Here is a 60948-nt window from a genome sequence, read left to right as displayed (position 1 = left end):
GACTAGCCCGATGGCGCAGAATGTAGTGTCCCCGAGGATTGTGGGTTCGATTTCCGTCTTGATCCTGAGTGTGATATCAAATTTATATTAGTCAAATGATAACATATATAACACAAGAATTAAGTTGCTTATCATAGTTACAGACGACGGTATGTATATTTTATATATAAAATTCTCGTGTCACAATGTTAGTTGCCATACCCCTCCGAAACGGCTGGACCGATTCTTATGAAATTTTGTGTGCATATCGGGTAGGTCTGAGAATCGGCCAATATCTTTTGCATACCCCTGAGTTATAAGGGGGGGGGATTAAGGGGGTTAATAGCATATATGGCAAAACAATGTTTGCGGGGGTCTGCTAGTATAAATATAAAGATATTTATATTTATTTGATGAAAGGGCTAAATATAAATATCGACGGTTAATTGGAATATATTTTAGTTTGCTGGTGCGTCAATAGTCGATTTTATTTGTACCCGTTGTAAATATTTGTTAATCGAGTGTCTGTCGTTGTCAGGATGTTTGAGTTGTGTCCGAACCTTTGACGAAGAATATTAATGTAGGCTGTTAAATGTAGTGCGTTTATTTATTTTCTAGCCCAGTTTGAAATATTGAAGTTAAATTGAAACGAATTTTATATATGCGGTATTCTTTTATGTAAATAAAAATAAATATAAATATAATGTAATAAATACGTTTTGAGAGCACAAAGGTATTAGAGCTCTTTCGCGAAATCATTCCGTTACTATTTGAGTCGTGGTATCATTTTCATTTCATCGTTAATTTGAATCGTGGTATCATTTTCGTAGCCTATGTAACTTCTGTACAATGTAGCTTTTCGATGTAACTCTATTCGAGCTGAAGGTATAACTTAATATATTTTTCTCTTTAGTATAGGTACCTATAGATTGCAAATAAAACTAAAAATTAGCTCCTAAATTTAACGTTTTGTTACTAGGTAAAGTCAAAATAATGTTTATATAAGCACATAATAAATATTCTATTTAAATTTCCATTTCCAATTATAATAATACTAAATATCTACACAATACACACACGGTCGTCTGTTCCTAAAGTAAGCAACCCAATACTTGTGTTATAGGTAACAGCCGACTGGTATATAGCTACATTTTTTTTTCGATAAACATACTTATAAATAATACATATATAAATAAATATTTATATTACACCCAGACTCGGGGTGGGAATCGAACCCACAACCCTCGGAGCAGAAAGCAGGGTCACTACACTCTGCGCCAACGAGCTACTCAGATTGCGTGTAATACTGAGTCTTTAACATATTTACAGATCTTTTCAATCGGTTTATACTTTCTCAAAGTCCATTATGAGTTCACTGTCTCATAGGAAGTTGTAATCAAATGTATAAATTTAAATAATCTATAAAACGTGTTTTAAAACAGTTAATTACCACTTTTTAACTTTAATGTAAGCGATGCATTTATTGCTTCTTCTGATGTAATCGTTTATTATTATTCGGTAATAAAACTTAGCGCTACTGTCATTAAAAGTTGATAGAATTAATTTTATTTGTTTAATTCATATTCACAAGGCTGGCGTCCAGCGCTTCGCTTTTACTTTAAATTAGTTTTCAAATTTAGTTTTTAGTTGGGTCTGCGAAACATAAGGCCATTTAATTATTAATGGATCTTCTGTTAGTCGAAAAGAAAATGTCATTGGTCGTAAGAATGTCAATAAATTGTTTTTTTTTTGTTTGTTTTTGTAAGTCTTAAGGTAGATAAGGCTGAATGACTTTAAGTCTATTTTTTGCGCAACATATTATTTTAAGTTGTGTAATAAACTATTTTTGGTGTGTGGTTACGGCATTAAAGAATAGAGCCGCCGCCTCTCTTCCCGTGGGTGTCGTAAGAGGCGATTAAGGGATAACACAGTTCCACTACCACCTTGGAACTTAAAAAGCCGACCATTGGCGGGATAGCTATCCAACTGCTGGTTTTTGAAATACACAGGCCGAAGACGGGCAGCAGCGTCTTCAGTGCGTCAAAGCCAGCCCTGCGGTCACCAACCCGCCTGCCCAGCGTGGTGACTATGGGCAAAACACATGATTTCACGCCATTTTTGGCTCGAACTTGTGGAGGCCTATGTCCAGTAGTGGACTGCGAAAGGCTGATGTGATGATGATGTGATGAATAAACTTTTAAAATAAATAAATAAATAAAACAAATAAATCTGTTAGTATGATGAACCGTGGAACTAAGAAACGCTTGTTTAGGATTTCACTCGTAATGTTATTCTGGTTGATCACACATACATACACTTGGTAACCGTAACATCAAAAGCAGCAGAAACTGAAGTAGATAACAACAAGAAAATATCAAAGTATTTTTTATATCTTCATTAGACCGGACCGAAGAAGCAAACAAACAAAATTGGTGAACTTCTGAAATTCTTCAGTAACCTCATTATGGCAATTAAAACAACAAAATTGCTGAACATAATGGAAAATTACTTAGGTACATATATTTAATTTGGCATATAATAATAATAATAATAAAAAATACAGGTGAAAGTTATGTTCTAATTCACCTACTACGATTTGTTTGTTCAAGTGGGATACCTCGACTAAGTGATACGATGAGTCACTATTTTTCCAAACGCAATTAAACTAAAGTAGTGACATTGCTAAACTCACATAATAATACATCTCTGTGACATTTATGAGGTAATGTTGTTACCTAAAGAATTTTGTGTACAAAATGAAAAATAATAAAAAATCGATTTCAATTTACACCAACAACTAATACAACGAGATATCAAAAAAATACAGTCGAATTGTGAACCTCTCACTTTTTTAAGTCTGTTAAAAAGCGGCCCCCAAATAGTATTATATTTTAAGTGAGTAGTGATGCGTTGTAGATTGAAAGGAAAGTGACCCTAATGTTATGGAGGCGGACATTCATACGCTGATAGTGTCTTGTTATGGTGAAATGTATGCGTTGATTGAGATAAGCAATCTGTGTAGAATTTAAACTAATTTAATGGATACGCTGGACTGATGAAAGAGAATTTGGAAATTTAAATTAATTTAAAATATAGTGGTTTGAAAGAAAGCATAGAGTGATTTTCAAGATTTTTATTTTCTCTTTTATAAGGTTTGCTGTAAAAAGTGAAATATTTTGATTATTAAGTTACAGATGATGTTATATGCTATGCGGATGATGCTGATGTCTGTCTGTATGAAAAAATTAAAGAACTCGAAGAGAACATTGAACAGAGAACACAATAAGAAACTTAAAAGAGTCATACAAAAATAGAGTACAGTACAAGAATTCCACGGAATATGTCAATGGGAACACTTCTCTCGACCAGTGTATTCTCCATAGTAATTCAATAGGTTCCTATGGGAAAAGCGTGCTATTACCATTTAAACGATTGCCTTAGAACAATATTCTGCCTTGCCTCAGACAACACGTGAGAATGTTAAACCTTGTTGTTATCTTAGACATCTGAAAACATTTGTCTTGTATATGTGTGGTAGGCAAATTACCCACCAATCGCTAGAAAAATATTACTCGTGAAGCCCACGCGAATTAAAACGTGGGAGTCATCGAGTATTGATATGGTTGTATAATTTATTATGAAAAAAATATGGGTGAAGAAAACAAATTTATATTGCTTTGAGTTATCACCTTAATATATGATAACACATGCAAAGAAAAAAAGATCAAATGGTTCTTTAAAGTTAATGTAAGTATGTATTTGCATTGTACACATTAAAATATAACGGTTCTCCGTTCGCGTTTGATCACTATTTCACCTGATGTTAAGTGAGAATGTGGTCTAGGATGGAGCTCGCTTACCTAGTAGAGAGTTCAATTCTTTAGCTGTACGGATCAGCGAATCGCTTAGTGCGTATAGTGGGTATGTCAACCATGTAAGATCGGCATAGCGCAGTGCGTCTGGTTGTTCGAAGGTGGAAGGGGCAGGGAGGAATCCATATAAACTTCGACTAAAGACCAGCCATTAGCTTAATTCGTATTTACGTAAAAAATCTACCACTTAGTCATCAATATTTAAGCGATTAAGATGACTCGAAGTCGATAATTGGACAGGATCCAATCATGGCTAATTATGAGAATACAAAACGAATACGCAGTACGATTTCATTTAAAACATTGTTATATTAGTATGCTTTTTCTATATTTTTGTAAAAGGCATTGTAATCTGAAATGCAAACCATTCTTAAACATTATTTAAATAACAACGTATTCGTCTAGTTCTAAGGATGCCCTTCTATGTCCTCTTAGGGATATTAAGTTTGTTGCTTTCCTAAGGTACCCCAGTGGTACAAAGGGCCCTCGTGAGACGTCTCCATCCACTCCTGTCCTGTGCCTCTCGCTCCACGTCCCTCCAACTAAGCCCGGCCGCTCGCAGCTCGGCGTCGATAGTCCGCTGCCACGTGTGCGCCGGCCGGCCCCGCCTCCTACTCCCGCGCGGCCTCCACGTGAACGCGACCCTGGCGGCGCTATCCTCTGGTCTTCGGAGGGTGTGTCCTATCCACTTCCACTTCCGCTGAGCAATTTCTTGCTTAATCGGGATTTGGTGGCATCGATTCCAGAGATCCTCGTTGCTGATAGTGTTCGGCCAGAATATGCGCAGGATGAAGTTTAATAGTTGTATAATTTCTTAAGATTGAATACACGCACTCATAAACACATACAAACACACAAACACAGGCTCACACACACACACATACACACACATTCACAAATAAGATACACTACGTATGCGCGCACGCACGCACACATACAAACATAATTGCCAATATGAATATATATGACTAGCGACCCGCTCCGACTTCGCGCGGGTGCAATCCTGATACTAAATATACTACAGAATTTCTTTATTTATAGTGTGCAGCTAGCTTATAGCATGGTAATTAACATAATAACAATAAAATTCAAATATGCATCGTTAGATTACACGTTGTTACAGAATGCATTGAACAAATAAAGGTTCACTGCTCGTCCCCGGTCACCACAGCATAATAATATGTAGCCTATATGTTGACCCGACTTCTTAATAATATTCATGCCAAATTTGAAGTAAATCCATGCAGTACTTTTTGAGTTTATCCTGGACATACATACAGACAAACAGACAAACAGACAAAAATTCTAAAAACTATATTTTTGGTTTCGGTATCGATTGTAGATCACACCCCAAGTCTTCTTTTAAAAAAATATTCAATATACAGTTTTGAATTTCCTACCATTTTATTATATGTTTAGATGATAATTGTATATCCATAAATCCACTTGTGATGTGCAAAAGCAGACCTTTCATAAGAATTAATATCCATTAATCCTTTTTTCTAACTTACTAGGCTTTGTTACCTATAGCGAGGATCAATTAATTTCTTTGTGTATAAAATACTACACTTAAGTAAGCAATGATATTCAAAAAAAAAAATCTTAATTACTTCGAAAAGTTTTATTATAAAACTAGCTCTGCCCGCGACTTCGTCCGCGTGTAATTTAATAAAAAAGTTATTGATCGATTCGCAAAGTTATGAAATAAATAAAATTCTAAAATAAAAGTAGCCTAAATGACTCTTTATTACATCAGCTATCTACCAGAGAAAGTCCCCTCAAATCGACACAGCTGTTTCAGAGATTAGTCGGAACAAACAGACAGACAGACAGACAAAAATTGTAAAAAATGTTATTTTGATATATGTAATGTGTAATACATCCATATGCATTTAGTACAAAGCGGTTAATTTATTATTACAAACAGACACTCCAATTTTATTTATTTGTATAGATTTTAATAATAAAACGTTTGGATACACCTTGCTCCTTGAGGTATTTGGTTTATTTTACAATAGCCCGCCCCGGCTTCGCACGGGTATTTAAATACAATTTTAAAATATTTTTTTTTGCCTAATTAAAAACAAAATTGGATGAGGATTGCGGAAGACCGGGATGTCTGGCGCGAACTTGGGGAGGCCTATGTCCAGCAGTGGACTGCGATAGGCTGAGGTGATGATGATGATGAAAAACAAAATAATATAGCCTATGTCACCCGCGGATAGAGTAGCTTCCCAACAGTGAAAGAATTTTTCAAATCGGTGCAGTGGTTTCGGAGCCTATTCAATGCAAACAAACAAACAATCAGATCTTTCCTCTTTATAATATTAGTATGGAATATATTTTAAAGAATCCTGATTCACAACCGGTCGCAGTTTGAATTACTTTTCAGAGTTAATATTTGCATTTGTACAATTATTTGTCGTTAGATCTAAACGTTAGTTCTTATCATCCCATCGCCCATCGGAGATCTCTCGCTATGATAAACATCTGATTATGGTCGTTACTGTATCTTATGGCTTCCGAGATTAAATGACGGTCTCTGTGGTTTCTAGCTCGTTCGACGCCGTGTTGGCGCAACGGTTACAGCCATGGATTGTATCTATTGCGCTAGCGATTGCGGGTTCGATCCCCGCACATGACAAACCATATATTGGCCATACAGGTGTTTGCCGTGGTCTGGGTGTTTGTGCAGTCCTTGTGGGTCTCCCAACCGTGCCTCGGAGAGCACGTTAAGCCGTCAGTCCTGGTTGTTATCATGTACACCTGATAGCAATCGTTAGTCATAAGGGGGATTATATCCGCCAACCCGCACCGAGCAGCGTGGTGGATTAAGCTCTGATCCTTCTCCTACATAGGGAAAGAGGTCTATGCCCAGTAGTGGGATATTATAGGCTTAAGCGAAGCGTCGTGGTTTTTAAACTTAGTTTTTAGACCTTCACTTATATTAGTATTAAGTAACAATATTAAGTTGAATCAGAAATTAAAACGAAAAAGCTTGGTTGATAAATATATCGTGAGATCTAGATGAAATTTTGTTTTAAAACTTTAAAGAATTTAAAATAGTCAGTAACGGGAGAATTATAAAAAAATATCCTTTTTTAATTAAGGGTTTTCTATCCGTCTGGGTTATCAAACCAATCCTATCTTAAGTTATCTTATGTAACAAATTACCGTACATATTAAATTGCAGGTCGTAAAATTAAAGGTATTGAAAATTAAATTAAAAAATGTTTAAAAGCAAGTTTTCTTAGTTCATATAATTCGACAAATAATTAAAAATAAAAGACAGTAAAAACTTAAAATTCTTGAGAGTTTGAAATGTTAATGATGCACCTTAAATTAAAAAGTGTAAAAAATTTACGGCGACATTAACTCGTTGTAAAAAAACGGAAGTAACATAAAGTCGAATTTACTTTTCTTACTTCAAAAGAAAAAAAAAAACAACGTCGTTAGTAGAAAACGTTTATGAATGTAAACGTGTTTATATACTAACTAGCTTTACACCGCGGTTTCACACGCGATAATTTGAGGAAAAAAGCCTATCTCGGTATCCTTTCTCGGCAGATGGTATTATCACATATTTTTCTTTTACTTGACCATTATTTTGCTACGATGCTATTTTAAAACTACGATATCCTATAATATTATGTCATATATTTGTATTTATGTGTGTACGTATGTATGTGTGTATGTATGTATGTATGTAAATAGTGTGTGTGTATATGTATATGTATGATATCTACATGTATCTATGTAAGTGTATGTATTTATACCTGTAAGTATGTAATATATTACAGTTCTTTAGCTATTACGTTATTATTTCTTACACTGTGTTCCCCGCTATATGACACTCTCTCTCATGACCATTGGTTGACTGGAAGAGATCTCTTCTAGAGATAAGTCCACCTTTGCCATCAACTGTATGTATGATTTTTCTGTACATTATTTTTAGTGCAATAAAGTATATAATAAAAATATCTCCTAAGATATTAATTGAAATCGAATGATGTTAGTGGCAATTTTGTTATAAATTAAATACGTGTGACGAAAAACGTATTTATTTGATTAAGGATTAATATTATGATTATAAAACACCTTTGCAAATAATGCATTATTTTAGAACAAATTTGGTTTGGATAAAAAAAGTTATAGTGAGCCAACTTTGAAAGATAGACATATGCTGTCGCGACCTTTTTTTTAGAACTTTTAAAGGGAAACAATTATGTCATACATGATTTTTGCGAAACTTTAACTATAATATAGGAAAAAACCCTGATTTTGAAACATTCTTTATTGGTGTTCAGCTCCTATTGGTCTTAGCGTGACGATATACATATATGGCCTATAGGATTCCTCAATAAATGGGCTATCTAACACGTAAATATTTTTTCAAATCAGAGCAGTAGTTCCTGAGATTAGCTCGTTCAAGCCAACAAACAAACTCTTCAGCTTTATATTAGTATAAATTCACTTATATAATTATATTCTTAATAACTTTCGGAATATTAGAATAAATTATACTAGTCCGTTGGCGCAAATTGTATTGCTTCTGTCTTCTGCTCCGGTGTTTGTGGGTTCGGTTCCAACCTCAAGCCTAAGTATAACATATATTTATTTATGTACATTATATGACACAGGTACTAAGTTGCCTAACTTAGGAAAAGACGACCGTTTGTATGTGTCAATTATATTTGTTTTGGCAGGAATTGATCCCACAACTCTTGAGTAGAATGCAGGTTCACTGTCAAATACGCCAACGGGCTCGTTAAGCATAAACTTTAGTAGGTATTATTAATATTAGTATTCTTATATTAAAGCAGTATTATTTAGCTGTGGTCTTCTGTAAGGTCGACGTACTTTCCCAGTCGGGTTGTTCCATATTTGAGCAGGCAATTTCCTACTGTGCCCTACCCCAGTAGTATATGTTTTTCTTTTATTTGTAGCTCACATCTTCGATAACCTTCGACTCTTGCCTTATCGAAAAATATGGAAGATTACCGTTTCATTAACAATTTCCCAAAGGTGTAACTCGTAACGAAAATAGTTCGTGCCTATAATTGCTACGCAATGGATAATATATGACAAAGTGGCGTGAAACCTTACCAGCAAGTTGCAGATTCAAATTTGGTATTGCTGAGTTCATCAAAATCAACTTAAAAAATCTTCATATTTTGAAGAAGTTCTATGGCATTATCCGTCAACTCATAATAGATTGGAAGGTGGATTAGAATCTAGTTCTTTTCTTTCATAAACGAAAAGGTTTTTATTTATAAATGTGATATTAACAGGCTGTTATAGAACAAGCTAAAATATTCAATTTAGACTTTTAAAGTCAACTAAAATGACAAAGAATGCTTGGTGCGTCTCTCTGTATCACACAGAAAACGTTCAAGATTATTACATTGACTCAGTATGAAACACATTTTCTACGCTCGTATTTTCTGAATTTCATCAGTCTCGGTTATGAAAATAAAACCTAAACTAACCGCGTTGAAGTAATATCCGGCTTTTATAAATGTAACGACAGTCTAAGGTTTATTGTTGAAATTATTAAGTTTTATATTTCAGTTTAACTTTTTACTATGGTAAGATTTGTATTGTTATGGTAATATATGCGATTTTGATTGAATGTGATGATTTTATTTATTTACTTGTCATATTCCTGTATTACCAATACCTGTGGCTGTTTTAAATTTCATTCTCATTTCAAAATAACCATATAGACTTAGTATATAAAAGTATCCAGTTTACATCGACTTTTTAAATACAAAATTCAGAAAATATGGAATTTAGAACACACAATATTTCAAATAATAAAAAGAGCCATTCACAAATTAACAACTAACATAATTATTATAATAATATTAAATTATTATAGTTTTTATTAATATAGATTATGTAATTTGACTATGTATTGTCAATTTCAGTAATAATTTTGTTTTGTGTTGTTAAATGGAATTGAATGTGATGTCAATTTTTCTATTTTTATCTGCATAGGTATGACATGTGTTTAATACGACAACGACACTAACGCATTAGGATAATATCCTGTAATGTTAGATGTAAGATGATGGAATAAATAAATTATTTCAACTGAACCGTATATCAATTGACAATGTTCTAAATTGCACATCGAGAAATAAGATTATAGTTAGTTATTCAATATTCCGAGTATATGAAATAACCTAATCATATTCCGCGCATAAATCACTTACAATCAGAATTCTGTTCGAATCAAGAAAAAGAGGGTATTGGAAGCGCAAACATCGTTTGTTTATCGACTGTTCAAGTATTCCGACGGATTGCGAATCACGATCGAATCACTGATTTTTCTAAAAAATTAAAAAGTTTCCATTGTTAGCCTTGTTTGGTTTTGATCGTTATTGTTCTGATTTTAAATAGATGGAAATGATTCATGAATGAATGAAATGGTGGAAGGATTGATGAAAAAGAAATGTTATTATAAAATTATTTCTAAATTAACTGAATAGTTCGAGTTTTTTAACATAACTTAGATTTTTTAATATAAGTCTTCGATTGTTCGGTTCTAGTTATGAAATAATAAAGCGATGGAACAACTTCTTACTAACATACATAAATAATTGACTTTGGTTCTTTTTGACCGACTTCAAAAAAGGAGGAAGTTACTCAATTCGACCGTATATATATATATTTTTTTATGTATGTTCAGGGATAACTCCGTCGTTTATGAACCGATTCAGATAATTCTTTTTTTGTTAGCTAGGAGATATCCCTAGTTTGGTACCATGATAAGGAAACCAGGATCTGATAATGGAAACTCTCAAAAATCCGCATACATTTTTACTGTGTGTACCGATTTTGATAATTTTTAATTTAATCGAAAGCCGATGTTTATCATGTGACCACATTTAAATTTCATCGAGATCTGATTACAACTTTGGAGTAATCTTTGATAATGTGTATTTACTGACTATTTTTTCGTCTACCTACGTTGTATTACTTGTCGATATAATTGAAGTCGGTTTTTCTTCGTTTGCCTGCAAACACATTATTAAAAATAAAATCAGTTCATGTAAAATAATCGACTAGCAGTTGAGGCAGTTAGGGGTGATAATTTTAGACTTTCGGTATCAGGGTCTCATCGTTCTTACCTGAAGATGTGTGAAATTTTCAGACTGATATATTAAAAGTGTGTTTATATGCTATATATTTATGTATTATATATTTATATACATAAATATATCCGCCGGCTGTTATCTAAAACACAAGAAACACCGTGTTTATGTTAAAAAATGTTTCAACAGCAGTCGTTATAATTAGCAATTATTATTTATTTCCATAGAGCAATTAATTTACGTTTAACACGTATGATTTTGTGTACATAAAATATTTTATTTTATATCTGAATATTCAATTAATAACATCATTTTCATATCAGCAAACAGCTCATTTCTTCTCGTAATACCGACGCTGATATCATTATAATTTATGGCGTAATTTGATGTTAAAATCCGTAACACATCATTGAGCTTAATTAAACCAGTAATAATGAACCTCGAATAAGCTATTCGTACTTCATTATAGAATGTTGACACGATTTTTATCATATTTAATTATAGATACTAATATCACTAGTAATTAATTGCTATTAAAGTGTAATAAAATTTGTCAAATTATTGTAATAATTACCATGTTGTAACAACTGTATTATACTATCATTTGTAAAATTATTGTAATGACATTTTCATATCGTCTTCAACATTCATATATTAGCTGTAAATAAAACTAGGTTTAGTTGATAGAACAGAATAATTGTACGAACTAAATTACTTAGAGAAGTGGTCAATTTACATAGAAAATCATATTTTCTTCACTATTGAAGAAAAACCTCCTGAGGATGTGTACAACGAGAGTCTAAGACTTATGCGAATGTTTGCCGACCCGCAGAGGAACAGTGTGCCAATTAAACTTCCATTCGTTACAGTACAGCACAATTTCATACTTACTCTGGAGGCTTCTAATTAGGATTAAATCTTTATTGTTTGTGTCATTGAGAGATGTTTAGGCACTTGTATTTTATAGTAGGTATTAGAAAAACTGAAAAGAAAAGTAGTTGCTACTCATTAATTTTTCTATGAATTTATTAATTTTCTTTTTTGGTATATGCATTTAAGAGTTTTCATTTCCTAAAAGTGATTACAAAAAAATTATACTGTTCACACAAAACTCATCGAATGTTATGCAAATAAATTAAACATAAATACAAACTAATCAGAAATATAGATAAAGAAGGGTATGGAGTTGGTAAATCAATCTGTTTTGCTATAAGTGAAATGTTCGGAATATCTCAGAGGTTCATATACACGCCTGCATATTCCGCTGTAGCAACTATGTGCATCTTAGTGAATTTATCAAAACAAATTGTGCAAGACGATAAGCTTAATACGGTTGTGCTATGTATTACATTTACAATTCAATAACGTAATTTAATGCATAATATATTTATTTTGTCACTTGTAAATAACTGTCAAAACAAAATTACTAAATTTATATTTTCACTCGTACGTCTTGTTACAAATTAAAAAAGAACGAGTCATTTATGATTTATTGTATGCTTTATTATTGTGAAATAAGGTATGCATAAAGAAAAACGCAAACATGTACAAAATTCTAAAAGAGCGATCTCTTCCAGACAAGCTCAAAGATGAAAAGGACATGGCAAAAAATAAGATAGTATGGAAGTTTACATACATAAAAATACACATATTCATACATATATATTATACACACATATATTATACACACATACATATTCATATACACTTATACTTATAAAACACATTCATATCATAACAGCAGCCTTACGCAGTCCACTATTGGACATAGGCCTCCACAAGTTTACGCCAAAAATGGCGTGAACTTATGTGTTTTGCCCATAGTCACCACGCTGGGCAGGTGGGTTGGTGACTGAGAGTTTCTTTAAGCAATTTTTAAAAGTGTTAACTGATTGTGCATATGCCCTATATTTACGGGTAAATTAATTTTTAACACAAACTAAATTGATGACTATGTATTTAGAATCTGTGCAAATCACATTAGCCATCTTTTCAATAGATTGCACGGCTTTTGTTTACATTAAAAATTGTTTTTATACTATTGGCTCACATTATAAATTGGAAATAAATATCATCTTCTAATACATAAAATTCTCGTGCCACGGTGTTTTTTGCAAAACTCTTCCGAAATGGCTGGACCGATTTTTATGAAAGTTTGTGGGCATATCGGGTAGGACTCAGAATCGGCAAATATCTATTTTTAATACCCCTAAGTTACAAGGGGAGGGGAGATTAAGAGGGTTAATAAAATATATGTCAAAACAACATTTGTTGGGTCAGCTAGTTTGATTAATAAAAATTCACGCTCTCCTCATAATAGTATATGCCATCAATTCTTGTTAATGACTTTTTTACCGAGTCCCTCATTATAATGAAGGGTAATTAACTCAAACTACCAGTTTCCGGTAGGTTGACAAAAGAATACAAAATCTTTTTATAAAATAAGCTATTAACAAAAACACCTAAAATTGTTTGTTAGCTAAACCCTAAATTTCAAGTACGAAATGACTGTTTTATTTTACAGTATTCTTTTCCATTTATTTGTCATATTTCATACAAAATTAATAGAGTATTTAAAAATATGCATATATGTATATGTATTAGTATAAATATCCTATGTTTTATTATTTTCCTATGTTTATTTTTTCTATGTTTCTTCATCAATTATTTTTGTACACTCGTGCTGCTGTTTGATTGTATGGACTTTGTCTGAAATAAAATTATTATTATTATTATATTAAACAGATAGACTTAATAAAAGTGTAAGTAATTATTAATAAAATTTTATTTCATTGCACTACATAAAGACGTAAAAATATAAAAAACTTATTCTATATTATTGTTAATAATCAAACTCTGCATATATAATAATTGATATACTAAAAAATAATAGTTAATATCTAAAGAAAATATAAAATCTACAACTAAATATTGTTTAAAATATGTAACTATAATACTGTTATTGCATTAGTCTACATCTTACAAATACAAATGAGTTGTCAACTACGTCATAATAGTTACAACTTTAATAAAAAACTGCAAAACATTTAAAAAACTTAGCTAATAATTTCTTTAATTTTTAAATTCGAATGAGAAATTGACGCTTCCGGCTTCCTGTTAAAAGATCGGTTTCACGATATTTTTTTTAAATTAAACGACAAACTTATCGTATCGGTAAACTTTTACGATTTTATTCGCAAGTAGCCTTTTATCACGACATTATTGTATTAATTTAAAAGTTGACCGAGCTAGTAACAAGAGGCCATTAGGCAAAACTTGAGTTAATGCTAGTGTTTTAACATCTCGATAGATCAGGGAGGCTCTTCTCTTTGCAATAGGCGTAAGAGGCAGGCCAGGCCTTAAATCCAACTCTGTCGTAGATGCGCTTAGCACAGCGTACGTCATCAGCGAGGTCTTCGTTCAGGAGGTCTGAAAAATGTATAAAAATAACTATTAGAGATAAACCATTGCATATATTTTTGTCAGTCTTTTGATTTCATTAACAAATTAATATAGACCTAATAACTCGTAATAAAATTTATGTTGACGAAAACAGTTTTTTTATTACATGAAAGAATTTAAGTATTCAATCGTTACCAAAGTGTTAGTTACATAAAGTCTCTATTATTTAATAATAATTTATATTAATATTTTTTTTAAAATATATTGTACAGTACAGTGCTTAAAAATCGCGTTGAAAGATTATACCAACTAAAAGACATTTTGAAGCTAAAAGTTAACGGCGAAATCTTCAATTAGCGCGTAGCAGTGTAAAATATAATTAGTTGAGAGTATTAATTAGACTAGCGCACCTTCGCACTTCATACTGCAGTGACCTCCTTTCCTGCCTTTCTTACACCACTCCTTGTTGTTGATCTGTTCAAATAAGAGAAGATTTTAAGCATAACATTTTTGACGTTTTTTTGTAATAACACATTTATTGTGATGTTAACTTAATGGACACTTACAAATAAAGTAAAGTTAGGAGTTCGGTTGTGTTCCAGCGATATAACACGGGAAACACAAATTAACTAGCTAGGTTTTATATTGACTATGATGGGTGGAGAATTTTGAAATAGTACGAACGTTCGAGAACTATCCATCTCTTGTTCGGTCGCGCTCATTGCGACTGTGTCTAAAAAATTTTTTATACCACTAGAGTAGCTAACAAGTGTACGGTACTTCTGATGGTACGTGGGTATAGACGTCAGCAACATCAGAAGCATTGCAAGTACGTTGCCGACCTTAACTGCGACCTCTGCAGGTGCTTTAAATAACTTATACATCACAGAGACACAAGATTAATTGAAAGTATTATTATTTGATTATGAACTTCCGTAAGGTTATGGTACTTCTGCCGCCTTGTTGTTCCAAATTCTGAGCTAGATATTTCTTATTGTGACGTACCTCAAATGATTAGATTTGTACTCTTATATAATTTTTGAACACTACGGTCTTGTGTTTGTTTTGCTTTATGTAGTTTGAATGTTGTTAAGTCAATAAATCTGCTTGATAAATATTTTAACTACATCTTTCATAGTATTCGTAAATAAACATTAATAAAACATTTATAAATCGCTTTTACACAGACAAGTAAAGACACTTGATAATCACTTTATTGCCCCTTCACATTCTCATAAGTAATCAAATGACCGTTATATTTGCTTATGTGAGTTTTACTGAATTCCATCATTTAATAGTATTGAATATTTCATATTACATTAAAATAATAGCTAAAGATATATAAATATTATTCAGTGCGGGGTTACATAAATGATAAAGATGGGTGGATTTAGTGACGCTGAATTTCGTGCAAGATATCAATATATTTTTTAAATACAGTTTTTTCTTTAAAGAGTTACTGTGGAATTTCTTGCCGATTCTTGCAGGATCTACATCACGACTCGATGGTAGCTTAATTTTTAACTATAGTTAAAATTTAAAATTTTAAAATTTTAAAATAACGGTTCGAAGGTGCTTTTAGTCTATATGAATAATGTAATTTTTGTTTTTTTTTTTTTTTTATAATTGTCTTAGGAACAGATCACCGTGTATGTTAAGTATATATGCTTTTATTTTAATGCGAAACGTAGATGTGATTGATAAGTGGTTATAAAATAATATTTTTCCTTTTGATAATGCCTATTTGCTGAAGTGTGTTTAATACTCTGGATCTGACAGGTTATTACTTTTTACATGGAATGATTTCCTTCTAAATTCAGGGAATATCTTTAATAGAGCAGTATGGCATACATAGGATATCAGAACAGTTTAGCTAAAAATAATTTGATATTTGCGGTAACATTTATTTTTTTCTTTAATGCTAGCAATTTTGTATAATTATATTTATATGCGATTTCGGTGCGACAAAGCCGCCTACCCAGCGTGTTGACTATGGGTAAAACACACGAGTTCACGCCATTTTTGGCGTGAAATTGTGGAGGCCTATGTCCAGCAGTGGACTGTGATACGCTGAAATGATGATGATGATGATGATGATGATATATATATATATATATATATATACATTTCGTGTCACGATGTATGTTCCAGATAAACTTCGAAACTACGGAACCAATTTTCATCAAATTTCGTAAGCATCTGTAATTTGGTCCAGCTTGGGAGATAGGGCTTAGATTAGAGTTTTTACCTCAATTGGACCCGTTAGGTTTCGTTGCTATCGTAATTTAAGCTATCAAAGTTAGTAGCTGTTTCCCGGGCAGGACAACGTCTGCCGGGTTCGCTAGTTCATAACATATAATTCATCATTACAGCCTAAACTGTCCCACTGCTGGACATAGGCCTCCACAAGATCACGCCAAAAATAAGAAAATTTTGTTCCTTTCCTTGCTTGTTATTGTTGTAATATGTACTGGCTATCAAGCCTAATGTGTTCTGTATTCTTTTTATATTTTGAATTATGTTTTGTTATTATATGTCACTTCATTAAAATTATTGAGAAGTCAAACAATAGTTTTATTCTAAAATATTAAGATATTTACTACAGTTATTCGTGTACATCTAAACAAATAAATAAAATTGGAATGTGTGTTTGAAATATTAAAATAACTGTTTTTTACAAAATAACATTTTTTTTACAATTTTTGTCAGTCTGTCTGTTTGTTTAACCTCATCTCTGAAACGGCTAGACCGATTTTGACAGAACGTTCACTATTTTAGATTTTTTTATTTTATTTTATAACTCAGGTTACTGAACAAAAACTTTTTTTAAATCAAATTCGACGTGGACGAAGTTGCGGGCACAGCTAGTGATATTATAAAAGTAACTACAACTCAAAGAAAACAATAGCATAAAATCAATGAGATATTTTAAAAGATTATAAAAGTAACAAATTGTTATTTGTTGACATAATTGTTGACACAACCCATTATGTTCGAGAAGAAATGTTATAAATCTTGACAATAGATTATTAGAAAAAGTTGACAAATTGTTGGATCATTATTCACTAGTGTCGTACTGATACGAAGAAATATTATAACAGATAGAATAATATAATAGAATAGAAAAAAAGATAGAGATTACAATAATAATAATAATAAAAAACTATTGACTTTTATTTTTACTATCGTATTATTTTAAATCTGAAATATTCTTGAAGGTAGAGGACTTTTTAAATAAACTGTCAAGTAAGAGCCTTAAATAAAAAAGGGAAGACAGTAAAAAACCGGCATTACGAAAACGACAGACCAGACTTAAGTCGCTGTAGAGATAAAGATTTTTCACAGTGCTCGTTTCTTATGTCGTCTATCCTTTCTATTACATCTTTATTACATTAATTATTGTCAGATCCTGTTTAACTTATTCGAATTGCGTTATTAACGTATGGAAGATTATACTATATGTATGTACACTATATGTGTATTAAATATAAACAATTTATTACGCGATTAAATAAGCTTTAAATACCCCTTAAGATTAAATATAGTAATTTCGTTTAGCTACCAAATTTAATAACGGAGCTCAAATAATTTTGATATAGTATTTTTGAGATTAGAACACACGTTATAACAACGTAATAATTGTTATTAAAACACGTACGCACGGAATAATATTCGTAATATCGAGGAAATTAATTCTCGGCGAAAACCTGATCTGTAAATTAAAAAATCAATTATAGTCGATGATTTAGTCTTATCATTGAACATTTCTTTTCATCTAAACACTCTGATTTAGCTTTCAACGTTACTTAAAAAAATAAACCTACATTTTTTTCTTTATTAAATAGCTTTGTCGTTACGGCGACAATTGAACAACATGATAATATCTTAAGACAGTATAGATAAAACTTCACCAATCAATTTATAGAATTTCATTGCCGAAATAGATTCTGGTGTGGCCTGTTCTCCAACAATAGTTTTTTAGTAAAACATATATTACATTATACGAGAAAAATCACAGAAAATAATACGCAATTTGGTATTTGTTCACAATAGTTCTGTTCCACATTTCCAATGCGGTCTGTTATTACCGAGAAACAAATGAACAACGAATTCTCTTCTAAGATATGAAATAAATTGTATTGTTATAAAATCCAGAAGCGGACTCGACTTGCTGCGATCAAGTGACGTTTATTCGAAGCAAGAACCTTGTTCCCGTCCTCGCATTGTAACTGTCTGTTTCTTACTATCGGAACTGTCATTTCAGAAGATGATTGTGATTGAATTTGAGAAAAACATTTGACGGCTATTCGATTTTGCTGAATCGTACGTCTGTTACAAATACTAAGCGATAGATACGCGATAATCATTTACTACTGAATTTTTGCTTTTTTATTGTTATTTATATTTTATAAATACATTATTGTATCCAATGTAAACATTTCTTTAATTTGACTTGACATCCAATTTCATACATATTTATTTTATTTATACAACGTCATGTAGGCTCGAGAGGAAATAGACACATTATACTTAATTGTATTTTATGCCATACTAGATATGAATGTCATTGACGACTTTTACTTATTTTACATTTCACGTAAAAACTGTTTGTTGCTCATTAAATCTCGCGACCACGATATTAATCGTTTTACCGCAGAAGCTTGCATTATTTCATGTTTGTGACAATGTGGGAGGAAAGAGGTGTAAGTGAAAATTTTGTTACGTAAAAATAATAATAAAAATATTTTATTTGTTATTATTATTTTTACGTATTATTGTGTTTAGCAACAGCAGTAAGCACAACACTACTTGGGGTTGTAGTATAATTCATTTAAAGTTATAATGTTTTTCTTTTTTATGTAGATATAGTGAGCTCTTAGAGCATTTAATTGAATATTTTGATAAAACTTAACTTTAACGTGACTTTATACAATAACGGTTAAATTAATTCTATTTCACAAATATTTTTTTATTAAAAACTAAAACTATTAACTACATAAGCTATAGAGAAACCAATAAAACTATCATAAACAAAAATATTTCGATACATAAAAAGTAACTATTATATTTTATTTCCGTCGAAAAAACGTATTCGGTACGCATTTCTCCATTAGGGGCGTTATAAAAATGCAAATTTCGGGACACACCGCACTGCATTTTATATGCAGTCAGCAAACATGATTTTAATTAATTCGCTTATTTATTTGGCCATCGATGGAGCTGCGGCCGGAATTATCCATTACTACATGTTAGTACTCCTTGATTGACTACCTACACGGTCGTGATAAAAAGCTCCTCATTATTATTTCGTTTTCAATGGTTGATTTTGAATGAGATTTTACATAAAATTGAGGAAACACATTGTTACTTGTTATTAACGTAATACGGAGAGGTACATGTACATGTATTAAAGAATATAGCCATCCCCCATCTCCCCGTCCGTGGGTGTCGTAAGAAGCGCTTAAGGGCACAGTTCCACTACCACCTTGGAACTTATAAAGCCGACCGATGCCGGGATAATCTTCCAACGTTTTCGGTGCGACAAAGCCAGCCCTGCGGTCACCAACCCGTCTGCCCAGTGTGGTGACTATAGGCAACACACATGAGTTCACGTTATTTTTGGCGCGAACTAGTGGAGGCCTATGTCCAGCAGTAGACTGCAATAGGCTAAAATGATGATGATGAGTATGATGATGACATGTATAGACAGATATTGACATTAAGGTACATTAGGAAATATCCTCAACACAGCTGAATAATAATGCTCTAAAACAGTGTTGTTTTCTTGTGGTGAGTAAGGAGGTCAGAGTGTTATTTTTTATTTAACTAGGTCGGCAAACAAGCGTTCGGCTTACCTGACGGTAAGCGATTACCGTAGTTTATAGACACTTGCAACACCAGAAGCATAGCAAGCGCGTTACCGACCCAATCACCAATACCCCCAAGAGCTCTGGTCACCTTACTCACCTACAGGAACACAATAGTGCTTGAAAACAGTTTTATTTAGCTATGGTCTTTTTTAAGGTCGAGGCACTATCCCCAGTTGGGCTGCACCATATTTTGAGCAGGAAATTCCTGCTGTGCTCTACCCCAGTTAAAAGTGTATTGAGGGTCACGGGTCGCGTCAGCCACACGTTTGCGATATTTCTCCTGGTGTTGCTGCTGTTATCATAAGAACCTAATAACGATTTTTGATATGAAAATCTGTTTCAGTTTATATTTTAAACACCACATACACAAAAAAGTGTGTGTCTGTACTTGTGTACGCAAGTAAGAAGTTATACATCATTGACTAGCTAACTTCGTGTTGCTAACTTCTTCGTTGACTAGATAACTTCAGGGTGTCGATTTTTTGTGACGGTCGCATCGTAATCGCACGCATCGTAAAAATTTACTCTCATCATTAGTCCCTACACGCCAAAAGAAGTATAACTTCAAAAATACTTATATAAAAAAAAAAAAACATTCATACAAGTATCCACAATAAAATAAAACGCGATGCATATGCATCTAAATATTGACAACGATATTGCAGCTTTAGTACATCGAATAACATAATCCTAGTTTCCATTTCGACTGTCAACATTAAACCGGGGACTTGGATTAGCAATCTCGGAAAGTATTAGAAAGACTTTATTTACCGATCGTCGACCGCCCAGACTGATTTCAATCGTTTCGATTTGCACAGAACGTATTCAGTATGATATTGAACTTTACTGCACTGGGTATTACAGTGTTATTACTGTGATAGTATTATTATATAATTTTACATCACAGGTCATATATAATATAAATATGAAAACATAATCAGGATATTCTTGATTCATGGAGACTTCAAAAGCATTTTAAATCGTCAATTTACGGAGTAGTTAATTATTTTTCAAGTTAATTAGAGAGAGGTCGTAAGAAACGTTTAGGGCTCGTGTTATAGAAAAACTATGGGGAGTGAAATCGTGTGACACAGTAACGCTAACTTTCGTATTACTGGGCAACGCAACATCTCTTGTGAGAAAGAGATAATATATCCTTCTTATTTGTTACCAGTAAACTCCAATGTGGCGTTCAGAGTTGATTCACACAGTTTAGTTCATTATAGTTAATGTAAATACTACTAATGTAAAATACTACTGCTTATTCTGATGAATTCTGCTGAAAAAAAAATCGGCTATTAATCGTTTTAATAGTTTAAATATATTACAAATCCATTAAAAATTCAGTCATGTGTTGCACATGAATGACAGCGTTACTAATCTCACATAATAAAAACCTATGTGCCATAACATATTTTTCAGATAAATATAAAAATTTAATATCTTATAAAATAGAGATTTATATAACACATACGTATATTCTTTGCAGACACCGCAATTGAGATTTCCTTGGTGATTGAAAACGTAAGTACGTGTCTGTTCCCTATATCGATGCGGGTTTATCTGGCGATAGGGGTGGGAATTCCTATCGATAAAATATATCGATTAAGATGAGATGTCAGATTGATATTATAAGTATTTATAATAAGCGATGTTATCTTATATATAAAATTCTCGTGTCACAATGTTAGTTACCTTACTCTACTGAAACGGCTGGATTAATTTTTATGATATTTTGTGTGCATATCGGGTAGGTCTGAGAATCGGCCAACACTTATTTTTAATACCCCTAAGTTAAAAGAGGATTAAGGGGGTTAATTACATATATGGCAAAACCATGTTTGCGGGGTCAGCTAGTCTACATATAGGTTTAAAGTACTATGAGCTAAGTATATTTATTAAAAATTGGGTCAACAATATTTTAGCTATGCTTATGAACAAACGACTTGCTTAAGATTTACGTATTAAATAAAATTTGTATTGATAGTAGAACTTTGTCTTTATTAAGACTGTTAATAAATTCTATTAAAATAATTTTATTTCATAGAATATGCTATTTAATAATTTGAGTTATATTACGCGTAATTATTTATTATAATTCTATTTAAAAAAAATGTAGTTTTTATCGTCATTTCGATAAATTAATTTCACATGACTATTTAAACTTTTAGTGACTAACACTGGCGAATGGCGTAGAATTGATCGGTGTGAATCTCGTTACGACTTCACTCGGTCACAATACATCCGCTTAATTCACGTGATTTCTGTGTGTTCATCGCTTATCTTTATTACTTAACAAATATTTTATTTCAACCAGATTTATTTATTAATAAGAGGAAATAAAATAAAAGTTGAATTATTTTAATGGAAATAGTCGTATAATATTATCCTTACTAATATTATAAATGCGAAAGTAACTCTGCCTGTCTGTCTGTCTGTCGCGCTTTTACGCCAAAACTACTAAACCGATTTGAATAAAATTTTGCACACAGATCTGAGAAAGGACATAGGCTACTTTTTAATACGAAAAAGGGGTGTAAGGGATTGAAAGGTGGGGATGAAATGTTGTATGGAAGTATCATCATTTTTAGAGCTAGAAGCTTCAAACTTATTTTTTAAGCTGTTGATTCGATATAAATAAATATGACATTCAAGGTTTGTAAAAGTTTTACCCTCAAGGGTATAAAATAACAATAGGGAACAGAGGATAAATGTTTGTATGGAAATATGTGAATGTTTTATAAGTTTGCGACCAGAGACAAAATATTACAGTTATTCTGATATCCAAAATAAACCAAAAGATATATCCAAAAAATGATATATCCAAATAATCCTATCCAAATTGACTATTTCACGTAGACAAAGTCGCAGGCACAGCTAGATTTATTATAATTTCAATTTTGGCAACACATTAGAGCAGTGGTCATAACTTAATGCCTTTGCTGTTAAGGTGTCGGTCCTATGACAGGTATTTGTGTCGGCCATACAACTATTTGTGGTGGTCTGGGCGTTTGTGCTTTTGTAAATTTCTGATTTTTCCGGACTTCCGACACGAGATTCTTAGTATAGTGAGGGCTATATAGCGTGGAGTATTATAATATTGTAGATGATTATTATCCTGACAAAAAGGCTAATTGTTGAGATTTATCTATCTTTGTAAGTGTGTAAAGAGACTACACCGTGTCGAAACTAAAACTTTGTTTGACAAAAATTGTCTAAGCTTAGTATAAATGTATTTTGTAACTATTGTAGTTGTAAATGTTATAGCAATATATATATATATATATATATATATATATATATATATATATATATAAGTGTTATATAAAATGTGTGAGACTGTTACTTGCGGACAAGCTTCTTTTGCAAGTAAATGTAATGTAATGCATGTTCTTCTGAATGGTACAAATAGATTAAACAAAAAAAAAAAAGAATAAGTTAAGTAAAAATTAAACTAAGCAAAATTCGTAACGCCATCTTTTTTTTTATTCCTGACAATAACTAACACAACAAAAAATATATCGAACTAGCTGCAGTTATATGAACACGTACATAAATTTCGAAAATTCATTTTTATTCGAGTAAATTATACAATATTTTTAATATAACTAAATCATTTTATATACTACTATCCAAAGATCTTAACAATGTAACCCTTTAATGTAATGTCCTAAGTTCAATGCACTGGCCCACTTCCATCTAAATTAACACCGGCAGATCTCGGCATAATGCATTTCATCCGTTTGCGTACCGTCAGCAGTATCTATGAATCAATTAAATTTGTAAAGAAAGGAAGAGTGAAAGCACTATAAGCGAGTTGATTTTTATTTTTATCAACTAGCTGACTCGGCAAACGTTGTCTTGCCGCTAAACGCTATTTAAAAATAGGGGTTGGTGGTAGAAGGGTGAAAATTTAGGGTAGTATGTATTTTTCAACGCCAAATCATAATAAAATAAAAAATAAATAATTTATTTAAAAATTTAATAAACTACTTGACCCGGCGAACTTCGTATCGCCTAACACAAACTTTATCGTATGGTATTGAAGTTCAAATTGACTTTTAAGTATTATCACAAATCTTTTGTATGGGAGTATAGAAAAGTGTTGTTTTTAGACTTTTTCAGGAAATTAAAAAAAAATTTTTTTAGAATTTTTCTCTCCGTAAGAACCATCCTCGTACTTCAAGGAATATTTTAAAAAAAGAATTAGCGAAATCAGTCCAACCGTTCTCGAGTTTTGCGCTTAGCAACACATTCAGCGACTCATTTTTATATTATAGATATATAAAAAATAAATTAAATAAAAATATGTGTGGACGATCCTTAACATTTAGGGGGATGAAAAATAGATGTTGTTCGATTTTCAGATCTACGCAATATGCACACAAAATTTCATGAGAATCGGTTGAGCCGTTTCGGAGGAGTTTAACTACAAACACCGCGACACGAGAATTTTATATATTAGATGTATCTACATCCAAATTGGTATAATTTCTTTATGTTAATTACTGTTAGGACAAAATTTACATAAGAGAAAATTGAAAAATGTCCACAAATTCACGAAAAAAATTTTGTGCGTGTCTACTGCGAAATGCGACCGGAGTTTACTCTCTAAGATGGCTTACCGTACTATTTAAAAATAAGTTTATCTCTTTCTCGCAAAAGACGATGTGCAGTAAAACATAACTGTCAGCATCACAACGTCGTATAAGTCGTACGTCTATACCTTTATTATTATTATTGATATAATAAAGATAATAATAAAGACGTTTATTCACCAAGAATACAAAAAAAAAAGATTTCTTAAACCTAATTTACAGAGGTTATAACTGAGGTAGAGTACAGCAGGAATTTCCTACTCAAAATATGGAGCGGCCCGACTGGGGCAGTACCTCGACCTTACAGAAGATCACAGCTAAATAATGCTGTTTTCAAGCAGTCCAAATTATATTATTGTATGTATTGTGTTCTTGTTGGTGAGTAAGAGCTCCTTGGGGGGATTGGGGATTGGGTCGGCAACGCGCTTGCGATGGTTCTAGTGTTGCAGGCATCTATAGGCTGCGGTAATCTCTTACCATCAGGTGAGCCGTATGCTTGTTTGCCGTCCTAGTGATATTAAAAAATAACAGAGATTTTAGAAAAAATGCTGGTGAAAAGGTCGTAGATTCATCTTAAAGCTGCTTTTCAGCACCTTTTCAAATGCTGCCAGCACAGGACGTTAGGTTTACATTTAAAAACTATATATAGTAACATATATAGCATTATTAACATTTATAGCACAAAGTATATCTAATGCTATAAAACGAGCAATTAGCTAATGAAAAAATGGCTACAATATCGTTAGAACACGAAGGTAAATTTCGCAATTGTCAATAACGTTGTAATAGCTCAGGTGGGAAATCGGCCGGTTGTTATCGATCGAGAAGACCACGGTTCAAATCCTCATGTCTCGTGATCGATTATTTTTTTTCATTTTTTTTCTAATTGCACTCATGATTTTTTATTTAAATAACCAGTTCATATTTTTTATTATTGTGTTGGTAAAATCGGAAAATATTATTCATATTTTATCAATATGTAATTCGTATTTAAATATGATTTCCAAAAGACACGATTTACTAAGAATATCAATCATATTTTATCAATATGTAATTCGTATTTAGATATGATTTCCAAAAAACACGATCTACCAAAAATACCGAGAAGCTCGGTCACCCAGGTACTAGTATTAAATAAAAACCAGGATTAATAAATGAAGTATGTTTGCTATATATCGTTTTTTTAAGGAGCCTATTGCCTTATATTATGTTTCATATGGAGCAAACTTCAAAAAAAAAAATGCTAGTACGAAGTTTTCCGTTTCAGTTAGTAGGATATAAATATAGTTTAATATCGTTTATGTCCAAAGCCTCAGTAGTCACGGTATATAAATTTTAACGTCCGATCATTTTTGCTGTCGTCACAGACTAATACGAGCTGGCTGCTCTGATTGTTATATCTATTTTATTAGTCAACTGCGGTCCCAGCGGGACAGGTTCAACTAGGAATTGTCGACAATTCTGTTTAGAGTTAATAGATGAACATTATTTTGTTATTTGATAAGGATGACTCAATGTGGAAACAGGTAAAATTTGTTACGTATTTTTTTGGGTGGTAAATTATTTGCTTCCTTGTTTTTTTCAAGGAACAGTATTAGGTATTTTTTTAAAGGAATACATGGTTATTTTTTTGTTAAATTTGTTTACGATATCCTGTTTTTCTTTTGTTTTTAGTTTTTTTTTTCAAACTTTGTATCATTCAGAAGTCGCTTTTATATTTATTACATAATGTTATATTATTATCTAATTTTTTGGCATAAGATATGATAATTTGAGAATATTAATTGTAACATCTTTACAATGATAAGATTATACTTTATTACACAACGTTAATTCAAATTTAACATCAGTTCTAAAACACAATATGTGTAGGCCATATTTTTCAGAGACATATATTAGATTGTTGGAGTGAAAAAAAAATATGTAAGTAGGTATAAAAAATTATAATTAAAAAAAGTATAAGCGATAAAGGAACAAAAGACAGACTTAATGCCTAGTGGTACCCAGTCAACATTTAATAGTAGGAATTGAATAATTTAAAAAACGTAAAGGATAATAACTATTAATACGTAATGAAAAATAATAAAAAATATATAAAAAAATAATAATCTCGCAGGTCACAGATTTATGCACCGTTAGACGTAAATAAAGCTTACTTGGGTTAGCGCACTGAAATATATTTGTGATTAAATTTTGAATGGGCAGTGATCAATCAATACTTGTAATCTGGCGAGTGACCGCCATTTGTTAGGCGACATCACATTCCAGAGTGATTAGTGCAAAATTATGGGTATATTTCACAAAAAGCCTTAAACGGTGCTTCGTTTACATTGGTTTTAGAAGCAAGTCAACCCATTTTTTTTTATAAAATTTATATGCAACATTACTTAAAATAAATCCTTGTTATTTAAATAAATGCACTTAAGTATTAAATTAGTTTTTATTAAGGCAGTTACAATCATTAAATTTGTTTTATGATTTAAGTATTATAATATGATTAATAGCTGACCCCTGAAACGTTGTTTTGCCATATATGTTATCAGCCCCCATAATCCCTCCCCCTTAAAACTTAGGAGTATGAAAAATTAATGTTAGCCGAATCTCAGACCTACCCGATATGCAAACAAAATTTCATAGAAAACCGGTTCGGCCGTTTCGGAGGAGTATGGTAACTAACATTGTGACACGAGAATTTTATATATAAGATTTAGATGTTCACATTTAACAATAAGTATAGTGATATTGTTCGTCAATAATTTTAATTATTATCTTATGATACTCCTTAAATTAACTTTATATCTATTTATCATTTATTTATAAAAAGATACACGCGTTTACAACATTTCAAATAAAAGTAATCAACAAAAATAAAACTATACAAGATACGCTACAAGAAAAAAAAATTAACAAACATTTAAAAACTTTAACACTAATAATTGGTGGAGCAAGGCTAAGCAAGTAGTATTTTACATTTTTTTTCTGAAAAGTCCTTCGGAGTCACTAAAGATGTCGATGTCATGATTGTTTAAAGCATTATATTCGCATACATGATGGGAAAAAAAATCCGGATTGGTTATAGGGAATGCTGAAAATATTAGTGAAATATTGTCTAGGAATATGGATATTGAAGTAGAAACGTAAACGTAGTTCGAAATACATTTAGATGTGGAAATTCGTGTATTTAATTTAAGCATCGTCGTTCTCGGATACGGTAAATAAACTAACCAAGACCCTTGCATTCAACATTCGCTTTGGATGTTCCATAGAGCAAGTAATAGTTTTAGTAAATAAGATTGTCATAGCGAGAGAGAGTTAATGTTTAAGATCGACTTGTATCTAACATTTACTAAAATAAACTAAATCATTTACAAATGAATAAATTCAAACCGAAATTCTTTATATATTTGTTTATAATTAAATCTTTCTTTTATATACATATTAGTTATTATACAAGCCCATTGTTTATTTACCATTTGATATGGTATTAATCTTTTTCTTAGACTAGTAAACCTTATTGGTGCCTATTTAGACAGTCGATCTGAAAGGAGTAAACTGCAGTCGTGCGTCGGAGCTGACACTACACACTTTTTTTTGTTAGAATATAGCCCAAGGTCATACAGTGAACATAGCATTGTTCTGAAGCAGTTATTTTTAAAATTGATAAGTACTATAGTTTTTGGGCTTATCTATTTCAAACATTTTATAATATAAATTTTATCTCATTATAATAATATTAGTATAGATTTATAATATTTATGGAATTATTTAGTTTAAGTATTTTATTTTTACTTAACTACAATTATTTTAAATTCTGTTACAGTTAAAGCGTCTTTACCTCGTTTTAATAACTAGTTCAGATAATATCCTCGTTTTCATTTATTGATTAATTTCACGAAGAGCTTCAGTGTAAGTTCTGGAAGTTATTTAGTTCTGATTTGTTCAATAAGTGAATGGGGATGGTGAATTTGTGTTTGATTATTTTGTTTTTTATCACTTTAAAGTATATGTTTGTTAGTTAAATAGTGACTTATGTGCTTTTAAACTATTTTAGATCAATGAACACTATTATAGAAACAAAAAATGTTACAAATTTCATAGCATATTTGTCAGAGGTCTCAGTTATATACAACACGGACACACGTCCAGACTATGAAAACATCTTTAAGTCACTCTGTTACTGCGTAGTTCATAATAAGAAAGATTAATACTTTTAAAACTACAATAGTGACGATTAAGTGTACGGTTCACCTGTTCGTAAGCACTTGCCATAACCTATAGATATATTCAACAATAGGAGCATTGCAAGTGTGTTGTCGACCCTTGCCCAAACATCCAGTGGCTCTGGTTACCTTACTCACCACAAGAACTACGTGAAACTGTGAACTTTATTTTACGTTAAAATAAAAATTTACATGTGAACAAAAAATATGAACCTAATATATTATATATATATATATATATATATATATATATATATATATATATAATATAATAACTAGTATATATTATTCAAAGGAGTCCCTTTAGTCAAGGTTCCGAAGATACTGGCACCTCCTTTGAATAGCTAGACTAATTCTTTGTCCGAGGTAGCTGCTAGCTCTTCGGTCTCCTGTGATGTCAAAATACGAGAGTAATAAGTAATAATATAATAATATATATATATATATATATATATATATGTATATATATATATACATATATATATATATGTAATAATAATAATATATGTAAGTATAAGTAAATTTACTATATTATTTATATAAGTAGTTATTATAATATATGTATCTATTAGGTATTGGGCGGGCGGAGTGACATTCAGTGAAATAATAATAATAATAATATTAATAATAATAATAATCATCACCGTCCCCCATGACGAGAACCTCGTGAAAGCCGAGACTGAAAAAAAACGTAAATATCTGGATCTGGCGCACGAGATTGTCGACATGTGGGGTGTGGGGTCTGCTGAAATAATCCCTATCGTAATATCTGCCAACGGTTTGATCCCGGTTAGCCTCGTTCACCATCTGAGGCAACTGGGGATCCGGGACGGTTCGCTCGCAGCCAGGATGCAGAAGGCGGTGTTACTTGACTCGGCTAGGATTGTCCGCCGGTTTCTTAGCCTACAGCCCTAACCCCCGGCCGTCTGATCTCCCTGCCGGGGCGTATTCCTCCACCCGCTTATATTTATATATGTAAGTATAAGTAAATTTACTATATTATTTATATAAGTAGTTATTATAATATATGTATCTATTATGTATTGGGCGGGCGGAGTGACATTCAGTGAAATAATAATAATAATATATAATAACATCATATAATAATATCATATATTTAGAGAATAATCTATACGGTTGAGGTACTTCCGGAGTAAGGCTGCTTCAAACTTTAAGATAATTCCTGCTGTACAACTACCTCAATACAGTTAATCTACTCAAACTATATTCGATATTATTGTCAATTTTACTTTTCATGTCACTAATTACACACAAACGAGGCACAACGAGCAATATGTTAATGACGTTTTAATATATTCATATTACTGCCTGTACCAGCAACGTTAGTTGGTTGTTATAGTGTTATATCAAAATCAATCTTTAGTGATTCTGATGATACCTATTAGATCATTTAGTAACATTTTGTTTTCTATTTAATATTCAATTAAATTATATTTTTATGTTCTGGTATTAGATGTCCTAAGTTATCAAATATGACGTATTTAATACTATAAAAACTAATGAGATTTATTAGCGGCTATATTTTATTGAAATCTAAATTCGTTACAAATCGGATTTGAAAACGAATCTAGGTAGATCTACAGATGTAGAACTTTGAAATAATTTTGGATCAATTATTTCATGGATTAATTATTTGAAATATATCTTGTTGTGACTCTGAATTAAATTTGTTAATTATGTTGTGTTAATCAAATAATATTTACTGCAAATGCAAGTAAAAGGAAAGATACACGAAATGCAAACAAATATTTTTTTGCCACTCGTACAAATATTATATTTCCTTAAAATGATTATTATAATTTTTCCACAAAAACTGCACATCTAGTAATATTTAAATTTTACCAGTATTATTTAATATATGTTGAAAATTACAGAACTTTGAAAAGATAGAGAGATATTAAAACACTCATTATACACAAACATCGTTCATCGTATTATGTTATAAAATGAGTATTGCTTTCGGCAGATGTTACATTTTAAATACCTTTTCAGTGTACAGCTAAATTTAAATTATTTTCCAACAAATTTGTTCAATTTAATGTTCAATTTTCCAAATAGAAATAAGAGATAATAATATTTATGCAATAAATAACACTGTTTATATGTATGTGTGATTTAAGTAAATGAGAAAAGTAACGATAAAATATTGAACTATTTGCTATGATTATGTTTAAAAATTCTTATCTGTTTGTTTTAAAATTATTTATGAGACTCAGGTACATTATTAATGACCTAATGTTAGGTTTTAATAATAAGTATATATATTTGTTATAATATGTTGTCTGAAAACGTTTCAGCGCGACGGTCACAGTACTGACTTATGGCTGTTGCGCTGGCCCTGCACCTGCATTCGTATATTTGTATTGGCCATACAGATGTTTGACGTGGTCTAAGCGTTTTGTGCTTGTGTGTTGTATTTCCGGACTCACGACACAAGAGTAAAATTTAGTCTACTCTTGTGCCGTCGGGGGTCATTGAGTGTAAGATGTTTATTCATAAAAATTTACACTAGACAAGTTTTTTAACGTATAAAAAAGAAAATAACTTGTATAAACCTGTACTATACTACTCGTAAAGGAAACAAAATTGGAACTATGCAATATTTTTTCAATACCAAAAATAATTGACTTAGTTCACATCGGATAAAAAATTCAACTATTTTCTGTCAGTTTCACAACATTTTTTAGGTCGAATAACTTTTCTATTATCGTGTACCTTTCGAATGTTTTTGTTGGGTTTGAAAATAATCAATCGAATACGGATTAACGTTACTGAGAAGTGAACCGTTATTTACAATTTTGTTTTAGTAATATTAATTTCATACAACCAAATTATTATTTAAATAAACTTTTTTTTTGTTTTAATAAACAAATTTGTAAAATTTTATAATTGTTTTAATACGGTATCAATTTGAGTTATATTGAATTGAACTGAAATAGCACGTGTAAATACTTGACTGTATTTTTACAAATATAAATGGCTATCTCGACAGGTAATTAAAACTGAGACGGCCGGTATTTTAGTGATTACACGAACCACTCACCAAAAGGGTTAAACAGATATATCGTTTTATGAAAAACTTACAGGTGAAAATTAATTATCTGTACAGAATTTTCAATTTGAATTAAAAATAAAATAAACAATTTGGTCTATTTCATGACAAAATGTGTCAAATTGTAAATAAGTGTACAGTAAAGTTACAAAGAATTATGAAATTACAGTGCGCGTTAGGCACGAGCCCGTTAAATGTGAAAACTTAATTAATGCACGCCAGTTTATCTCGTAAATCACTCTTAATTAGGATATTTCACGTAGCTACATTTAAATGTATATATTATTAAAATGGCAGTTGCTATAATTATGATATGATCCTATTAGCCATACAATTATTGTGAATTCGAAATCTTGTGACGACAAATATGTGAATATGTGTATGTTATGATTTTATTCGAAAACCTATTGAATTGTTTGCAATAAATCTCGATTGTTTAGGGAAAAGTTTCAAATAATCTGTCTGTCTATATAAATTGAATTGAATCCTTGAAATGTTTGTATGCGTATAGCTTCCAAACGACTTAAGAATGCATTTTCATATAAGGCCCCTGGTATGAAAAAAATATAAGGAGTAAAATCTACTGAACTATGGCCTCGAATGATATCGAAATTCCGATTGACGACGACGCTGAGCGCCATCTATCGGATCCCAATAGGGTTCAGATAGATGGCGCTGTTTGATTCATTTATTTATTTGATATGGTATTAATCTTTTTAAGACTAGTAAGCCTTTTTGTGCCTATTTAGACAGTCGATCTGAAGGAGTATAATCTAGTCGTGTGTCGGAGCTGACACACAGACTTTTTTGTGTTCGTTATTGCAAGATAAGGTTTATACAATACAAAAGAAAAGAACTACAAAATCGAAATAACAAAAAAAAAAAAAAAATAGCACTAGTTGTCACTGATCGAATCGGTTTATTTGGCAAACTCGGCACCAAGCTGAGATTAGAAATAGATCTTTTCAAAGCTTGATATATAGCTTTCTATAATTCATAATTATCATATTTAATGAAATACAGATAACTGAGGTAAAATGAAAAACAGTTTAAATTAATTTTACCATTTATAATCAACAAATCAAATTGTAATAAATTAGAACGCCGTGTTCAAATTAACCAGTTAAAGTAAGTTATTCAGACAAGCGATCTAATTTATTTCGATTTAATTTGGCCAGTGGATTGGACAGCGACGATCCACTATTTTCTTAACATGAATAGACTACAGTGAGTGTCTTGGGAGAAGTGATGTGACAAATTTAAAAATGACGTTTCTAAAACCCTTAAGCAGGGTTTTAAGATACTAAGTACATTTTATATCTGTATATGAACAGTAGAAATCTTTTAATAGCAAGACACGGAAGACACGATTTCACCCACATTGATGTTTATGTAACCGTACTCTTTTTATGGTAGGAAAACTTAATCCATAAAGTAAGATATCGTTGTAGAAGTTCTAACACTGCGTAAATTGTTTTATACCGTTCTCTAGGAAATAATGGATGCGTCTACTAAACTACTAAGACTGCAAAATGGAGAACAAAGTAGCAATCGATATGAAGGAAACCATACAAATGAATACAGTATATTAACTCTCCAGAAAAGTTTGTAAATTTAATATATTATGTTGATTGAGAACATCAACGATGACATGTTATTGTGTCCTTTATTATTTATTTTTTAGATTAATAATAATTAATCAGAGAATTTGTAATATTTTTAACCGACTTCGAAGGAGGAGGTTATTCAATTCGACCGTATATATATATATGTATGTTCAGGGATAGCTCCGTCGTTTGAACCGATTTTGATAATTCTTTTTTGTTGGAAAGAAGATATTCCTAGTTTGGTACCGTGATAAGAAAACCAGGATCTGATGATGGAATCCCAGAGAAATCGTACTTAGAACTTTAGAAAACTTAGGAAACTTTAGAAAATCCACATAACTTTTTACTGCGTGAACCGATTTTGATGATTTTTAATTTAATCGAAAGCTGATGTTTATTATGTGGTCACATTTAAATTTCATTGAGATCTGATTACAACTTTTGGAGTAATCTTTGATTGATTGATTGGTTTAATGGCTTTCAGTTGTGCCAAAGAAGCACGGTTGATTCCGCCAATGTCACGTAGAGTGGAGAACACACGAAGGAGATTAATTGGTCGGTGCAGTAGAGATAACAGTCTCTATTTAATTTTGAAAACAGGCAAAATAGTCAGACTTTCATTGTTACACCATAACCTAAAACAACACAAACATTTAATGTTAAACTAAGACTACAGCTGTTAGTAACTAAACTATTACAAACTAATTACACTAGGACAGACACATGATTTATTTACAACTTAATTTTATTTATTTCAAAATATTTACACAAAAATCTACAATAGGGACTAAACACCAACATTAACAAACATTGAACATTTATAGGGCGGGGAATATCACGGGGAAGGATGTCGTATATAGGACGGATGAGTTTGGGACAGGAAAAAAGGATGTGGGAAACCGTGCCTTCGTCAAGGCCACATTCACACAATGAGTGGTCACGAACTCTGATTTTGGCCAGATGAACAGGTGTACACGCATGGCCAAGACGTAAGCGACATATGCTAGATGTTACCCAACGACGAGCATGTCTATGAAGAGAAAACCAAGGGCGTCTTGAGATGTCTGGTTGTATATTTGAGTAAAATTTACCCTTTACCAATTTTGATGAACTCCAAGATAAATTCCAGGACTTGTCCATATGGATTTTGGCTAGGGAACGAAGGTCTTGGCAGGAGTTTTTGTAGTGATCAAGGATACCAGTTTGGATTGCAGCTTTAGCACATGAATCTGCTGTCTCATTGCCTGCAATGCCTGAATGGCCTGGAATCCAGACGAGCAGAATATGCAGACCCTTTTGACTGCAAGAGAGCAAAGCCTCTCTAATCTTAAAAACAATAGAAATTTTCAATTTGCTACGAAAGGGATTTTCCTTAATGGCTAAGAGACAACTTAGTGAGTCAGTGAAAATTACCGTCGGTCCTAAGTCATGGGAGAGGGCAAAGAGGGATGGCTTCCAGTATAGCAATAGCTTCACCGGAAAACACAGATGTTTCAGGGGGACACTTAAATTGGAGAATGATTTTAAATTTAGGGATCCAGCAGGCAGCACCAACACAGCTGGACGGGGAAAGTTTAGATGCATCGGTATATATATGATGATGATTTAACCAATTTTGATGAAGAATTTCTTGAAATTTTAACTTTATACCAGGATCTCCTTTTTTTAGACCCAAATCTGTGAGGATAGGAACATTGTAGGTAGGGCTTTGAAGGAAGTAGAGAATAAGGGATTGATACAAAAGGTTGAGAGAGGATTTGGGAGGTTTGAAAATTTGGTGTAGCTGATTAAAATGTAGGAATGTGGCCGGTTTGGGTTGCAGAGTTGGGAGAGCTTGTTGAGTTTAGGCCAAAGAGGATGGGAAGACAGCTGTAATGATTTTATGACAAAACGATCGCTTAAAAATTGTCTTCTGATTTGCAAAGGAGGGTCAACACACTCAACCTGTAGGGCATTAGTAGGCGACGATTTCATGGCACCTAGAATAATCCGTAGGCTTTTGTATTGGATTTTATTTAACTTTTGTGATAGTGACTTACTAATAGGGTCTAAAACAAACAGACAATAATCCATATGACTACGTACAAGGGCATGATAAATTAATTTTAAGCAGTAGGGATGTGCACCCCACCATACACCTGATACTGCTCTTAATACATTAAGTGATTTTTCACACTTTTTGGAAATGTATTCTATGTGGGAAAATCCATTCAGTTTGTTGTCGAGTATTATACCAAGAAATTTTGCCTTGTCCACCAGGTTGATGCGCTCACCCTGATAAACCAAATCAAAGACAGGGGCTACTCTTTTCCTGGTAAAGGTGACAGCCTGGCATTTGTTAATCGATAAGGATAGACCGTTGTCATCCAGCCACTGGCCTAGGTAATGCAAAGCAGAGTTAAGTCGAAAAGATAAATTTTCTACTGAATTTGAACTATGATATAAAACAATGTCATCTGCATACTGCAAAATGTTACAAAAGTTATCAACAGACATATCGAGATCATGTGTATAAATACTATAGAGCAAGGGACTGAGGACAGAGCCTTGAGGGAGACCCTTCCAGATAAATCTGGGAGGAAGCACAAATAGTGGATGTCTCACAGATATTGTTCTGCAAGATAGCATACTGCATATAAAATGAACCATTCTTGGCGGAACACTCAGCTGGTGCATTTTCTGCCTGAGTATCGGAAGAAGGACACTATCGTATGCAGACGCTATGTCCAGAAAAATGCCTACAAGATATTCTCCCTTAGCAAAAGCTAATCGAATGTCTGTTGTGAGTAAACTTAAACTATCAGTTGTGCTGAAACCCTTCCGAAAGCCAAATTGGGAGGGAGACAGAATGTTTCTACTTTCCACTATCCATTCCAGGCGATTTTTCAAAAGGTGCTCAGTAACTTTTGCCAGAGTAGACGATAAAGCAATAGGGCGATAAGAATTACTGTCTAGGGGATTTTTACCTTGTTTTAATATTGGGATAATAACTAGAGACTTCCATGATTGCGGGACGATTCCTGTCATAAACAAGGTGTTAATTATGTTAAGGTAGCAATGTTTTGCTTTATCATTTAAATTTTGGATAAGAGAGTATGGAATGCCATCTTCCCCAGGTGTTGAATCTTTCAGTCCATTCAGAGCACACTGAAGCTCAGAAAAAGAAAAGGGGGCATCCATTTCATCCGAGATAGATGCTGGCATTGAAGTAAAGATATTGTCCTCACAAGGGACAAAGGGAGGGGCGAGTTTGTCTGCAAAATCATTAAGCCACACAGAAGGATCATTAGAGGACAGGCTATCAGAGGCTAGGGAGCGGCGAAATTTTTTAAGTTGGTTCCAAACTAGACGTGGAGGAGAGCGGGGAGTAAGGGATTCACAGAAGCGAATCCAACAAAATTTTTTCTTTTTTGACACCAAGCGTTTAAACTTGGCATCCAATTTTTGATACCTGATAAAGTTTTCAGGGCACATGCTCAGAGAGTATGCCTTTTCTGCTTCCGATCTTAGTTTAGCCAGGCGTTTGCAATCCTCATCCCACCAGGGGGTGGAAAGCAAACGTGTTTTTGAGGGGTGCTTTTTAGGAAAATGGGTATTAGCAGAATTTAAAATAGCATTAAGAAAAAGATCATAAAAAATTAAAATATTTCCATCATCTTGAGAACCAGGGAGGATGTCAATCATGCTATCAACAGATTCAGCATAAGCAGAGAAATTAGAAAACTTCAATTTAAATTTAATCATAGGGATAGGGTTAGGGGGCAGGGAAGGTCGTAAATGCATAGCAAGGATAATGGGAAAGTGATCACTGCCAAAAGTGGATGGGAGGACTTTCCAGGACAACATAGAAGCTAAGGAAGGGGAGGCTAAGGAAAGGTCTACAGCAGATTTGGGGTTCTGATTAGGATAAGCTCTTCGAGTTGGTGAACCATCATTGAGAATGCAAAAGTTGAATTCATCAAAGATGTCCAACAACAGGAGAGCAAAACCATCAGTAAGGTGGGATCCCCAGGAGGTGTGATGGGAGTTTAAATCTCCCATGACAAGAACAGGGCTAGGAAGAGAAGAAAAGATAGAACGGAGTTCAGGGATAAGGGAAGGACTAGGATGAGGAATATACAGAGATAAAAAGGAAATGTCACAGGATCTAACAGCAACAGCATTGATGTGCTGGCTGGGGGAGGATATGGGGATTTGGGAGAAGGGGATTTTGTGCCGAATGAGGATGGCACTACCCGCATACCCATCACTTCTGTCATCTCTCAAACAGAAGAAACCCGGAACCCGAAAACGAGAACCTGGAACTAACCATGTTTCAGAGATGGCAATAATGGAAGGATTATGCAGGTTGATTAAGGATAGGATTTCATGTTTTTTTGGGCGGATGCTCTTACAGTTCCATTGAAGGAAGCTGAGTGGGGCCATTTTTAAGGATAGAAAAGAGTTGAGCGAGTGATGCGGCAACGTTGGGCGGTAAGGACATATCATTACATGTAGTAATAATACTAAGGATCATTTGGACGAGGTTTTCTAACAGGTTACTACTATAAGGGGTTAAGGGACTTTGAGGGTTGTTTAGTGCACAACCATTAGGGAGAGAGGAAGGGATGTCACCTACAATGGATTGATGGGCTTGTTTATCGTACCCTTTGCCTAGAGCGGCTACAGGACGAGGATAATGCGTTACCGTTTTACGATAGGACCTATTCGGTGAAGAAGGAGGCTGTGTTGAGGAGGTGGGAGTATATACTGGGGGAGTGAACATTTCCTTTGTCATCTCTGCATATGACCGACGAACAGGAGGATAGCGAGAGGATGCTTCTATATAGGATATGTTATCCGTGGACATATCGGTTTTAATTTTAATTTGACGGAGGTATTCAGGACAGTCCTTCTCGGTAGTAAAATGTCTACCAGAGCAATGTAAGCAAGTGGCATTTTCTTTAGTTACGTCGCATGACTCACCTGTGTGCGATTGTGAACACTTGTAACACCTTGGCTGTGACCTGCATTGTGTCTTAATGTGGCCGAAACGGCAACAATTTAGGCACTGTATGGTGGGTAGATTATAAGTCTCAACTGGTAAGGATGTATGGAACGAAAATACTCTACTTGGGAGAATTTGACCTCTAAAAGTTAGAACCACTGACTGGGTTGGGACCCAAGAGACTACGCCTTCCTGAATGTTTTTGCGATTCAGCCTACGAGCTTTCATGATTGAACCGCAGCCAGATGGGAGCTCTAATGACTCCACTAATTCCGCCATTGACCAGTCAACCGGAATACCCTTTATAAGACCCATTCGAGTTATATTGTAAGTCGGTACAGAAGCATTGAACTTACACATTCCTAATATGGGATTTTTTAAAAAATCATTAGCAGTTTGAGCTGAAACAAATTCAACAGAAATTTTGTTTCTGCCTACATTTTTAACGCCGTCTTTCACAACCGAGCCAATTTTGTGTGTGTGTAAAAATTGGCCGAATTTCAAAGCGCGAATAGTAGTTCCTGAGGCTGGGTCTGGGGTTTCCCGGGCAACATGGACAATGAAGGGACCTTTGTCGTCATCAGAGTAACTCTTAGGGCCTTCGGAAAAGGATGGGTGTGTGTAAAGAGATTGTATTGACGGGCTAGCCGTGGATGGATGTACAATAGTTTTTTTAGAAGAGGAGTCGCTGGAAGAGTCAATAGCCGGGCGTTTTCTCATATTTTGATGAGATGAAGAGGATTCAGATATATTTCGATCGTCAGTAGAACCACCCGTATCTGGCGGGTCTGGAGGACGATCGAGATCCATTTTTAAAATTAAATATATACACTAAACTTACAATACTATTATAATTAAACACTTACCTACAACAAAAATGTTAGTTTAACCACTAATCCCACAATAATCTACTATTTACACCGTAAACAATAAGAAATAAGACACCAAGATCAGTAAAACACGTGTGTTGACCACAGCTAACGCAAGCGGACCCGAGTAATCTTTGATAATGCGTATTAACTTGACATTTTTTTGTCTACCTACGTTGTATTACTTGTCGATATAATTGATGTCGGTTTTTCTTCGTTTGCCTGCAAACACAATTATTAATAATTCTCTACTTTTTACTAAAATTAAACAGTAAGTTTTTTATTGCATTGTGTACACGTTTAGAAGAGCCCGCTGTACCTCTCAAACCGAAGTATTTAGCTTTGTGTGTAGTTTCCACATACGGTCTTATATCTTAAAAATAGTTTTGATATAGCTAATAATTTCTTCACAATTATACGTTGAGAAGAAGCATAATAATATTTGTTTTTATTCATAAAAAAGAGTATAACGGTAAAAGAAAATCAACGCAAACAAATAAAGTAAAGAACAAAGGCGAGATAATACTAACAATAGATCTCGAGGCAATTCTTATGATATCGAAAGAACAATTTATTATAAAAGGTAGTTTTAATAATTAAAAGCGCAGTATAAGCTGCTGCCGTACTAAAATACAATAGAAAGAGTTTGCTTTCTCATCTACGTAACTATAGATTATTGTCTGTGGTGTATCGGCTCGAATATTAGTTATTATTTTTCAAGTTAGTTATTTTTTGTATAAGGTTTGTTTCTTTGTTGCCAGTTACAACGAAAAAAGAATGTTTTGAGTTGTTCTAGTTCTAAACGTACTACCAACTTTACACAACAGTTATGGTATTGTGAAAAACATTTTAATGAAAGCAAATAGTCATTATAATAAAAGTCTGATGAGCCAACCTGCAGAATAGTAACTTTGTAGTTTAATGTGTAACCTGTCTCCTATGTAGGCATAGACGTTTTCAACCCTACAGTGAGTTTTACAGAATGTCTCACTTTAATCATTCACTTAACAACAACACAACAGTAGCAGAAAATGGGGAAATATCTTTTTAGCATTTATCATTATTTATATGCATGTTATTTAATGTTATATATAGGTATAGACAAAATTTCTTTTAGCGAAGCTCAGGTGGAATTCCGTCGCTAAATAAATATGATGGGTTACTCGAGTTAACGTTACGCCGAGTTCGTGTCTGTTGGTTTGACAAATTATACACCAGCGTTTTTATTCGTGACTTTATATGCGTGCACGGGGGAATTAAGATTATTTATTTTTCCATTAAAGGATAACTTTTTGGCGATTGTTCTCAGGAGAATGTACACACAGAGGCGGTAACTTTATTTCGATCAAAATAAATTTAATAAATACTATTAATTAATTTATATATTATTATATTATAATTATAATTATATTTATTTAAATCATGATTCTAAAGTGGTAAAGGTTACTTAAACGAAAGTTTTTTTTTATAGATTTAATTTTCAAGCAGGAAGAAGTTGATCTATGCGATAAATATCCATATCTGATAACACAGAAAAAAGTATATCGATGATGTGATATTCACTACACACGTTATTAACAACTTCAGATTTGGATTGTGTATCAAAATATGATATAAGGCAAGTATTGAGACCCGGGGGGAGGTGGTGCATGCTAATGCGACCCCATCTCGCCCCACTTAGGTGGAGGTCTGCTCACACGTGAATGGTTTTTATTCCATCAGTAAGAGCCTAACTCCCTGGGGGTATCCATGAGGATTTTCGCCACGTAAAAAAAAGTATTAAGACGAAGCAATCAATTTAATACTATATATCATAAAATTTTGGTCAATAGTTTTGCATTACGTGGTAGGTAACAAACGTACATCTAAATGGCAGATACACAAAAATACACTATTTTTCTTATGTATTGCTATAATATTCTTATTTCTCATGTAGATACAACGATACAACTTACATATAGTTATTTATTTGTATACTATAAACCTAATCCAATGGCAAGAATACAGGAAGCCTCTTAATTAGTATTGTCATATACTTAACTCCTGTTTACTTTAACAGAAGTTTTAGTCACAAAACATCGGACAAAATCCAGAATGGAATTCACCAATAGCATTAATTCTATTAGCTCACAGATTAAAAGCTGTTAAGTGTTCTTCAGCTTTAGCTCTTCGACGAAAACAGAACAACTATTCATTTATCTCTGTAAAAAAAGATCGCAAAGGTTATATAGTAAATCATAACCAAACGTGTCTTGTAGGTTCATATTCAAGAAATTAAAATTTCTAATTGTATAAAAATAGCGATCGTTGCAGGGTCAGGAAGTAGGATGCTGGTATTGCTAATTTTTGAGCATGTTTATTCAAAAATTCATCGTCTGCTCATGTTCGTTGATGTAGATCAGAAAGTGTCGAAATATTCTGATAATCTGTATCCATCGATTCACATTGAAAATTAAATAAGTTCTAAGGTATGAGTTCTCAAGAGTAGGAAGAGATTATTTGGCAGAAAAACAAAAAACAAACTGTAACATCCAGTACAGACAAAATTAAGATATTTATATTTTTTTTTATAATTTATTAAATGACGACCGTTCTGGTGAAGCGGTGCATGTAGCTTAACGCCAGCGATTGCAGGTTCGATTCCTACCCGAGACAAATATTTGTATTGTCTCTCGTTACGAATATTTGTTTCTAGTCTGGGTGTCTGTTTCTAGTCACCGTGTCTCGGAGATATTGTAAATATAGACCTAATATACACAGGATAGCGATGGATACACTTGATATGGAAAATATCCACCTTCTTCTATGCTTTCTCATATGCCGTGCTTAGTAAAAAGGCAGTAAAGTATAAAACTGAAGAAATTGAATTCGTTTGGACTAAATACAATAAAATGTAAGGGATTTTAAATTATTTATATTAAGATTTTATTGGATATATTTTTCCAACGCAATCATAAAAGAAACGTAATAGCGTAAAAATATAAAAGGCAGTAAAAGTTTACTGCCTGTTACCTAAGTAGGGTTGTACTACATATACAGGTGTAGAGAAAGAGGCCTTTGTCAACCATTTTGACGTTGCACGTGGAATCAATCAATCAGTGAGATGACAATAATCGTTGGTTAGGATAACGTGTTCAGAATGACAGTTTCTCGATCGATTCTTGTCAATTATCCGCTGATGTTCTAAGCTCATTGTATCTCAGTAGCGCTCTGTAACAGATGTGCTGTCAAATTCAACAACGGTCGCTCTTGATTGATTCTTAGTCGCAGAATATTTTTTAAAACAAAACTCAAAAAACATTGTGATATTTTTTTTTACAGTAATTTTTTTATAGATTTGAAAGTCGTATTTTTAATTTATAAGAGAAGTTTATTTATGAACATCTTTTACTTCTCGTTCAACCAGTAAAATAATTTTTATTTGTTTAACCTATTACGTAGTGCGTGAGTACGTGAGTACGTGTAGTACGTGAGTTGTCTTGTCATTACATCATTTCAGGTGTGATTATTAAGAGTAAATATTTTTATCATTATTATTATCATCATTTCAGCCTATTGCAGTCCACCACTGGACACAGGCCTCCACAAGTTCGCGCCAAAAATACGTGAACTCATGTGTGTAGCCCATAGTCACCGCGCTGGGCAGGCGGGTTGGTGACCGCAGGACTGGCTTTGTTGCACCTAAGATGCTGCTGCCCGTGTTCGGCCTGTGTATTTCAAAGCCAGCGGTTAGATGGTTATCCCGCCATCGGTCGGCTTCTTAAGTTCCAAGGTGGTAGTGGAACCTTGTTATCCTTCAGTCGCCTCTTACGACACCCACGAGAAGAGAGGGGTGGCTATATTCTTTAGTGCCGTAGCCACACAGCATTGTCATTACATAGTATAAAACAAACTCGCTTCCCGCTGTCTGTATGCTTAGATCGATAAAACTACGCAACGAATTTTGATGCGTTTTTCTTAAGTAAATAGAGTAATTCCAGAGGAAGATTTATATGTATGATACACGCATAATGTAGTAGAGGAACACTGATAGTTTTTGCAACCGTTCTAAGCCGGGGCGGGTCGCTAGTTAACTTATATGAGTCGAAAGATAGGCTCGCTTTTATTTTCATCTATTGAGTTGAGACTTGGACATTGAAATCGAACCATGAGATGACAATATAAAGTTTCATTATATTTATTATAAGTGGTGAGCGGTTTGGACATACAGAGAAACATTTGTTTTCCTTTGTTCCTTTCGAAAGCAAATATGTGGGTTTTGTTTCGCAAAAACCTCGCAGCACTACTCGACAGATTTTACTTTTCGTTTCAATATTGGAATAAATCACTAAAAAAGAAAACAATAAAAATTCGAACACACACTTGAAATTTTTAGAATTTAGGTGAAGTACTGATCTGAATTAATGCCTAGTAATTAACTTAATAATTATGTCTTTTCAGTTAAATCAGGCGACAGAAAGTAGTTGAAAATAGTTTTCAAAATTAAAAAAAGGGCAATTATTATTTCATTTTTTTTGATCGATTTGAGCATCTCAAATTTTATTAATGTATAAACCAAAACCCGATTTAAACGATTTTATACATCAGCTGTGCCTGAGACTTCGTCTGCGTGGAATTTCACAAAAAAATTATTTTTCAGTTCGCAGAGTTGTAAAAAAGAATCTAAAATAAAAGTAGCCTTAGTTACTCCTTATTATATCAGCTATCTGCCAGTATAAGTCCCGTCAAATCAGTTCAACCGTTTCAGAGATTAGCTGGAACAAACAGACAGACAGACAGACAGACAGACAGAGAAATAAAAATTGTGAAAAATGTTATTTTTGTATATGTACTTTATATACATATATATGTATTTACCGTTTTTTACTAATAAAAAGCGGTTATATTATTATTATAAACAGACACTCCAATTTTATTTATTTGTGTAGATATACATATACGTAATGTGATCAAAAATTTTGACCGCTTTATAATTTAATCGCGTACAAAATATCGGAACACGATATTGTATATGTAATACGTCCGCTGAATAATTAGTGCCTTTGGGACTCGACAATATTTTGTGAAGTGAATTTTCTCTTGTATTTACTGACATGTTTAAGCCGACAATAATAAATTGGTCGTTTGAAATATCTCTGCATTAGAGAATTTTTGTTGTGAAAAGGTGCTCTTTTAATATACTAACATTGTTGCATATTCCATTTTCAAGAGATGTTTTGTTTTATGCATGTATACTCGTAATTTATAGAAATACGTTAGTATTAACTGAAATATAAAGCAGTACAGATAAAAATAAATATTAAGACAGTAAAATTACACACACAAACACAATAAAATACATACACGTACGTCGATTATTTTGATTGACAGGTGGTCTATTTGTTTGGCAATCATATTTGTGTAAATGCAAAAATAGAATAAAAGTCTCAAAATACATAACTAAAAGGAATAAAGTGATTTTTTAAACTTGTGTCTGAAAAGCTAATATAAAACGTTTCGATATTATTTTTAAAAACTTAGATTTGATCACTCCATGGTATTAAATACTTATTTAAAAAAATTACTTACTTGGAACAATCCGAAGCTGGTGTAGGAATTATTGTGATTAGTAACCTTTTCCGTTGTTCTTCCGCTTGCGTGCTCAATCAAACAAACCCCTGAAAAATAATTATAAAATTGTCATTTAGCAAAATGATCATATCATATCCATTAATTTAGTGAAAATGGTACATAAAGAAAGAAACCTATAAAGCTAATATTATGACAAAATACACTATTATTAGGTTCTGTAATGCTAGCTGTAAAAATTAAATAGTTTATCAGATATCTATTTAATGTTTTATGTATTGTAATTAAATTTGTTAATTCTTCTGCTTTTTTATTCAACTAGCTGACTTGTCATAAATACGAGTACCTTGTAATCTTTCCAAAATTCATAATTTCAGTGATAAAAAGTAGTTCAAATTTTTCTAGAACATTTTTTTCTATAATTCTATATTTTTACAGGTCATTCTATGATCTTGAAATTTAGACTACCAAGGTGAGAATTAGAAGCAAATATAATCTGTTCAGGACACTTTCTAATGTTAGAGAACTAGAAATTCTATTAAGTCTGCTTAATTGTTAAGAAATGCAGGTACTATAATTGACATTTTTTTAATTATCGCCTATGTAAATGATAAAGATCACAATTAGGGGTTCTTTATAAGAGTGGTTTCGCTCCCGGAAATCATCTAAATAAACCCTTCTACTTGAAACACAAATTAAATTCGTAGACTTTAAAATACCTAATTCTTATAATAACATTAACTCGCGGAAACCAAATGAATTGCCGACCTTAATAAGCATTCACGGTGAACTTAGAAATCTTCAATTTGCATAAAAAGGAGACATGATTCAAATGACAAAACATTTCGAGGGGCTCTTTCATTTAAGTTTAAAATCGTTAGCGCTCCGGCTTAGCCTTTGCGTATATTTTACGATTATTCGGTTAGAATTTTTCTCATAGATACTATGAAAAGCTTGTTAATGAGTTTCACCTGTTTTAAATGTAGCTCTTTCAGAAAAAAACTAGAGTATTTATTTTTAGTACACTACATTAGAACGTAAGCTGTCTTAGAGACAAATATAGACATGAAATTTGAACAAAGAGTGTAAGATGTAGAGTAAAATACATGCATTTAATATTTTAGTTTGTATGAGATATTTTCTAACAAAAAAATTAGTATAATGTGCGGTAAGACTTAAGCTTAAATTTGTTAGCGCGGTTTAATTGACACTGTAAAGGGACGCTGGGTTAATCCGAATTAATTCAAATTGATACGGCCCTTAAATCAAAAACGATGCTCGTTCTTGAATTTGTTCTGTCCATTGATATCTAAAACAGATGGATCAGGGATTGGATGTATCAATTAAGTAAACTTTTGTGTTAATCGGTTTAGGCACACAGGATGTCAGAAAGGAAACCGTTTTGTTGACATATGGGCTATTACCGTTTCAAAGACAAATACAGAATTCACGGCAACGTACGGAACATCATTGTTAATAATCTATTTATTTCTAATGGTATAAAATTTGAGTTTTTGTTAGACGTATAATTGTTTAAACATTTTTGAATATCATATCAAAAATTGACCGCTCCAGCGGGGATCGAACTCGCGTCTCCGACTGACCGTGTCGGCGCTCTAGCCAATTAAGCTATGGAACGATATACCCGCTTGATCAAAATTTGTGGGCCATGATGATTTTTATATTCGGTTTAAGCGAACCGTGGCGCCGTCTATAGTGAGTTCTTTACAGAAACCCGTCATTCAAAGTTTCATATTACAATGAAAATATATTTGATATGATATTCAAAAATGTTTAGAATTCCTAATGTGTGGGTAGCACAAAAATAAAAATCGTACGTATAATTGTTTGTCTATAACTATTTTTTAGTGTTAAAATATAAAACAGATACATTTACAAATAAAAAATTAAAATTGTGAATATCACATACACCATATAATCATACAAATTAGGATTTTTAAAGTAAAACTTCTTTTTGTATACTTAACTTGAGGAGTAATGTGGTGTATGCTTGACAAGAGCTTTACGTAAATGTGAACGGGCGAGGGGAACGGAAATCGAGAGGGAGATATAAGTTAGTGAAGATAGAAAGAGAGAGAGTTACGTTTCGTATATTACTGTAGGAGCTAAAAAAGTTTTACTTCAGTCGTGTGTACTATAGCACACTCGTTTTTTTTTAAAGTACTTATCGGTATTTCCATATGCAAGCGCAAATCGAAAATATTTGTATTTGCTCGCAAACGAAAATAAAAACGACTTCAATTACATCGACAAGTAATACAACGTAGGTAGACGAAAAAATAGTCAAGTAAATACACGTTATCAAAGATTACTCAAAAAGATGTAATCAGATGTCGATAAAATTTAAATGTGATAACATGATAAACATCATCTTTCGATTAAATTAAAAATCATCAAAATCGGTACACCCAGTAAAAAGTATGCATATAATACAACGTAGGTCGACAAAAAAATAGTCAAGTAAAAACACATTATTAGATATAACTCTAAGAGTAGTAGTTAGATCTCAAATAAATTTAATTGAGACCAAATGACACACACCATCTTTCGATTAAAAAAAAAATTGTCGAAATCGGTTAAAAGTTCTGAAGTAAATACAGTCGAATTGAGAACCTCCTCCTTTTTTGGAAGTTGGTTAAAAAATGGATAACGCATGTTTATAATTCTAAAATACATTGATTCAGTTCAAAAAAAAACTACAGAACTTCGAAAAAACTTTATTATTATTAGAGTCATTTCGTCATTATTACAGTAAAAGTAATATACAAAATATTAAATTTTGTGTTTTCTTATTTAATGCACATTGGCCGCTATGCTAATATTTTGTTCGATGTATAGTATGTAATTAGGAATGAAACGTATATTTGCGTTATTATCCACATTCGGAAATTTTCCGCTACGTCGAGTTTATTTAAGTCAGAATGTTAACGCATGTCTCATCCAACAAAAGAGCATGTCGACGGGAAATCAGCGTCAAATTTTCGGAGTCATAATTCTTGTGAAAAGATTTTAGACATTCAAATTTTGTACTTATGATTAGACTTTTTAATCCGTTCAGACTGTCATTTCAAATTTTTAACAATAGAGTTAATTCGTAAGTTTGTTATTTTCGTGTTGCGTTTAATATTCTAACAAATTTAGTTCGATAAATTAAAATTAAAAAAAAAAAAATTATTTATGTAAATATTTGACGATGTAATGGCGCAACGGTCACAGAAATGGTTTGTGGCTGTTGCGTTGGCGGTTGCGGGTTCGATCCCAGCACACGACAAACATTTTTATTGGCCCTACAGATGTTTGCCGTGGTCTGGGTGTTTGTGCAGTCCTTGTGGGTCTCCCCACTGTGTCTAGGAGAGCACGTTAAGCCGTCGGTCCCGGTGGTTATCATGTACACCTGATAGCGATCGTTATATATAGGGAATATATTCGTCAACCCGCATTGGAGCAACGTGGTGGATTAAGCTCTGATCCTTCCCCTACATGGGGAAAGAGTGCAGCAGTGAGATATTATAGACTGAAGCGTAAATATTTAAAAGCAAGCAATAACATTTTTTTCTATATTAAAATAAAATTGTAACAAAAATATTATGCGAACAAGTAAAGTCGAAGTAAAACAGTAATATGTAGAATTTAAGACAGATCAGAGTAATTAACGCAGTTCCCATCTTCATATCGTCTTCAATCGAGATCCAATAGCTCCAGGCACGTACACCCCAATATGAAGTCAGATCAAAGTTTTGGATACTCGGCAATAACTTATATAACAGACCAAGTTGATTTCAATACGTTTAAATTTTCGATTTGGAACAATATGAGGCGTATAATAATTAATTCTTGTTCGATGGCAGATATATCTCACGTTATTGTTGTATCTTGAACATCTTACAGTACATTTAGTTTCCCATTTGCAATTCTAAGGCCATTAGCTCGATATGATGGATAACTTCTCTTGATTTTCCTAATCTCTGTTTCTATAGTGGCCTGTATTAATTTAGCAAAGTTAAGGATTTGATACATTTGATTATTCAAAATTTGGGTCTATAACATAACAAATTCTTGTCGTGCTTAAAAGCCTATTTCTTTAATCATATTATAAGGCTATGGTTATAGGCACACCACGGTATGATATAGATAGGTCCAATACGCCATTTTTCAGTTTTCATTTTTCCTATACTTACTTTAACATAAATTACTATACATATAAAACTGTATTTCAATTTATGAACATATGTATCTATACCTAGGTATACATACATGTATGAGTATCGCACACATCTTCAATTTATGTTAAAAATTAAAAAAAAAATGACTTCATCATATTTGACATGATTTGTACAAAATCTATCAATAATTAGTTCTTAAGTTGTGAATTGTAAGAATGTATAATTTTTAAGACAAAATATAACTTCATCATAGCACACAAATACTAAAACATAAGAATTAGTTATCAGCTACTAAGCTCTTTCAGCAAAGTGTACAAAGTCAAAGCCTAGTTATAATTCAACATATATCACACGCCTCGGGAGAAGCGAACTGTGCGGTACTTTGCTGATTAGCCCTGTGTTCGCTAATGCATCCATCTCAACGTTCTCAAAACCTCTGGGATATAATCTTTGTTAGGTTAAATTACTAGCTGAAACGATGTACATAGGGGTGGGTATATTGTTTTTACTTAACATGTGACGTTAGTTTTACGCTAATTATTGTTTTTCTTTTTGATGATATTACGAAAGGAAAGTTTTGTGATGTGGTAGTGTAGTCATCTGAATTAAATTTCAGTTTGCCAAAGTCAAACGAATTGTAGGTGTGATTATAGGTCTCGAATGTTAATTATAAAGTCCTAAAGTTTTTGTTGTTTAAAAAAAGTCGTTGTGAGTAAAAATAAATGTTTTGGAAAAAGTTCCAATACACGAATACTTGTCAATCTGCAGCAAATAAGTGTAGCAAACAAATTTTTAATCCTTCCCTTTCTTCTAAATCTTTGCGTAGCTTTGGAACACATTAATATATTAATATAAACTAGTTCTTTCAGTTAAATTGTTTAACATAAAGTAACACACACACATATATATATATATATATATATATATATATATATATATATATATATTTGTGTGTGTTAACACAACAATTAGTTAAACAAAAATATATTGTATCATTTTTTGTGTAAAAGTAGACATTTTAACAACGAAATATTTTAATATATTTAATTAAAAAAAAAGTACCGTATCAAGCTACGTTCAACTAACCAGTACGTATTACAATGTAACAGCATTTTATTTGTTAAACTTTTTCAGCTTCTCGTTCACGGACCATAAGTTCTAATGAAAATTAAATCCTCTTTAAATTTTGCAATTCGTGGTAAGACGGTCAGGCTCCATTTCAGTTTAAAGGCACTGTTACTTTTACCTGAAACGTCTGCTATCATCCATTTCTCTGTCCTCGGATTTTTGTTTAAGAAAATTGGATATTTTTTCCGACACTATTTTCCTTTTGATTAAACTCGCTTGCGGCTTTCCTTGATAAGGTATTTAGATTTCGCTCATTTTTACATTTACATTTTAGAATTTTTTACGTATCATTAAGTATTTGAAAATAAAACATATTTATTTGGACCAAATTTTCTCTTGTATAAGGCTATAATTATTTAAATAAAAAAATACTATTTCAAAAGAATGCGATGAAAAAATAATGCATACGTTAAGTTTTCGATATCGCAAAGTAGATGATTCTTCTATGGGCCGTTATTTGGGGGTTCTATGGGGTATTTGCATATCTAATAAAATCACACTTACACCACAAAAAAAAAGTTACGAAAAAAGTTATACATTCAAAAAAAGATGTTCAAAGGCGGTCTTATCGCTAATAGCGGTTTCTTCCAGACAACCTTAGGGTATAGGACAGGGCGTAGAAAATGGGAATCATTTATGGTATTAATAAAGAACTTTTCACCAAAAACTACACTATGACAATTAAACGTAACAGTTGTAAATGAGCAAGAATATTTGAGAGGTGTGGAAAGGTTTCAACAGTTGCGGTCGATGCGGTGACCATTGGCGTTTACACCGCATCACACTCAGATACGTAATTGTATCACGGTACATTGGCGAATAATCACTGGCTAAATATATTGTATTGCCCTCAGTTGGATTTTTTTTTGGAAAAAACCATCTAGTTTTATATTATTGATTGTTTATTTTTGTGCGATTACCCCCAGTGTCTCGGAGAGCATTTAAACCCGTAATACTTACAGTTAGATATTAAAGCTCTTGGAAAGTTGTATCGCAGCAGTTCTCTGGACAGCTGGCAGCGTGTGAAAGTCCTTGCGTGACCTTCAATACTCGTCACTAAGGTCAGTGCGAGACACAGCAGCACAATCGGTCGACACATTTTGAAGACTGATGGATTCTAGTAGAACTATCAAATTATATTAGTATAGTAACGAGTATCCTACTATAGCCTACTAATATTATGAGCCGTATTAAAAATATGTTAAATAGCCTATAGTCTTTTTTAGTAAATTGACTATCTAATACAAAAATAATTTTTCAATTGGAACCAGCGGTTTCAACTTTATAAAATTAGTGTAAATGTAAAAGTTTGTGAGGATACATGTTTGTAAAAATTTTGCGCAAAAAAGTAAAGAACGGATTGTACTTAGTAACTATATAGCTAGAGGTCCAGAAAAATACAAATGGTACTTCTTATCCCGAAATTCACGAGATCGGAAATCAAGGGGTTGATACAGCGTGGCACAGCTAGTGAAGTAATATATTACGTATAGGGATCGACGTAAACAACATCCTAAAAATAAAATCTTATTTAAGTTTGTATGGTATCACATTCGTGATGAACTATACTTAACATTATATAGCGGATGAGTTTGTTTCAATGGAAAAATTAACGATTTATTGGGTCAATTCAATTGGGTCTGCCGATCCGATTTTAAAATAATTGTAAGTTAAAAAACTGATTGTCGGATGAATATTGCGTATTGTTAAAAATGGGTAAATTTACCCACTAAGAAAAAAAAATATTTTTAATAAATTTCGTCTGGAACATAGTAGCTTTGGACAACAATTAAACTTCAGAGTACAAAATAATAGATGCATTCGGGTCAAATGAAAATCTAAATTAATGTTCTATTTTATTAATATCATTAACTTTTCGAGTCATGATACCAATATTTTATTCATTGCTCTGGCGATGTATATTTAAATTGTCCAAGCAATAATAGATTTAAAAACGTTACTTAATGTTATTTTTAAAAAGTCTACAATATATCATATTTCATTTTAAATGTAATATGAAATATTGTTTTAGATTAAAAGTTTTGTCAAATTTAAATTTGTAGTAATAAATACATTTAAATAAGAGATTTACCTCAACGAAAGACTGCGCGTGAGATGCAAGTGCAACCAACTGGTGTCCAGGGCGAAGGGGTCCCTGTCAATTATTCTATTACGTACACAGTGCACGCATCTAACGCACGCATTTAAGGGTATGTGCCAACGACTTTATAAAAATAAATTATTTACGTTATGTCGCAAAAATATAAATTTTGGATTGTAGTAATTATAGTTTTTCAATCCGTAGTTAGTACACTGGTAGTATGTAGTTTTTGTTCTTGTACAATGCAACGTGTTCGTTTATGTCTTATATATAATTTGTTGTTGTAGACACGATAATAGAAGACATTTTTGAAAACATGATGTAAATACAACAAGTAATGATTATGAAATAGAAATTGTAATGTAAAAAAATTTTAACTAGCTAATTTAGAATGACATATTTTTATAAGAAATTGTAGCATATATTTTTAATTGCGCCTGATTTCGTTCTTGCTGATGTATAATAGCACAGTTATGCATTAGCGTTGCTATTTACTTTTTGTAGGCGACTGATTTAATTTTTTGGAATACCCTCGTATCGTATTACGTTGCGGTGCACTTTAGGGGGTAGTTGTGTCGCGACACACTGGGTTTGCTGTATATAAGGCTCAGGACGTGTGTTGCGGGCCTTTTTTTTGCTCTTTTCTTTTTTGGGTTGGATTCTCTGGCCGTCTTAAGATCTGAGTGCAATTAATTGTGGGTGAGTCATTGTAGTTTCTTTTGGTATAAGCTTTGCTTTAGTGTAAGGTGATTTTGTGTGTTTTGAAAAAAAAAAAAATTAAGATTCTGTAGGATTTTTTTTTACTCTCTCTCTTGTGTCTCGTGTTAGGAGTTGTGGGTGACTCTCTAACCCAACGAACAATTTTTCTACACGTAGCACTGGCGCCCAGCGTAAATTCTCTAATATTTAAAATTATTTGTTTGTCGGTGAATTATTTTAATTATTTTATTTTGTAGGGTATCGCATTGGCACTCAAATTTTTTTTTTTTTTTTTCTTATTCCTGGCAAGTGGTTTTCTCTGGGTATATAAAGGGTCTTGTCCTTGTGTCTTTGTGTGTTTTGTGTTTTGTGAATTGTGTTAAATTATTACTTTTCATTTTTATTAATTAAATTTGATTACTGTTTCGTTTAGGTTGTGTATTTATATTAGTATGTTTAAAATTTAAAGTTAATATTTAAAAGTTTTTATTTGAATTTAAAAGATTTGTACGAACGTAGTCACGGTTTTTGCATTGTTAATCGTTCCTTGCTAAAAATTTTCAGTTACCTACTTTTTGTATTAATTATTTCTTGCTCAATAATTTTTGCCGTAACTAAATTTTTTTTTGACTACCCCATATTCACGAATATTTTTGCTTACTTTGTACTTCTTTGTTACATTTTAACATTAATTTAAATCGAACTTTCTTTTGTACTTTTTGTTTCGTTTAAATTTTATTATTTGTGCTACGATGACTCACTTAATAAAATTCGTATCCCTGCCTAAGGCTGAGTTAGAATATGAGGTGGTTGTTCGGAATGAGGAGCCAGCTGCCACAGTTTTAGCTTTACGTAAACAAATATTACAATTGTCGGAATTGTTACCGTCAGAGGAGATTTTGGTCAGTCCGTTGGATATTATAACCGATTTGGCAGGTATTAGTGACACATTGATAAAAGTGAAATCAATTATTAATATATTTTAGTTATAATAAATTTTAGTTTTCGGTAGGGAGTTAGTGTCGTGTGGTTCGCATTATTTGGACTCTGATAGTATAGAAAACATGATTTTTACTCCTCGTGACTGTTATGCGGAGAACTTGGGTCGGTTGGCGAGTATTTTCGATAAAGTTCAATTTCGGTTGTATGCCGCTCATTTAAAAAATACTTCAAGTTATAATTTGCATCGTAGGACTGCGGAATTTAATGTTGGTGATCTTGTTTATAAGAAAACTTACTTCTTGAGTGATAAAGATAAATACTTTTCTAAGAAATTAGCGCCTAACTTTATCAAATGTCGAATTGTTGGTAAAAGGTCTCCTCTTGTATACGTATTACAGGATATGAATGGTAAAGATCTTGGGGTTTGGCATATTAAAGATTTGAAGTTAACAGGAAGTTCTGGTAGTAAGGGTAATTGATATTTGTTTTCTTTTTGTTTTAAATCTATATTACGTATTCCATTTTTGAGACGGGTGATGATCTCATTTTTTTTATTTTGTGCTTATACAAGTACATGACTTATGATAGTTGTGTGTTGGGTACATCTCTAATGTACTTTTGGTGTTTATTTTTGTTGAGTTATTCCACTGAGCAATAACTTAATTTGTGTGTGTTGGGTGCATCTCTAACGTATCTACTCACTCATATTATTTTGTTTAAAGCCTACGCCATAAGTTGTTGTTGTTGTGTTACAACTTAACTCTGGAACGGGTGGCGATTCCACATATTATTTTATTCTGTCGAATATATATTCGATTCTAATTGTGTTATGCACATTCTAAAGCCTACATCGGGAATACGGTATTAAATATGGATTAAAAAGAAAAAAAAAAAAAAATTGTTAAATTAAAAATTTTAAGTAGCTGCTGAGTGGTGCTCATTTATAGACCGTCACTCTGAGTGTCAGGGCGTTAATTGTCTAGGTCGGTTAACGCACGTTGATAGTTGAATTTCAGGATGTTGTATGTTAGTGACGTATGATTGGGTCGTAAGACAGTGTTGCAGTGAATTCAAAATTATATGTGGTGTTTTTGTAATTCGATTATCTCTTATGATTAATCTATCAAAAAATTTTATTTTCTCTTAGTATGGAGTTAAATTTTATAATCCCTTCCTGAGCTTACCAGATTCTCTCCTTACATTAGTTTCTTTTAGAATTTTGCCAGAGATGCAAAATTCTTCTCTGTCGGGGGGGGTATTGTAGCATATATTTTTAATTGCGCCTGATTTCGTTCCTGCTGATGTATAATAGCACAGTTATGCATTAGCGTTGCTATTTACTTTTTGTAGGCGACTGATTTAATTTTTTGGAATACCCTCGTATCGTATTACGTTGCGGTGCACTTTAGGGGGTAGTTGTGTCGCGACACACTGGGTTTGCTGTATATAAGGCTCAGGACGTGTGTTGCGGGCCTTTTTTTTGCTCTTTTCTTTTTTGGGTTGGATTCTCTCGCCGTCTTAAGATCTGAGTGCAATTAATTGTGGGTGAGTCATTGTAGTTTCTTTTGGTATAAGCTTTGCTTTAGTGTAAGGTGATTTTGTGTGTTTTGAAAAAAAAAAAAATTAAGATTCTGTAGGATTTTTTTTTACTCTCTCTCTTGTGTCTCGTGTTAGGAGTTGTGGGTGACTCTCTAACCCAACGAACAATTTTTCTACACGTAGCAAAATGAATAAAATTTATTTAAAACTTAACAATTGCAATGACTAATAATGAAAAATGATATATAACATTGAAGAAAAATAAATGTGGGTGGAAAAAAAATAGGAATAAAGAAATTATAAATTTAAATATAAAAAAATATTCGTAAAGGTAATATAAAAATTCTAGTTGTGATCGTTGTGTAGACATTGTCAGTCTTTGATGGTTTTGTGTGTACATATATGATTGATGTTTTAGATGAAGTCCAATAGTCAAGTTCGGAGAATTTGATGCCTTGAAATTGTACAAACCAAAAAAAAAAACTTAATAACTTAAAATTGTGCATACTGTTACCTATCAAATTTAAATGTTTTAGTAGAAATTTTCAAAATTCATATAATACAGCTTAAAACATAACTAAAAAATAATATATAATGTATTTGGATTTGGAATCTTACATAATAAAAGAACTTTAATAAGGAGATGTCTATTGATTGCTACATGTAAAGGTACTGATGGTTTAGTTCCCTTTGTTTTGTTGTTGTATGGATTAATTAGTTGTACGGCTTTCTTCAATGTTTGTATGTATTTTTTAGATGCCTGATGATGGTCCAATAAAGGATCGAAACGTCGCATGAATTTGCAATTAGTGGTTTGATTAGCACCTTTTGTCCACTTTCCTGCGAACCGTCAAAGATTATTAATAATAATAATCTTTATTGGACGCAATTAAAATTCGTACAATAAACGGATTACCTTGACTCCTGCACTAGTAGTACTATTTTGCAGAAGCCAGTATTATATTTCCATACCATCGAAAGCATAATAAAAAGTTGCATTTTTTCACTTTTGGTAATTATAAATAATTTTTTCGATTTTTTTAGTTTCCGAATTTTCCAAGTTTTTTTTTATCGAAATTGGTATATATTTGAAACACACGTTGTTGTATGAATTAGATTTTTTATATTAGTCTTCTTCTTCTTTGCCTGGTTTTTTCCCATTTCATTTGGGGTCGCCCCTCCGTATCATGTGCCTCCAGACAACACGGTCCTGGGTCTTCTCTTTGGTGACTTGGGCTTCTTTGAGGTTCTTATTTACTACAGCGATCCATGTGATTCGGGGTCTTCCTCGTCCTCGGGGCTTAGTTTTAATATCCAGCACTTTTCTGGTCATGTGGTCAGATGGTCGCCTCATAATGTGTCCGTACCACCGCAGGCGGCTCTCCTGTAGTTTTTCTGGGATAGTTCTTACTTTGAAGGTCCCTAGTATATGTATGTTTCTGACATGGTTAGATTTTTTATATTAGTATTTTATAATAATAAAAAAAAACTAGATGACCTGTGACGTTCGTACCGTGTATATTTATTCGTGAATATATGGATTTGTTTTAATTCTTTATATGCAATTTTATTCTAACAACAAAGAACACAAAAAAACTGTTCATTTAAGTGAATGAAGTCCTTCATACATTTCGACCATTCTTTTTTATATATAGGTATATATTTCAAATAATAAGATGCGTTTGCTCAAATTGAAGTCTCAAACGACTAAGCAGTCGTTTGGAAAACTTGTTCATAACATAAGATGAATAATAAAAAAACCTTCTTAAACACGGAGAAAGATGCCTATGCCCAGCGGTAGGTTTTACAGGCTCAATTGTTGTATAAATTAAAAATACAACGCACAGTTGTGGAACACAAGGAATCACTACAAATACTTCAAATAGATTAATAAAAAACTTTTACAAGATTATTTATAAGCTTAAGAACTTTTTTAATCTCGTCTAAAATTATAAAACCTTATTTAGAATAAAAATACTAAAAAGGTTAAAGGTTGCCTCGTATTTCATATATTTACGATAGTGTTTGAATGCACAATGGCCTCTAAAGAACATTCTAGACAAAAGTATATTGCGCATTCGCTATCACCTAAACCCCTGTACGGGGATCATTTATGGCTCCGATTCCAGTGTAAAGACTTGCAGTTTTTTAAACGGTGTTAGGAGACTCGTACTGCTATGCGATGGTAACACCTAACCATTAGATATATGTTTTGTTTTATTCGATTTTATATCGAGAATTTTTCTAAACACTAACGTCGTACCGTTTCGTTGCTCACGTTTTATCATACGATTATAAATTGATATTAATGATCTTAAATAGGTTTTGATTTTTTTTGGTAATATAACATTGTACATTTCTTGTTTTTTCTTGTTTATATTATATTTATCAACTGCAATTAGTATTGTTGAAGTTTTTTTATTAATTTCTAAATACTTAATCTTAGAATATAGCAATTTGAAACCAAAAAAATATTCTTGTAGAAAGCTTGTTTATTAAAGAAAAATGAAGTCCATGAAACATTACGCTGTAATTCCTTAACATTGTAACGTTAAATCCCAGACAAGTTTTTCCTATTTACTAATTTTAAAATGAAAAGAGTCTCTTTTTCTCAATGGTTTTATTGTTGTCGTAATTAATCTATATATAGTTATAATAATAGTTTGTGTATGTCAGTAAGTTTCATTTCTATACGTGTGTATTTTGAAAAATAAATGAGGTCAAAAAAGTAAAATGGTAATACAAATGTATAAGAACTACAATGTATAAAGATAAACGATATAAAATTAAAACCACTCCTCTCAAAATGAACATTTCAGAACCTCACTTCAAAAACAAACCTCACGCTACAAAGGGCTCAACATTTTTAACAAAGCCTTTATAATTCTACGCAATAATGAAATTCGAAATGGATATCAAACAATGTTTGCCGTTCAAACTGTTGCTAAGAGTTGTTAACATCAGGGTCATTATTAGTGATGTATCGTTCAGGGTTACGAAATATAACAAATTAATGTTACATTTAACTCTATATAACTTGAGTTCGTTCGAAAATTGATAATAATAAATTAACATTTATCCGATAAATAATTGTCTAAGGGATCTGTTGACTAAGGGATAACAAATTTCCACTACTACCTTGGAACTTAAAAAGCCAACCGATGGCGGGATAACTATCCAACTGCTGGCTTTGAAATACACAGGCCGAAGATGGGCAGCAGCGTCTACGGTGCGACAAAGCCAGCATTGCGGTCACCAACCCGCCTGCCCAGCTTGGTGACTATGTGCAAAACACATGTTCACGCCATTTTTGGCACGAACTTGTGGAGGCCTATGTCCAGCAGTGCACTGCGATAGGCCAAAATGATATATTTATTTTAGTAAACCAAGAAAACAATTAGTCATATAAATTTATTATAATATATGACTCAGATGAATACAAAGTAACTAACTAAGGCGAGTGACTAACTACGTTACACAGCTAAATTATACTGCCCTCAACAGTATTGCGTTCCTGTGTGTAAGGTGATTAGAGCTTCTAGTGAGGGTCAGGGTAAGGTCAGCTTTCACAGGCTACAGTAACTGCTTACCATCAGGCTAGGTGGAACGAACGCTAGTTTTGCAGCCTAGTATTATATAAATACAACTTTGAAAAAGTATAAACTTGCCCTTAAGAAGCGATTATTGTGATCATTTTGTCGCCTAGTTTAGTGTCGTTATTTGATTTCATTTATTTTTTTGTCATTTATATGTTAAAAGGATAATGATGCAAGTTTCAACATCAATTGCAAACCATTTTGTAAATTAGTTTAAGTTCAACCAACATATATCATAGAAAGGCCAAACCAAGATTAATAAAAGATTTACTAGATAACTTTTTTGGTGTTCGTTTTTGTCAGCAAAATGTTTGTTTAAAGAAAACGAATAGATATTATATAATCACGAATACAAAAAGCTTAAAGGAGATTAGCATGAAAACACTGTCGACTGTGTGCTGTTAGTTTTAAATTATTATGTGATTGCCTATTTTGGTACATCAGTTTCGTTTTATCTGCATTTATAACAAGTCCTAAGAATAGTGATAAAAATAATATTAATACAAAAAAATGCAAATAATTAATACAAAAAATATATTATAATAGTATTAATACTAATTAAAATCTGATCTCACTTCAGCCTATCACAGTCCACTGCTGGGTATATGCCTTAACAAGTTCGCGTCAAAAATTGAGTCATGGGTTTTGCCCATAGTCACCACGCTGGGGAGGCGGGTTGGTGACCGCAACGCTGGCTTTGTCGCACCGAAGACGCCGGTGCCCGTCTTCGGCCTGTGTATTTGAAAGCTAGCAGTTGGACGGTTATCCCGCCATCGGTCGGCTTTTAAGTTCCAAGATGGTAGTGGAATTATGTTATCCCTTAGTTGCTTTTTACGAAACCCACGAGAAGAGAGGGGGTGACTATATTCTTTACTTCTGTAACCAGCACCAAAATCTATAATTATCTTAATCCTTAAACGGAGGGTTCATTAACCTCTACTAAATTAAAATTTATTTAAATTAATTTATCACGAGCAAAATGTTAAAATTTACAAATAAGTAAGTACGATATCGATATACTCTCAGCCAACATAAATCAGGCGACAGAGACGAGAAATAAAATAGGAAAAATATCAAAAGGTAATTTCTTCGTCTCCAGAGGTACTTGTGCTAGAATTGCTGCGGAGATGCGTGTGGTTGCGACATAATGGCACATTTCCACTGACTGACGGCCGGACGGGGCTCGTACCCGACAAGTTATAGGAGGACGCGGGAAAAACATTTTTCTATTCAATGTCTTATAACTATAGGATGTATGCTTTTATAAAGAAATTTACAAAAAGGTAAAATATAAATTTCTTACTGATAACTAATGACAGATATTTATAAATTATCTCTCTTTAAATAATTATAATACACTATTTAAATATCCTGTTAAATACAGCATTCCATATAACATTAAGGTCAGTTTTTTTACAAATAAGTAGTTTAAGTGTCATATTAAAAAGTTAAATTTTAACAGTTTTTACTTATAATAAACGCCAAAAATATTGTTCTTTTTTTAATCTAATCATTTTTAAAATACTTAAAAACCTGTGTTTTATACGAGTCTAGTTAATTAATTATAAATTGCATATAAATAAATAATAGCTGTGTTGTTACGGCATTAAAGAA

The 60948-nt window shown here is 32.5% G+C and overlaps 1 protein-coding gene and 1 long non-coding RNA gene across 2 annotated transcripts; both read right to left on the bottom strand.

Moving 5' to 3' along the window:
- Positions 1 to 14246: 14246 nt before the first annotated feature.
- Positions 14247 to 51556, bottom strand: LOC123664416 (lysozyme). Its single transcript, XM_045598960.1, has 4 exons — positions 51418 to 51556; positions 45146 to 45234; positions 14764 to 14827; positions 14247 to 14380 (listed from the first exon to the last, which is right to left on the bottom strand). The coding sequence occupies exons 1-4, from the start codon at positions 51554 to 51556 to the stop codon at positions 14247 to 14249; spliced, it is 426 nt and encodes a 141-aa protein (XP_045454916.1).
- On the bottom strand, positions 34278 to 39696 carry LOC123664712. The gene is made up of 2 exons (XR_006744874.1): positions 39575 to 39696; positions 34278 to 34356 (listed from the first exon to the last, which is right to left on the bottom strand). It is a non-coding gene; the product is annotated as an uncharacterized LOC123664712 (long non-coding RNA).
- Positions 51557 to 60948: the final 9392 nt, after the last annotated feature.

Source organism: Melitaea cinxia, chromosome 22 (assembly GCF_905220565.1).
Source record: "Melitaea cinxia chromosome 22, ilMelCinx1.1, whole genome shotgun sequence".
Lineage (NCBI taxonomy): Eukaryota > Metazoa > Arthropoda > Insecta > Lepidoptera > Nymphalidae > Melitaea > Melitaea cinxia.
Note: the sequence above shows the minus strand (reverse complement) of the source record. Positions and strands in the feature narration are given on the sequence as shown.

Coding starts and splice junctions, on each gene's coding strand:
- LOC123664416 (XM_045598960.1), bottom strand. CDS start 51,556: ATGTGTCGACCGATTGTGCTGCTGTGTCTCGCACTGACCTTAGTGACG. Junction 14,828..45,145: donor CCAGCTTCGGATTGTTCCAA/GTAAGTAATTTT, acceptor TTATTTGAACAG/ATCAACAACAAGGAGTGGTG. Junction 14,381..14,763: donor CTGCAGTATGAAGTGCGAAG/GTGCGCTAGTCT, acceptor TACATTTTTCAG/ACCTCCTGAACGAAGACCTC.